Genomic DNA, 60,948 nt, shown 5'->3' on the forward strand with positions numbered 1-60,948 from the left:
TATCTCTCCTTCCATTTTGAATGAAAGCCTTGCTGGATATAGTATTCTTGGTTGCATGTTCTTTTCATTTAGGACCCTGAATATATCCTGCCAGCCCTTTCTGGCCTGCCAGGTCTCTGTGGAGAGGTCTGCTGTTACCCTAATATTCCTCCCCATAAAAGTCAGGGACTTTTTTTCTCTTGCTGCTTTAAGGATCTTCTCCTTATCTTTGGAATTTGCAAGCTTCACTATTAAGTGTCGAGGTGTTGAACGGTTTTTGTTGATTTTAGGGGGGGATCTCTCTATTTCCTGGATCGGAATGCCTGTTTCCCTTCCTAGATTAGGAAAGTTTTCAGCTAGGATTTGTTCAAATACATATTCTGGCCCTCTGCCCCTTTCGGCGCCCTCAGGAACCCCAATTAAACGTTGGTTTTTCTTCCTCAGGCTGTCATTTATTTCCCTTAATCTATCCTCATGGTCTTTTAATTGCTTGTCTCTTTTTCCTCAGTTTCCCTCTTTGCCATCAACTTGTCTTCTATGTCACTCACTCGTTCTTCCACCTCGTTAACCCTCGTCGTTAGGACTTCTATCTTGGATTGCATCTCATTTAATTGATTTTTAATTTCTGCCTGATTGGATCTAAATTCTGCAGTCATGAAGTCTCTTGAGTCCTTTATGGTTTTTTCTAGAGCCACCAGAAGCTGTAAAATAGTGCTTCTGAATTGGCTTTCTGACATTGAATTGTAATCCAGATTTTGTAACCCTGTGGGAGAGAGGGCTGTTTATGATTCTTTTTTTGGAGGTGAGGTTTTCCTTCTAGTCATTTTGCTCAGTGCAGAGTGGCCAAAAACAAGTTGTATTGGGAAAAGGAGAAAAAGAGAGAGAAGGAAAGAAAAGAGAAAAAGAAAAAAGAGAAAGAAGAAAAAAAGGGGGGAAAAAGAGAAGAAAAAGAAAAAGAAAGAAAGGAGAAAAAAGAAAATAAAAGGGTGTGGTGGGGTGGGGGCAGCAATCCGAAATCAAGAAGAAAGAAAAAAAATAAAAAAGCACAAACAAAACAAAACAAAAAAAAATAACACGGGGGAGTATCTTCCGATTCTGTATACTTTAAGTCCCTTGACTTCCCTTGGAACTGGTCCTTCTCACTGGTCTTCTGGGGGAGGGGCCTGCTGTGCTCATTCTCAGGTGTTAGCACTTGGGGGAGCTGCTCTGCCCCTGCCTGCTGCAGGGCTCAGTGGGGGTTGTTCACCCTGTGAGGCCCCGGGAGGAAGCCACAGTGGTGGGGGCAGCTCTGGGACCCTGGAGTCAGCCCCCGCAGTAGCTCCGGGGCTCTCCGTCTGCAGGGCCTGGGGGCTCCCGGGTGGGGCCGCTGATCTGCTCAGTTCCAGGCAGGAGCGTCCTCGCTGTCCTGGGCCCTCCCGGCCTCTGCCTGTCCCGGGGGAGGCCGGATCCTGGGCTGTGTCCCGGCGCCCTGTGCTCTGGGGCCTGCGCTGTTGGATTCGCGCTCCCGCCCCGCAGCCCCCTCCACGGAGCCGCCGCCTGAGCCCCTCCGAGCTGCTCCGGGTCCCACCGAGTGCTGCAGCCCTTAGGGAGCTCGGCGCGCTCTCCCGGGGCGCAGTTCCTCCGTTACTGTCCCAGGGACCCCGAGGGCATCCCCGCCTTTCTGGGGATCCTGCTCCAATTCCCCGGGAGGCCTTTCCCCCGGGAAGGTTGGTGCAGCTCCTGCTCCTCCGGGACGGGGCTCTCCTGTCCTGGGGACACTCGCCCCGGCCTCAGCCCGGCTCCTCGCGGGGCCCCTCCCCCTTGGAGGCCTTTTGTTTCTTTATTTCCTTTTCCCCGTCTTCCTGCCTTGATAGAAGCGCGAACTCTTCTCGCTGTAGCGTTCCAGCTGGTCTCTCTTTAAATCTCAGGCCAAATTCGTAGATTTTCAGGATGATTGGATGGTTTTCTAGGTAATTTGTTGAGGACCGGTGACTTGGAGACCCTGCTCTGCCGCCATCTTGCCCCTCCCCCCGCTTTCTCCTCAATTCATTTTTAATTTCTGTGTGATTGGATCTAAATTCTGCAGTCATGAAGTCTCTTGAGTCCTTTATACTTTTTTTCTAGAGTGAGGAGTAGCTTTATAATAGTGCTTCTGAATTGGCTTTCTGACATTGAATTGTAATCCAGATTTTGTAACTCTGTGGGAGAGAGGACTGTTTCTGATTCTCTTTTGAGGTGAGGTTTTCCTTCTAGTCATTTTGCTCAGTGCAGAGTGTCCAAAACAAGTTGTATTTGGAAAAGGAGAAAAAGAGAGGAGAGATAGAAGGAAAGAAAAGAGAAACAGAAAAAAGAAAAAAGTAGAAAAAAAAAAGAAAGAGAGAAAGAAAAAGAAAGTCAGGGAAAAAAGGGTGGGGGAAGCAAACAGAAATCAAAAAGAAAAAAAACAACATGGGGGAGTATCTTCTGATTCTGTATACTTTAATTCCCTTGACTTCCCCTGGAATTTGTCCGTCTAGCAGGTCTTCAGGGGACGGGCCTTTTGTGCTGATTCTAAGGTGTTAGCACTTGGGGGAGCTGCTCTGCCCCCTGCTTGGCACAGGGCTCCATGGGGGTTGTTTACCCCCTGAGGCCCCAGGAGGAACAACTGCATGGCAGGGCCAGCTCTGGAGCCCTGGAGTCAGCCCCCACAGTAGCTCCAGAGGTCTCCGCCTGCAGGGGCCTGGATGCTCCCGGGGCGGGGCCGCTGATCTGGTCAGCTCGGGGCAGGAGCGTCATTGCTGTCCTGGGCCCTCCTGGCCGCTGCCTGTCCAAGGGGGAGGCTGGATCCTGGGCTGTGTCCCTGGCACACTTGGGGACCCTACTCTTCCGCCCTCTTGCCCCCTCTTCCTGCCTCTCATAATTTTATGGTCACTATCATTTGATTTCCTTTTCGGTATGAATATGGAATTTTCTATTATGTAAGAAAACCATTGGTATTTTTGTGAATTTAATCAAACAATTGGTATTTTGATTAATTTAATCGACATTGAAATTCTTAGAAGAAAAATGGAATCTATACAAAAAAAAATATTCCTGGAGATTTAAATAAGTATGAAAAATAAAAATGAAATTTAAAAGTCATAGTCGGGATCCCTGGGTGGCGCAGCGGTTTGGCACCTGCCTTTGGCCCAGGGTGCGATCCTGGAGACCCGGGATCGAATCCCACGTCAGGCTCCTGGTGCATGGAGCCTGCTTCTCCCTCTGCCTGTGTCTCTGCCTCTCTCTCTCTCTCTCTCTCTCTCTCTCTCTGACTATAATAAATAAATAAAAAAAATTAAAAGTCATAGTCACTCTAAGAAAGTAGATAGGCCTTAAAAAATATAATCAGATTTCAAAGAGAAAAATGACCAACACCAATGACTCTCAGTGTACATTGAAAGATGAATGGAAAAAGAAGATGTAGTCTCTGTATAGAGTGGAATAATACTCAGCCATTAAAAACGACAAATATCCATCATTTGCTTCGATGTGGAGGGACCTGGAGGGTATCATGATGAGTGAAAAACGTCAATCGGAAAAGGATAAACATTATATCGTCTTATTCATTTGGGGAATATAAAAATTGGTGAAATGGAACAAAGGAAAAGAGAGAAAATGAGTGAAAGTATCAGTGAGGGTGACAAAATATGAGAGACACCTAACTCTTGGAAGTGAACAAGGGGTAGTGGAAGGGGAGGCAGGCAGAGTGTAGGGGTGACTGGGTGATTGGCACTGAAGAGGGCACTTGGCAGGATGAGCACTGGGTGCTACAGTATATGTTGGCAAATTGAACTCCAATAAAAAAGTAAAAACAAAACAAAACAAAATAAAAAGAACATAAATAAAATGCAAAGATTCTAATAAAGAAAGTATTGGAACATAGGCAAATTACATTACTAGTATTATGAATACACTAAAATTGTTTCATGAAGAAATAAAAAAATGAACAATAAAGATCAAATACAAAGACTAAAATCATTATCTAAAAACTTCTGCCTACAAAAGGACAATGAAAGATTTAAGAAGAATAAAGCAAAAAAAAAAAAAGGAGTCCAAAATCAGATGGCTTTATCTATGAATTTTACCAAGTATTTTAAAAATTAAGGTAAAACTTTTCAATCTCTTCCAACACATAATGACAATGGAAATTGCCCAAATTGATTTAAGGAGGGCAGAATGACTCTGACTCATGCAACGGAAACCACAAGAGGGGACACATGGACAATATCTCAGACACAGATAAATGCAAAAATCCTGGCATTCTGAATCCAACAGGACATGGATGCATCGCATAGGACAACTTAGAGTAAATCATGCCTGGGATGCAAGGATTCTTGAACACGCCCAGATCATAAATGGGGCCCCTGTATTAACAGAGTGAAGGATTGGATGTACATGATTCTTTCCTATGATTGCTAAAACTGCTTGAAAATGTCTAACACGCTTTTATCTTCAAAATATCTTAAGAGTCAAGGCACAAGAGCTTCCCTCTGTGAATTAGTCAAATTTTATGAAAAACCCACAATGACCACTGCATTCAAAAGTGAAAACCTGAAGCCCTTCTCTCAAGTCAGAACCCACACAGAGGGTCATTCCCACCATGAGTATTCAACATGTTATACTGAAGGAATAAACTGTGCCACCCCATATGTCAGCTGGTTCCCTGGATTATTGTGAATAAAATCACACGAGAATCATCCAGTGGACAGAGACTTTGAACCTCCTGTGTCACCCTAATAGAAGGAAATAAATCTCCTGTGTGAAAATTTCCTTCTCCCTACTGGGAGGGGTGACCCATCCTCTTCACTAGAACCATCTGTGGGACCCAGAAGGCTGTGGATTCCTCACTAATTCAATGACCCAAATCCAATATCCTGGCCTTATATCTCAACAAACCCAATGTCCTGTTGTGAAAGAAGCACAAGTGCTGCGTACTTTGGTCATTGCATTTTGTGTTCTAGGGAGGTCATGCACATGCAATGTGAAATACATCTCCACTTAGGTCTGTCATACATCTACACCATAATTAGTCCAGACAAATAATCATATAGAAGAGAAGGAAACCCTTACTGGGGCAATGACTGGAATTCCAATCCAGGAAATGTAGGAAACAAAGAACAAAAGATAATTAAATCAATAGAATCAGAAAAACAACTTTGTATCCATATGATATGATCTCTTGCAAGGTCAAACCCAACAAGCTACAAAACCGAATCCTTAAAGAACAATTTCAGGAAATCTATAGGATGCAAAATAAACATGCAAAATATATCTAGGTTTCCACACACTAACAAAAATATTTATATTTTAAGGGTTTTATTTAACTGTTAATGAAACACACACAGACAGAGAGAGGCAGAGACACAGGCAGAGAGAGAAGCAAGCTCCATGCAGGGGGTCCAATGTGGAACTGGATCTCTGGACTCCAGGATCACTCCCAGAGCAGAAGGCAGACCTCAACCGCTGAGCCACCCCGGCATCCCTAACAATAAGGTACTTAAAAGGCAATTAATAAACCTTATTACATTGACACCGGTGTTAAGAATATATGTAGGATTAAGTATTCTGAAAAAGGTAAAATACTGTACACTAAAAGAACCCACATTGATGAGAGATTTTTAAAAACTCAAAAAGAAATGCTAAGGTAATTTTTTTCGTAGATTTGAACACTTCATAATGTCAGAAGTCATTACACACAGTGGTCTAGAGATGTAAAGCAATCCTTGTTAATAGTTGTGAAGAATAAAATCTAGGTCTGGTGCTGGTTATATATTCAAAGGACATGCAAATAGGACCATCCCTTCACTGACTAAACCAGTGGAACACGACCCTGCCGCTGGGAGAGGAGCCCCAGCCCCAGGATCTACAGGTGACCCCGTTCAGGGATCAGGAGAGAACACCGATGACTAAACATGGAATCTTTGCTTGGCTGGGTTTTCCTTGTGGCTATTTTAAAAGGTAATTCATGGAGAACAAGACACCTTCAGTCTGTGAGTGGAAGTGAGTGAGAGAAATAAGGGATGTGGGACAGTTTTCTGACCAGGATGTCTTGTGTCTACAGGTGTGCAGGGTGAGGTGCAGCTGTTGGAATCTGGGGGAGACCTTGTGAACCTGGGGGGTCCCTGAGGCTCTCCTGTTTGGCCTCTGGATTCACCTAAGTAGCTACAGCATGCAGTGGGTCCGCCAGGCTCCAGGGAAGGGGCTGCAGTGGGTCGGGTACATTAGCAGTGATGAAAGTAGCACAGGCTACACAGAAGCTGTGAAGGGCCAATTCACCGTCTCCAGAGACAATGCCAAGAACACGCTGTATCTGCAGATGAACAGCCTGAGAGCTGAGGACACGGGCATGTATTACTGTGCAAAGGGACACAGTGAGGGGACCTCAGTGTGAGCCCAGACACAAACCTCCCTGTAGAAGGGGATCGGGACCACCGGGGTGTGCACACCCCTCACCACTTCTGTCTTGAAGGCTTAGGAGCAAGTGCAGATGGAGGTTCTGGGCAGGTTTCCTGTCAGGGTCTGGGCTTCTTCTCCAAGAAGCAGTTTCTCCCAGGGAGCCCCTCTGAACACGATTATGGGTTTACCTATTTAGTCTCTTTCTTAGAGACTTAGAAATTCAAGTATAGCACTTGCACTTACTTGTACTTAACTTTTCCTGACCCAAAATACTAATCAATTACAAATAACTCCATTCACATCATCTGAACATATTCATGAGTCCTATTGGCATTCACTGTGGATCACAGGACCCCAAGCTAACATGCTTCTTGCACACAACAGTATAGAGGAATGTTCAATCCACAAAATAATAAAGAGCCGCTCTACCAAATGTTAAAATGTCCAGAGAGTGAGAGAGATTCCCAGAATGATATGGTAGGGGTGTGGACTCAGAGATCACTCACACACTCATACAATCATGAGAGTATAAGGTTTATCCCTTTCACCTTCATGTTCATTGGGAGCCAGGCAGACCTCTCATCACATCATAAATGCTGGATGGTGTCAGGGTAGGACACTGGCTCAGGGTGTATATTGTGGGTCAGTGGTGGGGACGAGGTCTTGCTCTAGGAGGGGCTTGTGTGGAGTCAGAGTCCCAACTGTATCAAAAGCGGGAACTCCTGGGTTATTGTTTCATGTCTTATCCTTTGGGTGGAGGAGACGAATGGGGATGGAATATCAGGGAGCTATCAGGCAATAAAGAATGGAAATGGTGAGAGGAATAATTTCACTAAACAAGCATCAAACTGGGAAGACAAAAGAAAGACATGGTCATTCTAAGTAGACAAATGCCTGAATCACAGGAAAACAAGATGAATAATATATGGAAGGAGAGTGAAATGTAAAATAATACAAATAGACCAAGATCCTACCACATCTCAGATGGAAGCTCTCCTCTCCCCAGGGTCACCAGCTGGTTTTAAAGGTCATGTGTACTCCGTGTGCTCAGAGACCAGAAACTTCTACTGAATCCATGAGGATGCTCAGTGTGAGGAGCTGGATTGGAGGACCTTCGACCTGCAGGGAATAACTCATGCATCCTTTGGGTGCAGATGTCAGCTCATTGTGTGTGACCCCGTGTTGGAACCTAATAGTCATGGGATGTGGGGAGGAGATGGGGCCTTAGGGGTGCAGTTACGTCAGGAGGTGCAGCCTCATTGTCGTATCAGCCCTTATAGTCTAGGACTGGGAAAGTTACCTGGCCCCTGGCCCCATGTAAGGTGATGGGGAAAGTATGGGGTAGGATGTGGGTGCTCCCTAGACACCACAGCTTACTGCACCTGGATCTCAGACACTCAGACTCCAGATCTGTGAGAATAAGTGTCTGTTGTTTGATCTGCCCAATCCATCTACAATGTTCCAGCATGGGGCACGGGATAAAGTGATTTTTTCTTTATGTAAATTGAATTTACCAACATTCACTATACCCTCAGTGTTCATCACATCACGTAATCTCCTTAACTCCCATCACCCAGTTACCCCATTCTGCAACTCCTCTGTTCCAGTGACCCTCAGTTGTTTTTCCCCAGAGTTAAGTGTGTCTCATGATTTATCTTCCTCTCTAGTCTTACCCCACTAAGTTTCACTCCTTCCCTTATGGTCTCTTTCAATATCAATGAGACCATATCATTGTCTTTCTGTGATTGATTTATTTCTCTCAATATGATACCTCCAGTTCCATCCATGTTGACAGAAACATTATTTCATGTTATTCATTATGTCTGACAGCTATGTAAATCCCATTGTATATAAAAAGGACATCTTTTTTTGGTATATTTTTTATTGGAGTGCAATTTGCCAACATATAGCATAACACCCAGTGTTCATCCCATCAAGTGCCCCCCTCAGTGCCCATCACCCAGGCACCCCATTCCCCGCCTACCTCCCCTTCCTCTACTCCTTGTTTTTTTCCCCTAGACTTAGAAGTCTAATGTTCTGTCTCCCTCTCTGATTTTCCCACTCATTTTCTTTCCATTCCCCTATAATGCCTTTCATTATTTTTTATTATCCCCAAATGAATGAGGCCATAAAATGTTTGTCCTTCTCCAATTGACTTATTTCACTCAACATAATACCCTCCAAGTCCATCCATGTCGAAGCACCTGGTGGGTATTCGTTGTTTCTAATGGCTGAGTAATATCCCATTGTATACATAGACCACAGCTTCTTTATCCATTCATCTGTCAATAGACACTGAGGCTCCTTCCACTCTTTGGCTGTTGTGGACTTTGCTGCTGTGAACATTGAGGTGCAGGTGTCCCTTCATTCCATTAAATCTGTGTCTTTTTATTTTTAGTGAAAGGGAATAAAGGATAAAGGAGAAAAAATAAGTGGGATAAGTGGGAAATATAAGTAAGGGAGGCAGAACATAAAAAACTCCTAACTCTGGGAAATGAACTAGGGGTGGTGGATGGGGAGGTTGGCGGGGGGTGGGGGAGACTGGGTGACTGGCACTGAGGAGGGCACTTGACGGGATGAGTGTTGGGTCTTATTCTATATGTTGGAAAATTGAGCACCAATAAAAAATAAACTTATATAAAAATAAATAAATAAATCTGTGTCTTTGGGGTAAATACCCTTAAATGCAATGGCTGGGTCCTGGAGTGGCTCTATTCTCACTTTTTCAGGACATTCCATTCTGTTTTCTGGTATGGATCAACAAGCCTGAATTCCCACCAATACTGGAAAAGGGTTCCACTTCCTCAATATCCTCACTTATATTTATTGTTTCTGGACTTGTTACTTTATCCATTCTGAGTTGTAGGATCTTAGTGTGGTTTTCATTTGTAATCTCTGATGACAAGTCATGTGGATCATTTTTCTCATCTGCCTGTTGGCCATTTGTCGGTCTTCTTTGGAGTATGTCTGTTCATGTATTCTCCCCATTTCATGGCTGGATTGATTGTTTTGTTGGGTGCTGTCTTTGTTAAGGAAATATGTTGTCCTATTCCGTAGGTTGCCTTTCATTTTGTCACCTGTTGCATTGTTGTACAGATTCTATGTTGATGAAGTCCTAATGCTTTATTTTTCCCTTTGTTTCCTCTGCCTTTTGAGAGGTTCCTTCGTAGGAGTCTCTGCAGCCGAGGAAAAAGGTTGTTACCTGAATTTGCCTCTAGGATTTTGATGAATTACTGTCTCAGATTTTGGTATTTCATCCACTTTGAGATTATCTGTGTGTTTGGTGTAGCTGAAAGGTCCACTTTCATCTGTCAAAAAGTCACAGTGGATACACAGAAGGAGAACAATGATACAAGAGAGCCAGAGATACTCAGACACTTTTGAACTTCAGTTTAAACATGTTCTTTTATAATGTTTCCAGAAGATGAGGATTTTCTTTTATAACGTTATAAAAGATGTTCTTTTATAACGTTCTTTTATAACATTATAAAAGATTTTCTTTTATAACGTTTCCAGAAGATGAGGATGTGAATACCCTGTGGGATTTGTGTCTCACCATCACCTTACAAGGTTGTGTTGTACTGATGGCTGTTAGGTGTGTCCCTTGTCACTGGATGAACATTTGGTGCCCCATGTCCTCATTTCAACCCACCTGCATCTGTGACTCCCTCTGGACATGAGATAAGTTTCTCTTTAGGATTTCCTCATTGGAACCCCTCAAGGGACCTACATGACTTATTTACCTCTTATCATTTTATTTAAGTGCAATCATTTTGTCATGGAATTTGCAATAAACAGGTAACATGACCTGGTTATGTCAATATCTAACAGTTCTACCATCCTATTCCATAGTCTACATGTGAACTTACATGACAGTGAAGCTATTTCAGGGAAGCATCCTTGCTGTCTTGTGCCCTCCTGGTCTCTGCCTGTCCCAGGGGGAGGCCAGATACTGGGCTGTGTCCACGGCTCCCTGTACTCCTGGGCCTGTGCTGTTTTATTTGCCTCCCAGCGGGGCAGTCCCCTCTCCGCGTAGCTGCCGCCCGAGGCCCTCTGAGCTGCTCCAGGGCCCATGCAGCCCCCTTTACGCGGATCATCAGCTGGAGCCCCTCGGAACTGCTCCGGGGTCCAACCCTGCATGCTGCAGCCCTTTAGGGAGTTTTGCACACTCTTCCAGGGGCGCAGGTGTCTGTTAGTGTCCCAGGGAGCCTGAGGGCATCCCCGCCCTCCTGGGGTCCTGCCCTAACTCCCTGAGAGTGCTTTTCTGCCCGGGAAGATTGGAGAAGCTCCTGCTTCTCTGGGATGGTGCTTTCCTGTCCTTCGGGTACACGCCCTGGCCTTAGCCCGGCTCCTTGAAGGGCCACTCGCCTTGGATGCCTTTTGTTTCTTTATTTCTTTTCCCCCCATCTTCCTACTTTGATAGAAGCATGAACTCTTCTAACTGTAGCATTCCAGTAGGATTTATTCCCGGGACACAAGCCTGGTTCAACACTCGTAAAACAATCAATGTGATTCATCATATCAGCAGGAGAAAAACCAAGAACCATATGATCCTCTCAATAGATGCAGAGAAAGCATTTGACAAAATACAGGATCCATTCCTTATGAAAACTCTTTAGTGAGTCAGGATAGAAGGAACATTCCTCAACATCTTAAAAGCCATCTATGAAAAGCTCACAGCAAATATAATTCTCAATGGGGAAGCAGTGGGAGCCTTTCCCCTAATATCAGGAACAAGACAGGGATGCCCACTCTCACCACTGCTATTCAACATAGTCCGAGAAGTCCTAGCCTAAGCACTCAGACAACAAAAAGACTTTAAAGACATTCAAATTGGCAAAGAAGAAGTCAAAGTCTCCATCTTCACTGATGACATGATGCTCTATGTAGAAAACCCAAAAGACTCCATCCCAAGATTGCTAGAACTTATACAGCCATTTGGCAGTGTTGCAGGAAACAAAATCAATGCCCAGAATTCAGTATTTTTAGATAATGGTTTCAGGCTTCATGTTTGTTCTGTTTTGTTCATTTTTTTGTTTCTTCATGAAAGAGTTTCATGTTATTGATAATACTAGTAATTTTGTAATTTGCCTTGGTTATCCATAATTTGCACTTTTAAAATCTTAGAAGTTTGTTCACGGTCCTTTCAATTTTTTGGTGTCAGTAATTTCTTCTCTTTGAAATCAGATTAGGGGATCCCTGGGTGGCGCAGCGGTTTGGCGCCTGCCTTTGGCCCAAGGCGCGATCCTGGAGACCCGGGATCGAATCCCACGTCAGGCTCCCGGTGCATGGAGCCTGCTTCTCCCTCTGCCTGTGTCTCTGCCTCTCTCTCTCTCTCTCTGTGACTATCATAAATAAATTTAAAAAAAAAAGAAATCAGATTATATTTATTAAGGATTACCTATTTTCCTAGAATGCCTGTGTCTTAAATTTCATTTTTATTTTCCATATACTTATTAAATCTCCCAGAGTATTTTTATTTGTCTATACAAATACACAAATATTTTTTGTTCTAATGATTTTAATGTTGTTAATCAGAATATCAATTGTGTTTTTATATAATAGAAAAACTCCACATTCATATGGAAAAGAAAGTCACATGAGAGTCACCATATAGTTTTATGAAATTAGAACAATAGTCAGGCATCACACATCCCTCTACAGAAATATATAGTTGCACATTAAGCATTTCAGTGTGTGACTGCCTAATGTTAGATATGTAGATATTGGAGCACATTACAGAGCCCAGTAGTAAACATGTGCATATACAGTCAGAAATTCTTCACCCACAGGATATCTAAGATACACAGTGGGGAAAGGATAGTCTCCATAGCAAATGGTGTTGGACAGCCTCATGTAAATTATGACACTTGGTCCTTATCAAACATCACACAGATACAAGGACACAGAAAATCTCAAAAGGGATTAAAGAGTTAAGCGGAAGTCTCAACCCTACAACTTATACATGTACTAAGGGGAAAACATCGTGATATTTGCTTGGCTGTGATTTATTTGTTTTTTTTTAAGATTTGTTTATTCATGAGGGACACAAAGAGGGGCAGAGACACAGGCAGAGAGAGAAATAGGCTCCATGTAGGGGGCCGGAACCGAGACTCAATCCTGGAACTCCAGGATCACGCCCTGAGCCAAAGGCAGTTGCTCAACCAATAAGCCAAAGAGGCGTTTCATGATTTATTTGATATAACATTAAAATCACATTCAGAAAAACAAAGACAGATGAGTGGGGCTACCTCATGCACAAAGTGTGCAGAACAAATATTAGCAGAGCGAGAAGGTAGCCTATGAAATGGGAGACAGTGTGTTCAACTATATACTGAGACGGAATTAGTCTCCAAAAAACAGAAGGGACTTTTAACCTCAATAGAAATTCTGAAAAAACACAATAATAACAAACACAAATCCCTCTTTAAATAGTTCCTCAAGGATGGGTCACCTGGTCAACTCACGTGGATAAGGAATCTAACTCTTGGTTTGGAGTCATGTCGTGATCTCAGGATCCTGGAATTGAGCCCCAGGTCAGGCCCTGGTAAGGGAACCTGCTTGAGATTTTCCTTCTCTCTCTCCTACTCCTCTCCTTCTCTTTCTCTCTAAATAAATATATAAAATATGATTTTTTAATCTGGACAAGTTCTTCCATATCTATTTCTCTATTGAAAACAAACAGTAGTGGGATCCTGTGTGGACAGTTGATTAAAACTGTGACCTCACTCTGTTCCCAAACACTTGACCTCATTTCCAGCTGAGTGAGAGGAAGGTCTAGACCTCAGGTTGTGGGGAGATATAGTAGCAGGAGACAGGTGGACTCAGTGGAGGTGTCTTAACCTAGTCCTGCTCACCTACAGGAAAGAGCCAGAGACAGAGACGCTGGAGGGGACAGTTGCTGCCAGAACACATGTCAGAACCTCAGAAACCCCCTATCAGAGGACAAGCGGTGGTTAGGTTCAGTGTTTGGAGACTCTGTACTTGATGACATTGTGCACAGGAGGGCAGCATGCAGCCTGATGCAGAGGAGCTCATCATCTGAGTTTGGTGAAGAGGGAGAGAAAGCCAACCATACAATAGTGACCCTGGCCTGGCTGTATGAATGCCCCAGGCTGCACGGACTGTCATCTCTGACTGCTGACCTTCATGGAACATCATGTCCTTGAGGTTCCCCTGGGATGGTGGGTGCATCAATAGTGTGACTTCTTATCGTAGAATCCTGTTCCATTGATGGATGTTTTCTTCCTGGGATTATTCTTTAAATCATGAAGGATTCTGGGGATGCTGTGAGCATCTAACAGAAATGAAGACACTATAAATCCTCACATGCCATTTTTACATGAACATGGGGTTTCATTATTCCGGAGCACCTTCTGAGGAGTGGGATTTCCAGGTCATGTGGTAGGTTATCCATCTTTAATTTCAGGAAGAACAGAAAAATGATTTTCCAGGGCTTCTGTTTCATTTTTCATTCCTACTTGCAGGGTTGATGCCCAGGTGTCCTACATGCTCCACAGGATGTTCTGGTCAGTGTTTCTTTCATACCTGAGCCCTTCTGATGAGTGTATAAGGCATCTCATTGTGGTTGATGTGAATTTCCCTGACAGACCCTGGTGGGAGGTGCTCTCCCTGTGCTTACTTCATGTGTCTGTACCCTCCTGTGTAACGTGTCCACACAAGGCTCTGCCTGTTTTATAGATGAATGTTGGCTTATCCTGCCAAGTGCCCCCCTCAGTGCTTTTATGTTTGGTTTTATATATACTAATACTGAGTCTTTATTTCAATGGTCCTGTTTTCCTTTGAATATTCTTTTATTTTTTTAAGTTTTCATTTGTTTTATTTGTTCATGGGAGACATACAACTGAGAGAAGCAGAGACATTGGCAGAGGAAGAAGCAGGCTAAATGCGGGAAACCCGGGGTAGAACTTGACCCCTATAGTCTGGGATTATGCCCTGAGCCAAAGGCAGGCGCACAACTGCTAAGCCACCCAAGTATCTTAGGATTCTTTTCCTTTTACTGATTTTATTTATTTATTCATGGGAGATGCAAAGACGCTGCGACAAAGAGCGAGAAGCAGGCTCCTTCCAGGAGTCTGATATGAGACACGATCACCAGATTGGAACAGGACCTGAGTTGAAGGCATGCGCTCTCAACTGCTGAGCCACCCAGGCATCCCAGTACTTTTGTATTCTTATAGCAAATGCCCAGTAGTGTAGTTGCGGGATCATAGGGTAGGTTTACTATTACCTATCTGATGTCGCACACAACATATGTTTTCCCAGAGCGGCTGCACCCTTGCCTACCCACAAGGGCCTCAAATTTGGTTTCTCATGTCAGTCCCTTTGACCCTGCCACATGAGACAGGACTTCTCTTCTGCCTCCAGATCCAGCAGCTTCCATCCCTGAGGGGATCACATGAATCAGGGGGACTTCCAGCTGCCCACACCATCCAACGTGCAACTACAGCAAAGGAAGGAAGACACAGAGTTGTGATAATAATATTCCCACAATCCCTGTCCTTGTGGAGAATGCCCGACCTCCTGCCCGAAGCCCGTGTCACATGTTGAGAGCTGCTTTCCTCTCTATGTCACTCATTAGGGAGAATATGTGCATGGACCACATATGTCACCATTACTTACTGCAAAATAAAATAAAAATTGTGCAACATACATTCAAACACAAAATGAATCCACAGGACTGAGGTAAGAGATGGGAGGGAAATAAATTTAGGTGATTTTGACATAAAATTTCAGAGTCCCCTCTTGATCTTCAGCATATAAAGCAGAAGGAATTCCACACAAATTTGAGGTGGATCAGAGCAGAAAAGTGGAATTGAATTCCTTAACCTTGACATTTTCTCTATGTCTGTATCTTCCTCTGTGTGTACAAATACCAGTTCTAGCTTCTGCTCCAGAATAACAACTTTATGACAAAGACGTCACATAGGATGCTGCCTCTGGGTCTTCAGAGAGTGTCTGTGGTGTGGGCTGCAGCCACTGTGCTGCCTGTTTTGGCTGCTATTTTCTTCAGTCCAGGCATCTACACAGGCATTTCTGGCCTTCAGTGGGCTGTATGTGGTCCGTTGCCAAAATGTGGTGAGTTTTAACTGGATGTGCTTTGTTCTGCTTGTTAAATGAGCCCTGATACCACCTTCACTAGAACTGAAGCCCTGCAGAATTCTCTGGTCCTTGAGGTGAGTGGACCTGCAACGCACAAGTGCAGATGTGGCTCCAGTAAATGCTTAGTTGATGTAACTGGAGAGATTGCAATTTTTTTTGCATGTAGGGAGAGTAACAAACAAGTGTCAGCAACTTTGTCCTTTATACATGTCATATTGTTTTTCATATGAAAATAATATTTCTAACTGAGACTCAATAGATAAGACCAGGAAAATGTGTCCATATGACTCCTTGGAGAATACTGCTCAAAGGAGAGGAAGCCCAGACCCTGGCAGCAAACCAGCCCGTAACCTCCATCTGCACCTGCTCCTGGCCCTTCAAGTGACAACTAGTCAGGAGTGTGCACCTCCTAGTGGCCCTGATCCCCTTCTACAAGGAGGTTTCTGTCTGAGCTCACACTGAGGTCCCCTCACGGTGTGTGCACAGTAATACATGGCTGTGTCCTCAGCTCTCAGGCTGTTCATCTGCAGGTACAGTGTGTTCTTGTCTCTGGAGGTGGTGAATCGGCCCTTCACAGCATCTGCATGGTATGTGGTACTTCCATCTTTGTTAATGACTGAGACCCACTGCAGCCCTTTCCCTGGAGCCTGGCGGACCCAGCTTATCCAGTAACTACTGAAAGTGAATCCAGAGGCTACACAGGAGAGTCTCAGGGACCCCCCAGGCTTCACCAGGTCTCCCCCAGACTCCACCAGCTGCACCTCACCCTGGACACCTGCAGACACAAGACATCCTGGTCAGGAAATGGTTCCACATCCCCTGTATCTCTCACTCACCTCCACTCACAGACTCAAGGTCCCGTGTTCTCCATGAATTACCTTTTAAAATAGCAACAAGGAAAACCCAGTGGAGCACAGACTCCATGGTGAGTTGTGTGTGTTCTGTCCTGATCGCTGAATGGGGTCCCCTGGGGATGCTGGGGTCTGGGCTCCTCTCCCAGCTGCAGGTTCAGGGATGGGCTGGTTTAATCAGTGGAGGGAAGGCCCTATTTGCATGTCATCTGAGTATATAGTTAGCTCCAGACTTAGATGAGATTTTTTACAAGTTTCATAAACATGATTGCATTACATTTGAGGTCAAATTTCTGTAATGCCATGTAACGATATGAAGTGTTCTAACATGTGAACAGAATTAGCTTTGCATCTCTCAATGTCTTATTAAAATCCATTCAGCAATTTAGGTAATTTGTAGTATATAGCATGTTACCTCCTATGGATATTTAATACTAATTATTTTAATTTTTTGCCAGTGTGAAAGGAATATTTTGTTAATTTTCTTTTCTCTTTTTTATTATAAATTTATTTTTTATTGGTGTTCAATTTGCCAACATATAGAATAAACCCAGTGCTCATGCCGTCAAGTGCCCATCTCAGTGCCTGTCACCCAGTCACCCCCACCCCCCACCCATCTCCCCTTCCACCACCCCTGGTTTGTTTCCCAGAGTTAGGAGTCTTTCATGCTCTGTCTCCCTTTCTGATTCTTTTAGATAATTTGTTGTTAGTGTGTGGAAACATAGCTTTATTTCACATGTTGTTTTTATACCCTGAAGTTTCCCTGAAATAATTAATTTTAACAGTTTGTGGAGTTTTAAGGGTTTGCCTCTCCTGCAGATCATGTCATGTGGAAAAAGAATTTTTGCCTTGTCTACGGATTTAAATATAATTTATTTTATTATTGCCGAATTTATTGGTTTGATCTTCCAGTCATTGGAGCAAAAAGATTTTCCTTCGTTTCTTGTAGGTTCTTTGGTCTAATTACTCGGTAGACAGAAAACTGATCTAAGGTGAAATGTATTTCATTTTGGAAGTGCATGAGCTCCCTAGAATACAACACCCAGACAGTGACCAAATTATGTACCCCTTGTGTCACTTCGACAAAAAACATTGGGTTTGTGTAGATATAAAGTCAGGATATTGGCTTGAGTCATTGAATTAGTGAGGGACTGACAAGGGTTGTTTGCCTTCCGGGTCCTAAGGTCCTTATTCTGGTGCTAAGGATGATTCTGCCATCCAGGTATAGGGATGGGAAAATGCCCATGTAGATTTATTTCTTGTGATCAAGGGGAAATAGGAGGCCCAGCCTGTCTCTCCACTGGTTGATTCCCAAGTGACATTAGTTCACAACAACCCAAGGGACCAGCTGATGTATTTGCGGTGTCACAGTTTCTTCTCCTTCGTGGTACCAAGATGAATACTCATGGTAGAAATAAGCATCCTTGTGTGGCTCTTGACTTGACAGGAAGTGTTCAGCATTTCACTGTTAAATATGGTGTTGGATGTGGGTTTTTCCATAAATTACCAGGAAGGCAGATCTATTTTTAACTCTTTGAGGAACCTCCACACAGTTTTCCAGAGTGCCTGCTACAGTTCACGTTCCCACCAACAGTGCAGGAGTGTTCCTCTTTCTCCACATCCTCTCCACCATTTGTAGTTTCCTGCATTATTAAATTTCCCCATTTTCACTGCTGTGAGTTGGGATCTCATGGTGTTTTTGGTTTGTATTTCTCTGATGGCAGGTGATGCGGAGCATTTCCTCATGTGCTTGTTGTCCATGTCTATGTCTTCCTCTGTGAGATTTCTGTTCATATCGTTTGCCCATTTCATGATTGGATTGTTTGTTTCTTTTCTGTTGAGTTTAATAAGTTCTTTATAGATCTTGGAAACTAGCCCTTTATCTGATATGTCATTTGAAAATATTGTCTCCCATTCTGTAGGTTGTCTTTGAGTTTTGTTGACTGTATTCTTTGTTGTGCAAAAGCTTCTTATCTTGATGAAGTCCCAAAAGTTCATTTTTGCTTTTGTTTCTTTTGCCTTCGTGGATGTATCTTGCAAAAGACAAGATTCAGTCAAAATCCTAGAGGAGAATACAGGCAACACCCTTTTTGAACTTGGCCACAGTTACTTCTTGCAAATTTCTTCTTGTGATTTAGTTTTAGTTTCAAAGCATAATGGTCTAAAAATATATAGCGGACAATCCAAACTTCAGTATAGGTTAAGACTTGATATGTGATCAAGTATGTGATCCATTCTGGAGAAAATTCCATGTGCTCTTGAGAAGAAAGTGTATTCAGTTGTGTTCAGATGTAAAATTCTGTAAATGTCTCTGATATCCATATGGTCCAGTGTATAATTAAAAGCTCTTGTTTCTTTTGAGATGTTGTCCTTAGAATATCTGTCATTGGAAGGTGGGACAAGATGGTGCAATATTAGGGTCCCCAAGTCACCTGTCACCTAGATACTGTCAACTATCAGCTTACCTGTATAATTATCAAATAATCCTGAAAGCCTATGAATTTGGTGTGAGATTCAATGAAATAGAGACCAGACGTACTGTGAAACAGATCAGATAAACTAGGAGTTGGTTCTTTGAAAGAATTTTTAAGATAAATAAATTGTTAGCCAGCCTTATTACAAAGAAGAAAGAAAATTCTCAAATTAACAAAATTGTCAGTGAGAAAAGAGCACCACCAATATCAAGGAAATAAAAATGATCTTAAAAACTTATGAGCAGATATAAACAAATAAATTAGGGAATCAAGAAAAAATAGATGCAAAAAAAAATAAAAGAAAAAAAAAGAAAAAATAGATGCATTTCTGGAAAAACACAAACTACCAAACCTGGAAGAGGAAGAAATAGAATACCTGAATGGGCCGATAACCAGGGAGGAAAATGAAGCAGTCATCAATAATCTCCCAAAACATAAAAGTCCAGGGCCAGATGGCTTCTCAGGGACGTCTATCAAACGTTTAAAGAAAAAACCATAACTATTATATTAAAGCTTTTCAGAAAGATAGAAAGAGATGGAAAACTGCCAAACACGTTCTATGGGGCCAGCATCACCTTAATTCCAAAATCAGACAAAGAACCCACCACAAAGGACAGTTATATACCAATATCCCTGATGAACACAGATGCAAAGATTGTCACCAATCTATTAGCCAATAGGATCCAACACTGCATTCACCGTGACCACGTAGGATTTTCCCCCGGGATGCAAGGCTGGCTCAGCACTTGTAAAGCAATCCATGGGAGACATCATATCAACAAGAGAAAAAAACAAGAACCATATGATCCTCTTAAAAGGTGCATGAAAGCATTTGACAAAATACAGCATCCATTCCTGGTCAAAACTATTCAGAATGTAGGGATAGAGGGAACATTCCTCAGCTTCTTAAAAGCCATCTATGAAAGGCCCACAGCAAATATAATTCTTAGTGGGGAAACACTGGGAGCCTTTCCCCTAAGATTGGGAACAAGTCAGGGATGACCACTGACACGATGGCTATTCAACATAGTACTTGAAGTCCTTGCCCCAGCAATCAGTCAACAAAAAGAAACAAAAGGCATTCATATTGGCAAAGAAGACGTCAAACAATCCCTCACCATAGATGACGTGATACTGTACGTAGAAAACCCAAAAGACTCCATCCGAAGATTGATAGAACTCATACAGCACTTTTGCAGTGTGGCAGGATACAAAATCAATGCACAGAAATCAGTGGCATTTCTATACACTAACAATGAGCCTGAAGAAAGAGAAATTAAGGAGTCAATCCCATTTAAAATTGCACGCAAAAGCATAGGATACCTAGGAATAAACCTAAACAAAGAGGTAAAGGATCTATAACCTAAGAACTACAGAAGACTTCTGAAAGAAATTGAGGAAGACACAAAGAGATGGAAATATATAACTTACTCATTGATTGGAAGAATTAGTATCGTTAAAATGTCAATGTTACCCAGCAATTTTACACATTTAATGCAATCCCTATCAAAATACCATGGACTTTCTTTAGAGAGTGGAAACAAAGCATCTTAAGATTTGTGTGGAATGAGTAAAAACCCCGAATATCCTGGGAAATACTAAAAAAGAAAACCATATCTGGGGGCATCACAATGCCAGATTTCAGGTTTTACCACAAAGCTGTGGTCACCAAGACGGTGTGGTACTGGCAGAAAAACAGACACATAGATCAATGGAACAGAATAGAGAATCCAGAAGTGGACTCTCTACTCCATGGTCAACTAATATTCGACAAAGCTGGAAAGACTATCCACTGGAAAAAAGTCTCTTTAATAAATGGTGCTGTGAAGAATGGACAGCCACATGCAGAAGAATGAAACTAGACCATTCTCTTTCACCATACACAAAGATAAACTCAAAATGGATGAAAGATCTAAATGTGAGACAAGATTCCATCAAAATCCTAGAGGAGAACTCAGGCAACACCCCTTTCAACCTTGGCCTCAGCCACTTCTTGCAAGATATATCCATGAAGGCAAGAGAAACAAAAGCTAAAATGAATTATTCTGCCATCTTCAAGATGAAAATCTTCTTCACAGCAAAAGAAACAGTCAACAAGACTAGAAAACAACCTACAGAATGGGAGAAGATATTTGCAAATGACCTATCCGATCAAGGGCTAGCATCCAAGATCCATAAAGAACTTATTAAACTCAACGCCATAGAAACGAACAATCCAAACATGAAATGGATGAAAGACATGAACAGAAATCTCACAGAGGAAAACATAGATATGGCCAAGAAGCACATGGGAAAATGCTCCGCATCACTTGCCATGAGGGAAATACAAATCAAAACCACAATGAGATCCCACCTCACACCAGTGAGAATGGGGAAAATTAACAAGGCAGGAAAGCACAAATGTTGCCGAGGATGTGGAGAAAAGGGAACCCTTTTGCACTGTTGGTGGGAATGTGAAATGTTGTAGACACTCTGGAAAACTGTGTGGAGGTTCCTCAAAGAGTTAAAATAGGTCTGCCCTACAACCCAGTAATTGCATTGTTGGGGATTTACCCCAAAGATACAGATGCAGTGAAACGCTGGGACACCTGCACCCCGATATTCATAGCAGCAATGTCCACAATAGCCAGACTGTGGAAGGAGCCTCAGTGTCCATCGAAAGATGAATGGATAAAGAAGATGTGGTTTGTGTATAAAATGGAATATTCCTCAGCCATTAGAAATGAGAAATACCCACCATTTGCTTCAACATGGATGGAACTGGAGGTTATTATGCTGAGTGAAGTAAGTCAATCGGAGAAGGACAATCATCATATGGTTTCATTCAGAGGGTGAATATAAAAAAATAATGAAAGGTTTTGGAAACTAGCCCTTTATCTGATACGTCATTTGCAAATATCTTCTCCCATTCTGTAGGTTGTCTTTTAGTTTTGTTAACTCGGGGAAACGAACTAGGGGTGGTGGAGGGGGAGGAGGGCGGGTGTTGGAGGGGAATGGGTGACGGGCACTGAGGTGGACACTTGACGGGATGAGCACTGGGTGTTTTTCTGTATGTTGGTAAATTGAACACTAATAAAAATTAATTAAAAAAAAAAGAAAAAAAATAATAATGAAAGGGATTGTTGGAGAAAGAAATAAAAATGGATGGGAAAAATCAGAGAGGTAGAGAGAACATGAGAGACTGCTAACTCAAGGAAATGAGCAAGGGGTAGTGGAAGGGGAGGTGGGTGTGGGGATGGGTGTCTGAGTGTTGGGCACTGAGGGGGACACTTGGTGGTATAGAGCAATGGGTGTTATGCTATATGTTGGCATATTAAGCTCCAATAAAAAATATACAAAAAAGAAAAAGATGGAAATCCTCCCTGTCTCAGCAACTGCTCACTAAGCACTGCTATCAGCCAATGAGAAACAAGCACAATTTGAAATACTTGTCCTTTTTCAATGAACTCTTTTTTTAAATAACATGTCCTTATTTCCTCCTAAAACCTTATTAAAACTGATCTTCTTTTCACCTCTTCAAACTTTCTTCTTTGGTCTCTTCAAAATTTCTTCACTATACTGTGCATGTCGCTAATTGTAATTCCTCTGCTATCTCTCCAAAAAACTCACTTTGCCAGAAAAAAAACAGGGAAAAATTAAATGATAGACAAATTTACCATAGAAAAATATAGAGCATTCCCATCTCTCAGTTCAGGAATTTAATCATTAGAGAAAGAAATAAATGCTCTATCGTGGAATTTATTTATTTTGTTAAATATTTTATTTATTTATTCATGAAAGATTAAGAGATAGAGAAGCAGAGACACAGGCAGAAGGAGAAGTACCCTCCATGCAGGAACCCTGGAGCAGCCTCCATCCCACTACTGGATGACACCCTGAGTCAAAGTCAGATGCCCAACCACTGAGCCATCCAAGCATCCCTAAAGTGGAATTGAAACAGTGATTTAAAGAATACTAGGTGGGCAAATGAAAAGAAGACAATAGACATTGCTATTATTCTAGATGAATGAAGCAAAATTGCATCACGCCATATTAAGAATTCTATAATGAATATTTAATTCCCAGTGAAGTGTATAAAAATGGGGTTGGATAAATCACAGGAGTGAGGCAGTTTAGACAAGATAAAATTATTGAAAATAATGACTGAAGAGGAAATAAAGGTAAAGACAACAATGACAGACATAGGGAACTCAGTTAATCATGATGTCATAATAATATTCGTATGATAGGAGTCCCATTAGATGAAGAGGCAGGAAAAAATTATTTGATTAAAACTGGAAAGTTCCCTAATCTCAGGAAGGACACAGATGTAAAAATACAAGAAGCACAGAGAACTCCCACTTATCCCATCATAAGGCTGTACCTCTTGACCTAAGTGCTCTCCTAAGGCCCCACCTCCTCCTCTCTTCACATGGGCATTAGGTTCGAACACTGGGATGGTAGAGGTCACACACAATGAGCTGACATCAGCACCCAAAGGATCCATGAGTTATTCCCTGCAAGTGGAAGGTCCTCCAATCCAGTTCCTTGCCCTGAGGATCCTCATGGATCCAGTAGAAGCTTCTGGTGTCTGTGCACACACAGCGCACACTTGACATTCACAACCTGCTAGTGACCTTGGGGAGAGGACAGTTTCCACCTGAGACTCTGGGTTATCCTTGAACTGTTTCTATAATCACTTTATACTGTGTGGCTTCGAAGAAACATTCATCTCACCTCCCTCTAATTCTGACTTTTTCATACTTAAAACAAACATTTCTCTCTATTGTTCTACCAGTTTTCGTACTTGTTTAGTGGAATGATTCCTTACACTATATTTTGAATGTACCTGATAGATCCTAGACATCCATTCATCCCTATTCTCCTGCTCCACAAATATGGTTCATCCAACCAAAAACCATAGGTTGTTCTGCTTTTGATGCAGGGGGGACACTGACTCAACACAAGCTCCTCCTGGAGCAGGACCACGTCCCCACCACTGACCCACAACACATACCCTGAGTCAGTGTCCTTCGTTATTCCCTCCAAGATTTTAGGACTTCCTATGAGGCCTGCCCTGCTCTAAACAGACTCAGTAAATATGATAATGATTTATAGTCTCATGAGTGCGTCTCTGTGTGTGCGTTTGTGTGTGTGCATTTGCATGTGTGCATTTGTGCGTGACCTCTGGATTCCACATCCTAACAACACCCTTGGGGAGTTTCCACTGCTTTTCCACATTATCACTAGCATAAATGCTAGTAGGTTGGTTCATTATAGTGATGCCTCCAGAAGTTCCCATTCTTGCTTTCTACTCCTGATCTGTCTATAGCTTCCTGTCCATCATTTGGTTCATGCTGCTTCTACCAACCTTGCACGCTGAGCAGGGTGGTTCTCTAATAAATGTGTATAAAGGTGGAACTCCTAAAGGAGAAGTTGAGGTGCATTGAAATATGTGTCATTAAATGATGTGTAAGGACAGTAGAGAGAAGTATAAGGAGATTTGTCTTGAGCGCATGTAAACAATAGTGTATATAAAACAAATATTAAAAATTAGAGAGTTTAAAAAAAATAGAAAGTTTATAAGGAGACACTGAATCATGGGTCTAGAAAGACACCCTAGGGAACCAGCTCCATGAGGAGGAAGCCCCAGACACTGACAGGAAACCTGCCCAGAACCTTCATCTGCACCTGCTCCTGCAACTTCAATTACTGAAGTAGTGAGGAGTGCCCACCCCCTGGTGGTCCCGATCCCCTTCTACAGGGTGGTTTTGTGGCTGGGCTCACACTGAGGTCCCCTCACTGTGTCACCCAAACAGTAATACATGGCCATGTCCTCTCAGGCTGTCCATCTGAAAGCGTGTTCTTCGCGTTGTCTCTGGAGACAGTGAATTGGCCCTTCACAGTGTCTGTGTAGCTTGTGCTCCTTCCACCACTGTTAATGTATGCGACCCACTGCAGCCCCTTCCCTGGACCCTGGCGGAACCAGCTCATGGCATAGCTACTGAAGGTGAATCCAGAGGCCACACAGGAGAGTCTAAGGGACCCCCCAGGCTTCACCAGGTCTCCCCCAGACTCCACGAGCTGCGCTTCATTTTGGACACCTGCAGATAGAAGACATCCTGGTCAGGATTCTGTCCCACATCCCCTGTTTCTGTCACTCACCTCCACTCCCATATTAAGGTATCTTGTTCTTCATGAATTGGCTTTTAAAATAGTGACAAGGAAAACCCAGCTGAGCACAGACTCCATGGTGAGTTGTGTGTGTTCAGTCCTGATCTCTGAATGAGGTCACCTGGGGATCCTGGGGCTGGGGCTCCTCTCCCAGCTGCAGGGTCAGGGATGGGCTGGTTTAATCAGCGGGGGGAGGGCCCTATTTGCATGTACTGTGAGTATATATTCAGCTTCTGACTACAACACGATTTTAACAAGTTAATAGCAAGGATTGCATTACCTTTGTTGATCACTTTTTGCAGATGTCACTGTGGAAATACGATGTTCTCATCTGTGAGCATAGTAACCTTTTCATTTCTGTTTCCTTAAAAAAAAAGCCTTTCGTCAAAATACATCATTTTTAATATGGTATTTTATCTCCTATTGAAATTTAATCCTAAATATTTTTTGATGCTAGCTAAAGTCATATTTTTTGTGAATTTTATATAGATAATTTTTCTTAGTATTTGGAATCATAGCTGTATTTGCTTATTTTATATCCTTAACATTCCCTGATATCATTAATTAATTCCTAAATATTGTGGAATTTGTAGACATTGCCTCTTTAGCAGATCATGTCATATGGAAATAAATAACTTTTCTTCCCTCTCCTGATTAATTTTTTAATTGCCTAATTTCCCTCAGTATGTCTTCAACCTGTTGTAGCAGAAAGATTTCCATTTTTCTGGTTTCCTTTTCTCATCTAATAAATCAGTAGATATAAGACATATCTAAGGAGAGATGCATTTCATTTTCCACGTGCATGAGCTATGTAAAATATGACACCCAGACAATGATTGATGAGGCAGCCCTTCTGTCTGTTAGACAATACGACATTGCGTTTGTACATATTAAAGTCCGGGATTTGGGTTTAGGTCACTTAATGAGTGAAGAACGACAAGGGTTGTTTGCAGAGTCTTCTGTGCCCTACATTCCCTACTGATTCTGAGAATAATTTTCCCTTCCTGATACAGAGAAGGGGTCGTTCCCACCAGAGGTTTATTTCTTGCCATCAAGAGACTCACTTTCTATGAGTGATTTTTACTTCCTGAAACAGTATCTCCACCAGTGACTTCACGTGTAAACTATGGATAGGATGGAAGAGCTGAAAGATACTGTCAACACCAGGTCATGCCACCAGGATGGTGTAGAAACACTCTAGATAATGACTGCATATAAACATATATATATAAAGAATAAATAGTTATTGTAGGTGTTTCTGGATTTCTAGTAATGAGCTCACCATTGGAAAACCCCCTCGTCTATGGAGGGAGAGTGACAGACACAGGTAGGTTTTAGGTTGGGGACATGGGGGACCAACATTGTTCCCAGTGGTGAGGCACACACCTCCCCGCAGTCAGTATATCACAACTCTGGAAGGAGTTGATACCAGTCAAATCCCTGAAGGTCAACAGAGACACAACTTGTGGAAATGCCAGAGCACCATTACTTGGATCCATGTGTCACTGGAGTCGTACCCTGTTCTGGCTGCTGTAACATTGTACAAGAACTGGGTGGATTTAAACAACAGACACTCAGGATGCCTGGGTGGCTCAGTGGTTGAGCATCTGCCTTCAGCTCAGGTCATCCTGAAGTCTCAGGTTCAAGTCTTACATTGAGCTCCCTGCATGAACCCTGCTTCTCTCACTGCCCCGTCTCTGTGACTGTATCTGTATCTCTCATGAAAAAATAAATAAAATCTTCAGAAAAAAAGAAAAAGAAAAAGGGATGCCTGAGTTGTTCTGAATAGAATAAATAGCAGAAGGATGAAGAGTTCCATCATTCTTCCTGCCTGGAGGTTTGATTTGAAACATTCATGTCCTCCTGCCTTGGAGACATTTACACATGCACGTCTCCAAATTCTCTAATGAGAGATTACTTCAGAGTCAGACGAGAATTACTCCACTGGCTTCCCTGGGTCCCCACCTCATGAATGTAGATCAAGGACCTCTCAGCCTATTAAGTCATGGGAGCCAACATGCTATGGGTCCAGTTCCTCAAGAGAACCCTTAAAAATTCATGCTACTACCTCTTGTGGGGTAAAGTAATTTCAGATAGATGCCATCCTATAAAGTCCTGAGAAGCAAATTGCTATGAATTAAGCATCATCTTGTATGTTTGGGACCAGAGCTGGTTGAGGATAGTGAGCAGCCATGAGATCCTGGAGAAACCTCATGATCGAAGAAGGAAGAGACATCTGGGGCTTGGACTCACTTGGAGGAAGACAGTTTCTGCTCATCCTGGGAGAAAGTCTAAACCTTGCAGACAGGCAAGTGCAGATGTGATCTGAGGGTGATATCATCATGTTTGTAAGACAGGCAGATAATGATTTTGACTAAGGGATATTCTAATAAAATGAGTACAATACATGAATTGAAATTTAAATATCAATTCATGTAGTTATTGCTAGAGTCAACTGTTAGTAATCACATATTTCTGTATTTTGTCCATCTATAAATTTTAATTTAGGTATTATTTATGGAAATATTTTATATAAAAAAACATTACACACACTGTAGCACTCCCTCTCCTACCTGCATTTTAGGTAGTTCTTCAAACAAGGCAACCCCAACTTCTCCGAGGAAGCCTTCCCCAGATCCCTGTGCACCTGCTCCTGGGGCAGCAGCCTTGTGCTGCGTGGTCCCGAGCGCCCCCTGTAGCCCAGACCCTAATTCTGCTTGGAGGACCCCGTCTGGGCTCAAAGGGTATTTACTGCAGTGTCTCTACTCCAGTAGTACATTGTGAATTGGTGCAGAACATGACACCCCAAATCTGTTCCTGGAATTTATACTCCTCAGGAAAGAACCAATGCAGATATATACTGACAGTCTAGACCTCTGAGGTGAAATCAAGTCTCCAGAAGGAAAGTCTTCCTCCCTGATCCAGGAAGAAACATTTTATTACCACAAGAAATAGGATTTTAGGTACAAAAAGCTGTAATCCAAACATTACTTCTCCAGTAAGGAGTAACAAACCCACATTTCTATCTGTTGTCATGCCATCAAATCCCCACCCTTTATATAGATGTAAGTCCTTTCTACTTTGCTCACATTTCTGTTTCTTTATATTTTACAAGCTGCTATACATGCAAGATTAATACTATTTTTCTCCTGTTTGGCTTACGTCCAAGTAATTTTTAACCCATCCTAAGAACCTAAAAGGGAATGAGGGAAATCTTTCTGCCCCCAAAATGGGTGTGTTGTGCCTTCAGAGAGTTCCTCCCATAACACCATGTTCTCAGATAACATGTCCTGCAATAGTGATCTGGGTTCCTAGCTATGCACAGTCTGCAGGGAGACCCCAAGCAAGGGATCTCTGAACTTCTGGTGGAGACACTTCCCTGTAGCCCCAGATGCACTCACAGTCCACACTCACCATGAGGCCAGGAACTGTCAGGGCTTTGGGGAGCCCCTTATCTTCTTTAGGTTCCTCAAGGTCACATCTATCTTCTCATGGAGACACATGCAGCTCACAGGGCACTGCAACTCCACTGTCCAATAAGACACACACACACACACACACACACACACACACACACACACACTGTAGCTGATATTTGGAGTCAGGATCCCATTGTGCCCTTCTTCCCTGCATCCAGCTCATGGGCAGTGTCCTCCACCTGGACCCTGAGCCTGGTTGTGTGGATTGTTTCAAGTCAACACAACTAAAGAAAATATGATTCAAGCAGACATAGGGAAGTGTGTGCATGTTGGGTTTGTCTGTCCTCCCAATGCCTGGGGTCCTGCAAGTCTGTGGATACGAGAGCCCAGCCCTGCCCCTCAGATGATAATTCCCAGGCTGACACACCATGTCATTGCTTCCAGCACTGTGCTGCATACCCACAGGGAGGTCTCAGTAAACATCAATGCTGTGGGCATCCCCTTTGCCAGAGGAACAGCCAGGGCCCCGATTTGAGGTCATGGACGTCACTGGACAAGGAAGGCTCCCCAGATGCAAATAAATGGTATAATGCAGAAAGAGGGCTCCTGGACTGCTGAATGTGGGATCAGTGTCCTCTACCTGAGTGATGGGGGAGGATCTCTGAAGTGGGGGTTTCCCTCTTGGAGATCAGTTCCTGTCTCAGCTGTGCAGATGGGCTCATGTGTATGTCAAGTTTCAAGAAGAGTAGAGCTGCACATAAAAACCAGAGTGGAGGAGATGAATCTGCTTCTGGTTTGGATGCAATACCTCCACACTAGAGCTTGATGTTGTGTGTTTATGGTTCCCATGTGCCTTCTTCATGGTGAGCAGTGCTTCGGGGCCTGGGGGCATTCTGGTCACTACCACAGTGTATGATCGTCCAGATTGTTCTCACAATCCTGTTCAATTGGGCTGTGCAAATAACATATTAATGTGTTCAGGTGTGTGTCCCCTCCGACCTCGGCCAGGCACTCGTTTCATCCCCTTCATACAGGAGACATGGTCAGTGCAGGGACTCTGGGCTGTGCTGACTGCTGTGGTTTAGGGTGGACACCACCAAGTGTAAACATAGTCCTGGAGGAGAGGAGGGGCAGGAGACATCATGCATTGACCATCCCGGGCCTACAGCTGAGGGCGTGGTGACCCCATGATTGTGGAAGTGGTGACTCTGATAATGGGAGGAGCATAACTAACTGCACCATGTCAGGTGACTCAGGAGATGCTCCAGGTTACCTGGTGGGTGGGACAGAAGAGGGGCAGGTGAATGGGGTCAGCTCTCTGAGAGTCGCCACAGCTTCCTCATGACAACTCTTTGCCCAAAAGCTCTGCTTCTGTACATTCATGGGACTCCATCCTGCTGGTTGGCCCTCTTCCTGACACCTGCTCCTTGCACCTCAGGCAGCAGGTCCTCCTGGATCTATGCTTCTGCCAGAACCTTCATAGACATTCCTGTTACGCCAACAGACCACGACTAGATAGAAGTATTGGCCAAGACCCCTATGAAAAGGAAGGAATGTCCAAGGTCCATGACATAGGGACCTGGGGTCGGTATGAATCTTGAGAGACCTGTCCTCGGATGGTGTCACTTTTTCACTGAACCCCTTCAATCTCCTCTTCAGACAGATTGGCATCCTATAGCCCCTCAACTCTAATCCCTTTTGAGACACTGGTGTGTTGGTTCTGTGTACAGAGGGGCATCAAATATTCTCATGAGTAAATGCCTGTGATTCAGAGGGACTGGGTCGCACCTGGAACCTACACAGGGGACTCCAGAGGGCCAGTATCATTCCTTGAACACAAGACATACAGTGAGAAATCTGTGTTCTGTAACTGGTGCAGAGCTGGGTGCAGGATTGGGGGCTTCCTTGCCTTCCAAGTGGAGCTGGAACATGAGAGAAAATGTCACCACTGAGGGACCATGTCCCATACTTGGGGACAAGAGGAAATGATCAGCTCTGCCAGCAGAAATCTGTGGGTGTTCAGAGAAACAGGAATGTAACCTCTTTCCTTAGGCTGAGCCCCTCACCTCAGTGCAAAGTTTAAATGGGTAGTCCATCATTGCTAATTATGTGTGTACCTGCCAATATTAAAGTACAAAAAATGTCCAGATAAGGATCAATGAATACAGAATTGATACATCAACAGGAAAATCAATAAGTAACTCTTAATCATATCAGGATTTCTCTGAGACATAGAAAGTCAAACAACGTGAGCTTGCTAGTTTTAATGCTTTGAGACTCTTTCCTCTACTAACATATGTGTTCAAGCTTGGAGGTGAGGGGCATAAGCAGAGGAGGGAGAGAGAATGATAGAATGTGCAACAGGGATGAATTACTTCCCTGTAATAGATTTATAATTCATGAAATCTTCAGGGAACATGCAGGGACCTGTCCATGAGGAGCAAAGAGGATGGAGAAATCAAGGTGAAGAACCAGGATGGTTAGACGGAGCATATAAGCACATGTACAGATGCCCCCTTATCCTCGTACTTCCCATGTGGAATTAGGGACTGGAAGGTGGTGGGGGCTCATCTTGGAGCTAGTAACAATGGAAGTGCCTGCGTAGTTGGGGCTCTGTGTCTCCTGTCGTGTGGGAAGGGGACAATGACCCTACCCTTTCAAACTAAGTTGAGAGTGTTCCTCCCAAGAACCATATGTGCCCTGGGTGAGTAAATGATCCTTTTGGCTTGACCATAGGTGTTATGATGATTGTAAGTGTTACTCTAGTTTCCATGGTACCTGGCTCTCAGGACAGCAGGGACCGCAGTGCAGAAGGTTGAGTACATGACGTCATGAATCCATGGAAGTGATGTAAGAAAATGTAAGAAATGAAGAAAATTGGTAAGTCCTAGGTGAGGAGGACCAAAAGGCAAATACATGAGGGCTGGGCACCATCTATTTCCCAGCTGAGGCCGTGCACATGTGACGTTACTTTTTATGAAATTGGGAAAGGGGAAGGTGAGTCCAAGTTCCTGGGGATTTCCTGGGAGCAGGGTCTGCAGTGCCCCTTGAGACGTCTATGTTCTCTCTGGGATCTCAGTCAATAAGCCCTGGATCCTCTTGCTCCCATGTGGAGAATGTCTTTAAAGAGCTGACCAGGGTTCTGGACACAGTCAGGAGGGAGGGTTGTGTCGCAGGTAGAACAACCTTCTGCCCCAAAGCCTGCTTACACATTCATCAAACCTCCACCTAGGTCCTGGGCCTCCAATGTGTTATGGAACCTCGGTGCTCCGTCCTCTCCTTCATCCTCTCATGATTAAAGTCCTGGATATGCAAGTATGAGAAAAGGAGATAAATGCCCAAATCATTCTTATTTTGGACAAAGCTGGGCCACTTCTCATGTTAAGTTCATTTGGGGCTGCCACACTGGCTGTTATGATGGGTGGACTTAACTTCCTGACACAACTGCACTCTCAGCTACATTAATGTGTAAACTATGGGATAGGATGGCAGAGGTGTTAGATATTGTCGTCACCAGGTCCTGTTACCTGGATGGTGTAAAGACCCTTTACAAACGTGATTGCATATGAAGTAAAAAGTTAAATGCTAAAAGTAGCTGAGGCACACAACTCACAGTAGTCAGTATGATACAACTCCATAAGGAGATGATGGCACTCAAATCCCTCAGGGTCATCACAGTCATCACTCCTGGAATCACCAAAGCATCAGTGTTTGGGTTCATGTGTCACTAATGTCTTAGCCTGTGCCCCCTGCTGGAACTACTTCATGGACGGAGTGGATTAGACAATAGACACTCATTCCCACAGTTCTTGAGTCTAGGGATCTGAGGTCCAGCTGCAGGAAGATATGATGACTGGAAAATGCCCATGTCCTAAGCCTCCATTCCCTGTCACCTCACATGGGCCTGGGGTGAGAGAGCTTTCCCAGTCCTGGTGTATAAGTGACTAGGTCCCACAATGGGATTAAGCCTCCTGACCTAAGTGCTCCCTGAAGGCCCCACCTCCTCCTCCCATCACCTAGACATTAGGTTTCACCACAGGGATGGTAGAAGTCACACCCAGTGAGATGACGCCAGCAGCTGAAGGATCCATGAGTTATTCCCTGCAGGTGGAATGTCCACCAATCCAGCTTCTCGCCCTGAGGAACCTCATGGATCCAGTAGAAGCCTCTGGTCTCTGAGTACACAGTGTCCACTTGACCTTCTGAACAAGCTGGTGTCCTTGGTAAAAGGAGACCTTGCACTTGAGAGTCTGGGTAATTCCTTGATCCAAATTGATTATCACTTCATAAATTTTTCTACTTCTCTTTAATCATTGTTCTCATTTATCCAGATGTCAGATTTTTTTTTGGTGCTTGGGTTGTTTTTTTATGTATATTTCTTATTGGAGTTAGATTTGCCAAAATATAGTATAACACCCAGTTCTCCACCCTTCAGGTGCCCCCCTTAGTTCCTGTCACCATGTCACCCCATCCCCCTGCCCACTTCTCTTGCATTGCTGATCTGACAAGAAAATGAGGTACATGGAGTTATTCGTATATTATTCATATTCAGGCAAAATATTAAATAGGTATAAGCAACTCTGTCTCTTGTGCATATAAAGTAGTTGTTTTCCTATAAAAACTAAGTTTCTAAATAAGGCCTTCCATAGTTAAGCACAAATTCCTTTTTTCATAGAGGCTACCAGGGGGAAACTGCTCCTTGGAGAGGAAGCCCAGGCCCTGACAGGAAACCTGCCCAGAACCTCCATCTGCACCTGCTCCTGGGCCTTCAAGACAGAATTGGTGAGGAGTGCGCACCCCCTGGTGGTCCTGATCCCCTTCTACAGGGAGGTTTGTATCTGGGCTCACACTGAGATCCCCTCACTGTGTCTGCACAGTAATACACGGCCATGTCCTTGGCTCTCAGGCTGTTCATCTGCAGATACAGCGTGTTCTTGGCATTGTCTCTGGAGATGGTGAATTCACCCTTCATAGCGTCTGTGTAGCTTGTGCTACTTCCACCACTGCTAATACCTGCAACCCACTGGAGCCTGGTGAGCCCAGCTCATGTTGTAGCTACTGAAGGTGAATTCAGAGCCCACACAGGAGAGTCTCGGGGACCCCCCAGGCTTCGCCTGTTCTCCCAAAGACTCTATCAGCTGCACCTCATGTGGACACCTGCAGACACAAGACATCCTGGTCAGGATATTGTCCCACATCCCCTGTTTCTCTCACTCACCTTCACTCACATACTCAAGGTCTCTTGTTCTCCATGAATTACCTTTTAAAATTGCCACAAGTTAAACTCACGTGAGCAAAAACTCCATGGTGAGTTGCCTGTGTTCTGCCCTGATCCCCGAATGGGGTCAGTTGGGGATCCTGGGGCTGGGGCTCCTCTCCCAGCTGCAGGATCGGGAATGCATTGGTTTAATCAGTGGAGAGAGGGCCCTGTTTGCATATCATCTGAGTATACAATGAGAACTAGAATTAGATTTGATCCTTTATGTGTTATTAACAAGGATTGCTTTACATCTGCAGGCAACAGTGTGTAATCTTTTGTGACTATATGAAGTCTGCTAATCTGTGAACAGATTTTCCTTTTCATCTCTTTATGTCTTTTGAAAAGCCTCTCATTAAGAAAATAATAAATAAAAAAATAAAAATCTCCCATCAATGTAGGTAATTTTTGTATTCAGTGTTTTGCCTTCATCCTGATGTTTAATCCTAAATATTTTTAATGCCAGTGTCAGTGGGATTATTTTGTTAATTTCCTTTTACATGATTGCACATTAGTGTGTGGAAACATGGCTTTATTTTCCATGTTTCTTGTATTTCTTGATTCCCTAAAATAATTCATTTGTCTAAGAATTTGTTTGTGGAGTTTGTAGAGTTTGACCTTATAGAAATAATGTCATATGGAAAAAAATAATTTTCCCTCTATTTTGATGTAAGTACCCTTCTATCATTTCCTAAATTTCCTGTCTAGATCCTCCCATTGTTGTGGCAGAAAGATTTTCCTTCTCTTCTCCTGGGTTCTTTGTCTGGTCTACCAACTCAGTAGAAATAAGACATATCTAGGGGGAAATGTACTTCATTTTGCAAGTGTATGGGATACCTAGGGTACTACACCCAGAAAACGACCAAAGTAGGCAGTTGTTGTAGCTCTTAGACAAGAAGACATTGGGTTTGGTGATATTTAAGGAGATTTGGGTTTGGGTCAGTGAGTTAGTGAGGGAAATGACAAGGGATATTGGTCCAGCCTTCGGGGCCCTAAGTTCCCTATTCCGGTGCTGAGGATGATTCTCACCTCCTGGTACAGAGACAAGAACATTCAATGTGTGATTTATTTCCTGCCATCACGGAGATATAGGAGGCTCCGTGTGCCTCCTCTGGGTGTTACCAGGTGACTCTTATTCACGTAACCTAGGGGACCAGCTGACATGTTTGTGGTGTCAAGTTTATTGTCCTTCATGATACCATGTTGAATACTCATGCTGGGAATAGCATCCTTGCCTGGCTATTGATTTGACTGGCAGGCTTCAGTTTTTCACTGTCAGATATGATGTTGGTGTGGCTTTTTTGGAAATCACCACTATTTTGTTGACAAAAATCATCTTATGCCTTGAGTGTTAAGATGTTTTGAAGATAAAAGTCTATTGGATTTTGTTAAATGGTTGTAGGCATCAAAGGAAAGGATGATGTACATCCAATTGTTCAATCTGTTACTATAGTGGGCCCCATTTATGATCTGGGCATATTGAAGGATCCTTGCATTCCAGGGCTGGTTTTCCCTAGGTCATCTTGTATGATCCGTTCCATGTGCTGTTGCATTCAGGATGCCAGGATTTTTGTGTTTATGTGCATCTGAGATATTGTGCATGAGTCCCTTCCTGTGGGGTCCTTGACTTGCTTTGGTGTCAGAGTCATCCTGGAATCCTTAAATGAATTTGATCATGTACCATTTTCATTGATTGGAAGGTTTTGAGATGTTTTGGCCTTAATTCTTCTTAAGATATTTGGTAGAATTCATAGATAAAGCAATCTGATCTTGGATTTTTTTTATGCTTGTTATGTTTGTATATTTTTATTGGAGTTTGATTTGCTAACATATAGTAAAACACCAAGTGCTCATCCCATCAATTGCCCCTCTCAATGCCGGTCTCCCAGTCACATCATCCTCCCACCCACTTCCCCTTCCACTACCCATTGTTTGTAACCCAGAGTTAGGAGACTCTCGTGTTCTGTCTCCCTCTCTGATATTTCCCACTCATTTTCCCACCATTCCCTTATAATCCCTTTCACTATTTCTTATATTCCCCATATTAGTGAAACCATATGATGATTGTCCATCTCTTATTGACTTACTTCACTCAGCATAATGCCCTCCAGTCCCAACTACATTGAAGCACATGGTGTATTCGACATTTCTAATGGCTGAGTAATATTCCATTACATACATAGACCACATCTTCTTTACCCATCATCTTTTGATGGACACCGAGGCTCCTTCCACAGTTTGGCTATTGTGGACATATTTGCTATGAACATTGGGGTGCAGCTGTTCTGCCATTTCACAAAAATCTGTATATTTGGGGTAAATCCCCTGCAGTGCAATTGCTGGGTCATAGGGCAGATCTATTTTTAACCTTTTAAGGAACCTCCACACAGTTTTCCAGAGTGGCTGCACCAGTTCACATCCCCAACAGTGCAAGAGGGTTCCCCGTTCTCCACTTCCTCTCCAACATGTGTTGTTTCCTGTCTTGTTAATGTTCACCATTCTCACTGGTGTGGGGTGGGATCTCATTGTGGTTTTGATTTGTATCTCCCTGATGACAAGGGATGTGGAGCATTTTCTCATGGCTGGTTGGCCATGTGTATGTATTCCTCTGTTAAATTTCTGTTGATGTCTTTTTTAAAAATGATGATTTATTTATTTATTCATTAGAAACACAGAGAGGCAAGGGAGAAAGGCAGAGACACAGGCAGAGGGAGAAGCAGGTTCCATGCAGGGAGCCTGATGTGGGACTTGATCCTGGGTCTCCAGGATCACGCCTTGTGGTGAAAGTGGCACTAAACCACTGAGCCACCTGGCCTGTCCTGTTCATGTCTTTTGCTCATTTCATGATTGGATTGTTTGTTTCTTTTCTGTTGGGTTTAATTAGTTTTTACAGATCTTTGACTCTAGTCATCATCTGAAATGTCATTTACAAATATCGTATCCCATTCTGTAGGATGTCTTTGAGTTTTGTTGACTGTTTCTTTTGCTGCAGAAGCATTTTATCCTGGTTAAGTGCCAATAGTTCATTTATGGTTTTATTTTCCTTGCCTTCATAGATGTATCTTGCAAGAAGTTGTGTGGCTAAATTCAGAAAGGGTGTTGCCTGTGTTCTCCCCTAGGATTTTGTTTGTACATGGAAGTAAAAATTCTCAACAAATTATTAGCCAATAAGCTCCAACAGTATATTAAGTGGATTTTTCTCCATGACGAAATGGGATTTATCCCCAAGATGCAACATTGGTTCAATATTAGTAAAACAATCAACATGATTGATAACAGAAACAAGAGAAAAAAACAAGAACCATATGATCCTCTTCATAGATGCAGAGAAATCATTTGACACAATACATCATCCAATCCTGAGGAAATAACAAATGTTTGAGTGGATAGGAAGACAGGGGAACGCTCTTGCACTGTTGGTGGAAATGTGAACTGGAGCAGCCACTCTGGAAAACTGTGTGGAGGTTCGTCAAAGAGTTAAAAATAGAGCTACCCTACCCCCCAGCACTTGCACTACTGGGACTTATCCCAAAGATACAGATGAAGTGGGAGATAGAGATACCTGAACCCCAATGTTTATAGCAACAATGTCCACAATAGCCAAACTGTGGAAGGAGTTTCAGTGTCCATCAAAAGATGAATGGATAAAGATGTGGTATCTGTATACAATAGGATATTACTCAGCCATTATAAATGAAGAATACCCACTATTTGCTTCAACGTAGATGGACCTGAGGGTATTATGCTGAACGAAGTATGTCAATCAGAAAAGCAGAAATATTATTTGGTTTCATTCATTTGGGGAATATAAAAATAGTGAAAGTGATTAGAGGGGAAAGGAGAGAAAATGAGTGGGAAATAACAGTGAGAGTGACAGACCATGAGAAACTCCTAATTCTGGGAAACTAACAAGGGGTGATGGAAAGGGAGGTGGTCAGCGGGTTGGGGATGACTGGGCGACAGGCACTGAGGGGGCTCTTGACGGGATGAGCACCGAGCGTTATGCTATATGTTGGCAAATTGAACTTCAATAAAATATACAAAATAAAAAAAACATATCTTCAGAGTGTAGGGATAGAGGGAACATTCCTCAGCATCTTAAAAGCCATCTACCCAAAGCCCAAAGCAAATATCATTCTCAATGGGGAAACACTGGGAGACTTTTCCCTAAGATCAGGAACACGACAGTGATGTCCACTGTCACCACACTGCTTTTCAACATAGTACTAGAAGTCCTAGCCTCAGCCATCAGGCAACAAAAAGTTATTAAAGGAATTCAAACTGGCAAAGAAGTCAAACTGTCTCTCTTTGCATACTCCACCCCAAGATTTCAGAACTCCTACAGCAATTCGGCAGTGTGGCAAGATTAAAAAATCAATGCCCAGAAATCAGTGACATTTCTATACACTAACAATGAGACTGAAGAAAGATAAATAATCAATACCATTTACAATTGCACCCAAAAGCATAAGGTACCTAGGAATAAACCTAACAAAAAAGGTAATGGATCTATGCCCTAAAAACAATAGAACACTTCTGAAGAAAGTTGAGGAAGACACACAGAGATGGAAAATTATTCCACACTCAAGGATTGGAAGAATTAATATTGTGAAAATCTCAATGCTACCCAGGGCAATATACACGCTGAATGCAATCCCTATCAAAATACCTTGGACGTTCTTCAGAAGTTGGAGCCAATAATCTTAAGATTTGTGTGGACTCAAAAAGACCCTTGACAGCACTTGACAGAATGAGCACTGGGTGTTATCGTATATGTTGGCAAATTGAACACCAATAAAAATAAATTTATTATTAAAAAAATTAAAAAAATAAACCGCTGAGCCACCTGGACTGTCCTGTTCGTGTCTTTTGCTCATTTCATGATTGGATTGTTTGTTTCTTTTCTGTTGAGTTTAATTAGTTTTTACAGATCTGGATAGTAGTCCTTTATCTTAAATGTCATTTGCAAATATCTTCTCCCATTCTGTAGGTTGTCTTTGAGTTATGTTGACTGTTTCTTTGGCTGCAGAAGCATTTTATCCTGATTAAGTTCCAATAGTTCACTTTTGCTTTTGTTTTTCTTGCCTTCATAGATGTATATTGCAAGAAGTTGCTGTCGCAAGTTCAAAAAGGGTGTTGCCTGTGTCCTCCTCTAGGATTTTGTTTGAACATGGAAGTAAAAATTCTCAACAACTTATTAGCCAATAGGCTCCAACAGTATATTAAGTGGATTTTTCTCCATGACAAAATGGGATTTATCCCTGTGATGCAACATTGGTTCAATATTCGTAAAACAAACAACATGATCGATAACATGAACAAGAGAAAAAAACAAGAACCATATAATCCTCTCCATGAATGCAGAGAAATCATTGGGCACAATATATAAACCATTCCTGAGGAAACAACAAATGTTTGAGTGGATGTGGAGAAAGGGGAACACTCTTGCACTGATGGTGGGAATGTGGACTGGGGCAGCCACTCGGGAAAACTGTGTGGCGGTTCCTCAAAGAGTTAAAAATAGACCTGCCCTACATTCCAGCAATTGCACTACTGGGACTTACCCCAAAGATACTAATGAAGTGAGAGATAGAGACACCTGCACACCCAATGTTTATAGCAGCAATGTCCACAATAGCCACACTGAGGAAGGAGCCTCGAAAAGATGTTCGTGGAAAGATGAACAGATAAAGAAGATGTGGTCTATGTATACAATGGAATATTACTCAGCCAGTAGAAATGACAAATACCCACCATTTGCTTCGACGTGGATGGAACTGGAGGGTATTATGCTGAACGAATTATGTCATTCAGAATAGCAGAAATATTATTTGGTTTCATTCATTTGAGGAATATAAAAATAGTGAAAGGCATTATAGGGGAAAGGAGAGAAAGCCAGTGGGAAATATAAGTGAAGGTGACAGACCATGAGAGACTTCTAAATCTGGGAAACTAACAAGGGGTGGTGGAAAGAGAGGTGATCTGGGGGATGGTGTGACTGGGTGATGGGCACTGGGGGGGCTCTTGACAGGATGAGCACCGAGTGTTATGCTCTATGTTGGAAAATGAAACTCCAATAAAATATACAAAAATTAAAAAAAAAAAAAACAAAAAAATCTTCAGAGTGTAGGGATAGAGGGAATATTCCTCAGTATCTTAAAAGTCATCTATGCAAAGCCCACAGCAAATATCATTCTCAATGGGGAAACACTGGGAGACTTTTCCCTAAGATCAGGAACATGACAAGGATGTCCACTCTCACCACTACTATTCAACATAGTACTAAAGTCTTGTCCTCAGCAATCAGGCAACAAAAAGTTATTAAAGGAATTCAAACTGGCAACGAGAAGTCAAACTGTCTCTCCTTGCATACTCCACCCCAAGTTTTCTAGAACTCCTACAACAATTCGGCAGTGTAGCAGGATACAAAATCAATGCTCAGAAATCAGTGACATTTCTATACACTAACAATGAGACTGAAGAAAGAGAAATAATAAATACTATTTACAATTGCACCCAAAGCATAAGGTACCTAGGAATAAACCTAACAAAAAAGGTAATGGATCTATAACCAAAAACAATAGAACGCTTCTGAAAAAAGTTGAAGAAGACACACAGACATGGAAAATTATTCCATGCTTAAGGATTGGAAGAATTCATATTGTGAAAATCTCAATGCTCCCCAAGGCATTTTACACATTCAACGCAATCCCTATTTACCTAATATACCCTGGACTTTCTTCAGAGAGTTGGAACCAATAATCTTAAGATTTGTGTGGACTCAAAAAGACCCTTGACAGCACTTGACAGGATGAGCACTGGGTGTTATCGTATATATTGGCAAATTGAACTCCAATACAAATATACAAAAAATAAACATAAAAACACAAATCATTGTGTTATTTGAATAACTAAGCCATAATATTTGTCATGCACAGTGATACTCTTTCATTGAAAGATAGAAGAGATGGGGTCTGAGGAGATCCTGAAGACACAGCATGTCACATGATGTAGTTTCCAAATGCTCATGGTCCCCAATCGTGCTCCCCTATCTTTTCTCTCTCAACCTGCACCTGTGGTCTCATGAGGATAGTCCAACAGTTAGCTCTCTGAGCAAGAATGAAGGTGAGCCTGGTGCACAGAGGGTTCTGCATGATATTCATTCACTACTTAAATGTGGTACTTACGAATCTCACCACATTCTCCACCACCCAGAAACACCTGGATATATGGAACAGAATTTCCTTCTACCCATGTATGAGTAAATTGAGATGATTGGGGATTAAGGGTTTAGTAATCCTGTCAGGTAATGTATGGACAAACTCTAGGTCAAGCTGACAGAAGAGAATATATATTTGGCAGTTGAACATGGTAGGTATACACAGCAGCTCTTATTCTCATGATGTTAAAAATGAGGACTGTAGCTATCACGCATATTTCCTTATTTTTTCTGTGAATATGTTTTTTTGTTTTCTTCCCTCTATTATGTCTTTCTCATTTAACATATGATATATAGACTTTATTTTATTTTATTTTTATAGTAAATTTATTTTCATTGGTGTTTAACTTACCAACATAGAGAATAACGCCCAGTGCTCATCCCGTCAAGTGCCCCCCTCAGTGCCCATCACCAATTCACCCCCACCCCCCACACTCCTCCCCTTCCATCACCCCGAGTTTGTTTCCCAGCAATTTATATTTATATTTATATTATTAATTATTAATTATTATAATTATATTATTAATTTATATTTATATTTATATTATTAATTAATTAATAATTAATTTATATTCTGTCTCCCTTTCTGATATTTCCCACACATTTCTTCTCCCTTCCCTTATATTCCCTTTCACTATTATTTATATTCCCCAAATGAATGAGAACATACACTGTTTTTCCTTCTCCTATTGACTTACTTCACTCAGCATAATACCCTCCAGTTCCGACCATGTTGAAGCAAATGGTGGGTATTTGTCGTTTCTAATGGCTGAGTAATATTCCATTGTATTCATAAACCACATCTTCTTTATCTATTCATCTTTCGATGGACACCGAGGCTCCTTCCACAGTTTGGCTATTGTGGACATTGCTGCTAGAAACATTGGGGTGCAGGTGTCCTGGCGTTTCATTGCATCTGAATCTTTGGGGAAAATCCCCAATAGTGCAATTGCTGGGTCGTAGGGCAGGTCTATTTTTAACTCTTTGAGGAACCTCCACACAGTTTTCCAGAGTGGCTCTACAAGTTCACCTTCCCACTAACAGTGTAAGGGGGTTCCCTTTTCTCCACATCCTCTCCAACATTTGTGGTTTACTGCCTTGTTAATTTTCCCCATTCTCACTGGTGTGAGGTGGTATCTCATTGTGGTTTTGATTTGTATTTCCCTGATGGCAAGTGATGCAGAGCATTTTCTCATGAGCATGTTGGCCATGTCTATGTCTTCCTCTGTGAGATTTCTGTTCATGTATTTTGCCCATTTCATGATTGGATTGTTTGTTTCTTTGGTGTTGAGTTTAATAAGTTCTTTATAGATCTTGATCAAGTTAAGAAGCTTTTGCACAGCAAAGGATACAGTCAACAAAACTAAAAAACCTACAGAATGGGAGAATATATTTGCAAATGACGTATCAGATAGACTATTTCATTTAACAATTTTAGTTCTTACACCATAATATTTCATCTAGGGGACTTCAAGGAGGCAAATAAAAATCAATCAGGAGGAGGAGGGGCGGAAGAGTAGGGTCCCCAAATCACCTGTCCCCAACAAATTTCCTAGATAACCTTCAAATCATTCTGAAAATCTATGAATTTGGCCTGAGATTTAAAGAGAGACCAGCTGGAATGCTGCAGTGAGAAGAGTTCACGCTTCTATCAAGGTAGGAAGAGGGGGAAAACGAAATAAGAAACAAAAGGCATCCAAGGGGGAGGGGCCCCACGAGGAGCTGGGCTGAGGCAGGGGCGAGTGTCACCAGGGCAGGAGAGCCCCGTCCCAGAGAAGCAGGAGGTGAACCCACCTTCCCAGGTGGAAAGGCGCTTGGAGGGAGTTAGAGCAGGACCCAGGAGTGCAGGGATGCCCTCGGGCTCCCCGGGACACTAACAGGCACCTGTGCCCTGGGAGAGTGCGCCGAGCTCCCTAAGGGCTGCAGCCCGCACGGCGGGATCAGTAGCAGCTTGCAGGGGCTCGGGCGGCGGCTCCGCGGAGGGGGCTGCGCGGCTCCGGGAGCAGCTCGGGGGGGCTCAGGCAGAGGAAGAAGCTCCACGCGGAGGGGGCTGCTGGGCTCCGGGAGCAGCTCAGAGGGGCTTGGGCGGTGGCTCTGCAGAGGGGGCTGCCGGCTGGGAGTGCGAATCCAACAGCGAAGGCGCCAAAGCACAGGGCGCCAGGACACAGCCCAGGATCCGGCCTCCCCCAGGGACAGGCAGAGGCTGGGAGGGCCCAGGACAGCAAGGACGCTCCTGCCCCGAGCTGAGCAGATCAGCAGCCCCGCCCTGGAGCCTCCAGGCCCTGCAGACGGAGAGCCCCGGAGCTACTGCGGGAGCTGACTCCAGGGTCCCAGAGTTTATCCCCAGCACTGTGGCTGTACCTCCTGGGGCCTCACGGGGTGAACAACCCCCACTGAGCCCTGCACCAGGCAGGGGCAGTGCAGCTCCCCCAAGTGCTAACACCTGAAAATCAGCACAACAGTCCCCTCCCCCAGAAGACCAGCTAGACGGACCAGTTCCAGGGGAAGTCAAGGGACTCAAAGTATACAGAATCGGAAGATACTCCCCCATATTTTTTTGTTTTGTTTTGTGTTTTTTTCTTTCTTTTTGATTACTGATAGCTTCCCCTTCCCCACCCCCCATTTTTCTCCTTTCTTTCTTTTTCTTTCTCTTTTTCTTCCTTTTTCCCTTTTGTTCTTCTTTCTCCTTTTTCTTTTTCTCTTTTCTTTCCTTCTCTCTATTTTTCTCCTTTTCCCAATACAACTTGTTTTTGGAAACTCTGCACTGAGCAAAATGACTAGTAGGAAAACCTCACCTCAAAAAAACGAATCAGAAACAGTCCTCTCTCCCACAGAGTTACAAAATATGGATTACAATTCAATGTCAGAAAGCCAACACAGAAGCACTATTGTACAGTTAATGGTGGCTCTAGGAAAAAACCATAAAGGACTCAAGAGACTTCTTGACTGCAGAATTTAGATCCAATCAGGCAGAAATTAAAAACCGATTAAATAAGATGCAATCCAAGCTAGAAGTCCTAACGATGAGGCTTAACGAGGTGGAAGAACGAGTGAGTGACATAGAAGACAAGTTGATGGCAAAGAGGGAAACTGAGGAAAAAAGAGACAGAAAATTAAAAGACCATGAGGATAGATTAAGGGAAATAAATGACAGCCTGAGGAAGAAAAACCTACATCTAACTGGGGTTCCCGAGGGCGCCAAAAGGGACAGAGGGCAAAAATATGTATTTGAACAAATCCTAGCTGAAAACATTCCGAATCTGGGAAGGGAAACAGGCATTCAGATCCAGGCAATAGAGAGATCCCCCCCCTAAAATAAATAAAAACCGTTCAACACCTCGACATCTAATAGTGAAGCTTGCAAATTCCAAAGATAAGGAGAAGAACCTTAAAGCAGCAAGAGAAAAAAAGTCCCTGAATTCTATGGGGAGGAATATTAGTGTAACAGCAGACCTCTCCACAGAGACCAGGCAGGTCACAAAGGGCTGGCAGGATATATTCAGGGTCCTATATGAGAATAACATGCAACAACGAACACTTTATCCAGCAAGGCTCTCATTCAAAATGGAAGGAGAAAAAAAAAAAAACAAAATGAAAGGAGAGATAAAGAGCTTCCAAGACAGGCAGGAACTGAAAGAATATGTGACCTCCAAACCAGCCCTGCAAGTAATTTTAAGGGGGACTCTAAAATTCCCCTTTAAGAAGAAGTTCAGTGGAACAATCCACAAAAACAAGGACTGAATAGATTTCATGGTGACACTAAACTCATATCTTTCAATAGTGACTCTGAACGTGAACGGGCTTAATGACCCCATCAAAAAGCGCAGGGTTTCAGACTGGATAAAAAAGCAGCGCCCATCTATTTGCTGTCTACAAGAGACTCATTTTAGACAGAAGGACACCTACAACCTGAAAATAAAAGGTTGGAGAACCATTTACCATTCAAATGGTCCTCAAAAGAAAGCAGGGGTAGCCATCCTTATATCAGATAAATTAAAATATACCCCGAAGACTATAGTGAGAGATGAAGAGGGACACTATCTCATACTCAAAGGATCTATCCAACAAGAGGACTTAACAATCTTCAATATATATGGCTCGAATGTGGGAGCTGCCAAATATTTAAACCAATTAATAACCAAACTGAAGAAATACTTTGATAATAATACACTTATACTTGGTGACTTCAATCTAGCTCTTTCTATACTAGATAGGTCTTCTAAGCACAACATCTCCAAAGAAACGAGAGCTTTAAATGATACACTGGACCAGATGGATTTCACAGATATCTACAGAACTTTACATCCAAACTCAACGGAATACACATTCTTCTCAAGTGCACATGGAACTTTCTCCAGAATAGACCACATACTGGGTCACAAATTGGGTCTGAACCGATACCAAAAGATCGGGATAGTCCCCTGTATATTCTCAGACCATAATGCCTTGAAATTAGAACTCAATCACAACAAGAAGTTTGAAAGGACCTTAAACACATGGAGGTTAAGGACGATCCTGCTAAAAGATGAAAAGTCAACCAGGAATTAAGGAAGAATTAAAAGGATTCATGGAAACTAATGAGAATGAAGATATAACCGTTCAAAATCTTTGGGATGCAGCAAAAGCAGTCCTGAGGGGGAAATACATCACAGTACAAGCATCCATTCAAAAACTGGAAAGAACTCAAATACAAAAGCTCACCTTACACATAAAGGAACTAGAGAAAAAGCAACAAACGGACCCCACCCCCAGCAGAAGAAGACAGTTAATTAAAATTCGAGCAGAACTAAATGAAATTGAGACCAAAAGAACTGTGGAACAGATCAACAGAACCAGGAGTTGGTTCTTTGAAAGAATTAATAAGATAGATAAACCATTAGGAACCTTATTAAAAAGAAGAGAGAGAAGACTCAAATTAATAAAATCATGAATGAGAAAGGAGAGATCACTACCAACACCAAGGAAATACAAACTATTTTAAAAACATATTATGAACAGCTATACGCCAATAAATTAGGAAATCTAGAAGAAATTGATGGATTCCTGGAAAGCCACAAACTACCAAAACTGGAGCAGGAAGAAATAGAAAACCTGAACAGGCCAATAACCAGAGAGGAAATTGAAGCAGTCATCAAAAACCTCCTAAGACACAACAGTCCAGGGCCAGATGGCTTCCCTGGGAAATTGTATCAAACTTTTTTTTTTAATTTTTTATTTATTTATGATAGTCACAGACAGAGAGAGAGAGGCAGAGACACAGGCGGAGGGAGAAGCAGGCTCCATGCACTGGGAGCCTGATATGGGATTCGATCCCGGGTCTCCAGGATCGCGCCCTGGGCCAAAGGCAGGCGCCAAACCGCTGCGCCACCCAGGGATCCCTGTATCAAACGTTTAAAGAAGAAATCATACCTATCCTACTAAAGCTGTTTGGAAAGATAGAAAGAGTTGGAACTGGAGGGTATTATGCTGAGTGAAATAAGTCAATCGGAGAAGGACAAACAGTGTATGTTCTCATTCATTTGGGGAATATAAATAATAGTGAAAGGGAATGTAAAGGAAGGGAAAAGAAATATTGGGAAATATCAGGAAGGGAGACAGAACATAACGACTCTGGCAAAAAAAAAAAAAAAAAAAAAAAAAAAAAAAGAACATAAAGACTCCTACCTCTGGGAAACGAACTAGGGGTGGAGGAAGGGGAGGAGGGCAGGTGTTGCAGGGGAATGTGTGACAGGCACTGAGGTGGACACTTGACGGGATGAGCACTCGTGTTTTTCTGTGTGATGGTAAATTGAACACCAATAAAAATTAATTTTAAAAAACCATACACAAAGTTAAACTCTAAATGGATGAAATATCTAAATGCGAGACAAGATTCCATCAAAATCCTAGAGGACAACACAGGCAACACCCTTTTTGAACTTGGCCACAGTAACTTCTTGCAAGGTACATCCACGAAGGCAAAAGAAACAAAATCAATAATGAACTATTGGGACTTCATCAAGATAATAAGCTTTTACACAGCAAAGGATACAGTCAACAAAACTAAAAGACAACCTACAGAATGGGAGAAGATATTTGCAAATGACATTTCAGATAACGGGCTAGTTTCCAAGATCTATAAAGAACTTATTCAACTCAACACTAAAGAAACAAACAACCCAAACATGAAATGGGCAAAAGACAAAGAGAAATCTCACAGAGGAAGACATAGACATGGCCAACACGCACATGAGAAAATGCTCTGCATCACTTACCATTAGGGAAATACAAATCAAAACCACAATGAGATACCACCTCACACCAGTGAGAATGGGGAAAATTAACAAGGCAGGAAACAACAAATGTTGGAGAGGATGCGGAGAAAAGGGAACATTCTTACACTGTTGCTGGGAATGTGAACTGGTGCAGCCACTCTGGAAAACTGTGTGGAGGTTCCTCAAAGAGTTAAAAATACATCTGCCCTATGACCCAGCAATTGCACTGCTTGGATTTACCCCAAACATACAGAAGCAATGAAACACCAGGACACCTGCACCCTGATGTATATAGCAGCAATGTCCACAATAGCCAAAGTGTGGAAGGAGCCTCGGTGTCCACTGAAAGATGAAAGGGTAAAGAATATGTGTTTTATGTATACAATGGAATATTACTGAGCTATAAAAAATAACAAATACCCACCATTTGCTTCAATGTGGATGGTACTGTAGGGTATTTTGCTGAGTGAAATGAGTCAATTGGAGAAAGACAAACGTTATATGTTCTCATTCATTTGGGGAATATAAATAATAGTGAAAGGGAATAGAAGGGAAGGGAGAAGAAATGTTGGGAAATATCAGAAAGGGAGACAGAACATAAACACTCCTAATTCTGGGAAATGACCTAAGGGTGGGGGAAAGAGGAGGGTGGTTGGTGGGGGTGAATTGGTGATGGGCACTGAGGGGGGCACTTGATGGGATGAGGACTCGGTGTTATTCTGTATGTTGGCAAATTGAACACCAATAAAAAAATAAATTAATTATTAAAAAAAGAGCTTCCAAGGCAGGGAGGAACTGAAGGAATATGTGAACTCCAAGCCAGCTTTGCAAGAAATTTTAAGGTGGACTCTTAAAATTCCCCTTAAGAAGAAGTCCAGTGGAACAATCGACAAAAAGAGGGACTGAATAGATATCTTGATGACACTAAACTCATACCTTTCAGTTGTAACTCTGAACGTGAATGGGCTTAATGACCCCATCAAAGGCGCAGGGTGTCAGACTGGATAAAAAAGCAGGACCCATCTATTTGCTGTCTACAAGAGACTCATTTTAGACAGAAGGACTCCTATAACCTGAAAATAAAAGGTTGGAGGTCCATTTACCATTCAAATGGTCCTCAAAAGAAAGCTGGGGTAGCCATCCTTATATCAGATATCTTAAAATTTACCCCGAAGACTGTAGTGAGAGATGAAGAGGGATACTAAATCATACCTAAAGGACATATCAAACAAGAGGACTTAACAATCTTCAATATATATATACCCCAAGTATGGGAGCTGCCAAATATATCAATTAATAACCAAAATTAGGACATACTTAGACAATAATACATTTATAATTGGTGACTTCAATCCCACACTTTCTACCCTCGATAGGTCTTCTAAGCACAACATCTCCAAAGAAACGAGAGCTTTAAATGGTATACTGGACAAGATGGATTTCACAAATGTCTACAGAACTTTACATCCAAACTCAACGGAATACACATTCTTCTCAAGTGCACATGGAACTTTCTCCAGAATAGACCACATACTGGGTCACAAATTGGGTCTGAACCGATACCAAAAGATCGGGATAGTCCCCTGTATATTCTCAGACCATAATGCCTTGAAATTAGAACTCAATCACAACAAGAAGTTTGAAAGGACCTTAAACACATGGAGGTTAAGGACGATCCTGCTAAAAGATGAAAAGTCAACCAGGAATTAAGGAAGAATTAAAAAGATTCATGGAAACTAATGAGAATGAAGATATAACCGTTCAAAATCTTTGGGATGCAGCAAAAGCAGTCCTGAGGGGGAAATACATCACAGTACAAGCATCCATTCAAAAACTGGAAAGAACTCAAATACAAAAGCTCACCTTACACATAAAGGAACTAGAGAAAAAGCAACAAACGGACCCCACCCCCAGCAGAAGAAGACAGTTAATTAAAATTCGAGCAGAACTAAATGAAATTGAGACCAAAAGAACTGTGGAACAGATCAACAGAACCAGGAGTTGGTTCTTTGAAAGAATTAATAAGATAGATAAACCATTAGGAACCTTATTAAAAAGAAGAGAGAGAAGACTCAAATTAATAAAATCATGAATGAGAAAGGAGAGATCACTACCAACACCAAGGAAATACAAACTATTTTAAAAACATATTATGAACAGCTATACGCCAATAAATTAGGAAATCTAGAAGAAATTGATGGATTCCTGGAAAGCCACAAACTACCAAAACTGGAGCAGGAAGAAATAGAAAACCTGAACAGGCCAATAACCAGAGAGGAAATTGAAGCAGTCATCAAAAACCTCCTAAGACACAACAGTCCAGGGCCAGATGGCTTCCCTGGGAAATTGTATCAAACTTTTTTTTTTAATTTTTTATTTATTTATGATAGTCACAGACAGAGAGAGAGAGGCAGAGACACAGGCGGAGGGAGAAGCAGGCTCCATGCACTGGGAGCCTGATATGGGATTCGATCCCGGGTCTCCAGGATCGCGCCCTGGGCCAAAGGCAGGCGCCAAACCGCTGCGCCACCCAGGGATCCCTGTATCAAACGTTTAAAGAAGAAATCATACCTATCCTACTAAAGCTGTTTGGAAAGATAGAAAGAGTTGGAACTGGAGGGTATTATGCTGAGTGAAATAAGTCAATCGGAGAAGGACAAACAGTGTATGTTCTCATTCATTTGGGGAATATAAATAATAGTGAAAGGGAATGTAAAGGAAGGGAAAAGAAATATTGGGAAATATCAGGAAGGGAGACAGAACATAACGACTCTGGCAAAAAAAAAAAAAAAAAAAAAAAAAAAAAAGAACATAAAGACTCCTACCTCTGGGAAACGAACTAGGGGTGGAGGAAGGGGAGGAGGGCAGGTGTTGCAGGGGAATGTGTGACAGGCACTGAGGTGGACACTTGACGGGATGAGCACTCGTGTTTTTCTGTGTGATGGTAAATTGAACACCAATAAAAATTAATTTTAAAAAACCATACACAAAGTTAAACTCTAAATGGATGAAATATCTAAATGCGAGACAAGATTCCATCAAAATCCTAGAGGACAACACAGGCAACACCCTTTTTGAACTTGGCCACAGTAACTTCTTGCAAGGTACATCCACGAAGGCAAAAGAAACAAAATCAATAATGAACTATTGGGACTTCATCAAGATAATAAGCTTTTACACAGCAAAGGATACAGTCAACAAAACTAAAAGACAACCTACAGAATGGGAGAAGATATTTGCAAATGACATTTCAGATAACGGGCTAGTTTCCAAGATCTATAAAGAACTTATTCAACTCAACACTAAAGAAACAAACAACCCAAACATGAAATGGGCAAAAGACAAAGAGAAATCTCACAGAGGAAGACATAGACATGGCCAACACGCACATGAGAAAATGCTCTGCATCACTTACCATTAGGGAAATACAAATCAAAACCACAATGAGATACCACCTCACACCAGTGAGAATGGGGAAAATTAACAAGGCAGGAAACAACAAATGTTGGAGAGGATGCGGAGAAAAGGGAACATTCTTACACTGTTGCTGGGAATGTGAACTGGTGCAGCCACTCTGGAAAACTGTGTGGAGGTTCCTCAAAGAGTTAAAAATACATCTGCCCTATGACCCAGCAATTGCACTGCTTGGATTTACCCCAAACATACAGAAGCAATGAAACACCAGGACACCTGCACCCTGATGTATATAGCAGCAATGTCCACAATAGCCAAAGTGTGGAAGGAGCCTCGGTGTCCACTGAAAGATGAAAGGGTAAAGAATATGTGTTTTATGTATACAATGGAATATTACTGAGCTATAAAAAATAACAAATACCCACCATTTGCTTCAATGTGGATGGTACTGTAGGGTATTTTGCTGAGTGAAATGAGTCAATTGGAGAAAGACAAACGTTATATGTTCTCATTCATTTGGGGAATATAAATAATAGTGAAAGGGAATAGAAGGGAAGGGAGAAGAAATGTTGGGAAATATCAGAAAGGGAGACAGAACATAAACACTCCTAATTCTGGGAAATGACCTAAGGGTGGGGGAAAGAGGAGGGTGGTTGGTGGGGGTGAATTGGTGATGGGCACTGAGGGGGGCACTTGATGGGATGAGGACTCGGTGTTATTCTGTATGTTGGCAAATTGAACACCAATAAAAAAATAAATTAATTATTAAAAAAAGAGCTTCCAAGGCAGGGAGGAACTGAAGGAATATGTGAACTCCAAGCCAGCTTTGCAAGAAATTTTAAGGTGGACTCTTAAAATTCCCCTTAAGAAGAAGTCCAGTGGAACAATCGACAAAAAGAGGGACTGAATAGATATCTTGATGACACTAAACTCATACCTTTCAGTTGTAACTCTGAACGTGAATGGGCTTAATGACCCCATCAAAGGCGCAGGGTGTCAGACTGGATAAAAAAGCAGGACCCATCTATTTGCTGTCTACAAGAGACTCATTTTAGACAGAAGGACTCCTATAACCTGAAAATAAAAGGTTGGAGGTCCATTTACCATTCAAATGGTCCTCAAAAGAAAGCTGGGGTAGCCATCCTTATATCAGATATCTTAAAATTTACCCCGAAGACTGTAGTGAGAGATGAAGAGGGATACTAAATCATACCTAAAGGACATATCAAACAAGAGGACTTAACAATCTTCAATATATATATACCCCAAGTATGGGAGCTGCCAAATATATCAATTAATAACCAAAATTAGGACATACTTAGACAATAATACATTTATAATTGGTGACTTCAATCCCACACTTTCTACCCTCGATAGGTCTTCTAAGCACAACATCTCCAAAGAAACGAGAGCTTTAAATGGTATACTGGACAAGATGGATTTCACAAATGTCTACAGAACTTTACATCCAAACTCAACGGAATACACATTCTTCTCAAGTGCACATGGAACTTTCTCCAGAATAGACCACATACTGGGTCACAAATTGGGTCTGAACCGATACCAAAAGATCGGGATAGTCCCCTGTATATTCTCAGACCATAATGCCTTGAAATTAGAACTCAATCACAACAAGAAGTTTGAAAGGACCTTAAACACATGGAGGTTAAGGACGATCCTGCTAAAAGATGAAAAGTCAACCAGGAATTAAGGAAGAATTAAAAGGATTCATGGAAACTAATGAGAATGAAGATATAACCGTTCAAAATCTTTGGGATGCAGCAAAAGCAGTCCTGAGGGGGAAATACATCACAGTACAAGCATCCATTCAAAAACTGGAAAGAACTCAAATACAAAAGCTCACCTTACACATAAAGGAACTAGAGAAAAAGCAACAAACGGACCCCACCCCCAGCAGAAGAAGACAGTTAATTAAAATTCGAGCAGAACTAAATGAAATTGAGACCAAAAGAACTGTGGAACAGATCAACAGAACCAGGAGTTGGTTCTTTGAAAGAATTAATAAGATAGATAAACCATTAGGAACCTTATTAAAAAGAAGAGAGAGAAGACTCAAATTAATAAAATCATGAATGAGAAAGGAGAGATCACTACCAACACCAAGGAAATACAAACTATTTTAAAAACATATTATGAACAGCTATACGCCAATAAATTAGGAAATCTAGAAGAAATTGATGGATTCCTGGAAAGCCACAAACTACCAAAACTGGAGCAGGAAGAAATAGAAAACCTGAACAGGCCAATAACCAGAGAGGAAATTGAAGCAGTCATCAAAAACCTCCTAAGACACAACAGTCCAGGGCCAGATGGCTTCCCTGGGAAATTGTATCAAACTTTTTTTTTTAATTTTTTATTTATTTATGATAGTCACAGACAGAGAGAGAGAGGCAGAGACACAGGCGGAGGGAGAAGCAGGCTCCATGCACTGGGAGCCTGATATGGGATTCGATCCCGGGTCTCCAGGATCGCGCCCTGGGCCAAAGGCAGGCGCCAAACCGCTGCGCCACCCAGGGATCCCTGTATCAAACGTTTAAAGAAGAAATCATACCTATCCTACTAAAGCTGTTTGGAAAGATAGAAAGAGTTGGAACTGGAGGGTATTATGCTGAGTGAAATAAGTCAATCGGAGAAGGACAAACAGTGTATGTTCTCATTCATTTGGGGAATATAAATAATAGTGAAAGGGAATGTAAAGGAAGGGAAAAGAAATATTGGGAAATATCAGGAAGGGAGACAGAACATAACGACTCTGGCAAAAAAAAAAAAAAAAAAAAAAAAAAAAAAAGAACATAAAGACTCCTACCTCTGGGAAACGAACTAGGGGTGGAGGAAGGGGAGGAGGGCAGGTGTTGCAGGGGAATGTGTGACAGGCACTGAGGTGGACACTTGACGGGATGAGCACTCGTGTTTTTCTGTGTGATGGTAAATTGAACACCAATAAAAATTAATTTTAAAAAACCATACACAAAGTTAAACTCTAAATGGATGAAATATCTAAATGCGAGACAAGATTCCATCAAAATCCTAGAGGACAACACAGGCAACACCCTTTTTGAACTTGGCCACAGTAACTTCTTGCAAGGTACATCCACGAAGGCAAAAGAAACAAAATCAATAATGAACTATTGGGACTTCATCAAGATAATAAGCTTTTACACAGCAAAGGATACAGTCAACAAAACTAAAAGACAACCTACAGAATGGGAGAAGATATTTGCAAATGACATTTCAGATAACGGGCTAGTTTCCAAGATCTATAAAGAACTTATTCAACTCAACACTAAAGAAACAAACAACCCAAACATGAAATGGGCAAAAGACAAAGAGAAATCTCACAGAGGAAGACATAGACATGGCCAACACGCACATGAGAAAATGCTCTGCATCACTTACCATTAGGGAAATACAAATCAAAACCACAATGAGATACCACCTCACACCAGTGAGAATGGGGAAAATTAACAAGGCAGGAAACAACAAATGTTGGAGAGGATGCGGAGAAAAGGGAACATTCTTACACTGTTGCTGGGAATGTGAACTGGTGCAGCCACTCTGGAAAACTGTGTGGAGGTTCCTCAAAGAGTTAAAAATACATCTGCCCTATGACCCAGCAATTGCACTGCTTGGATTTACCCCAAACATACAGAAGCAATGAAACACCAGGACACCTGCACCCTGATGTATATAGCAGCAATGTCCACAATAGCCAAAGTGTGGAAGGAGCCTCGGTGTCCACTGAAAGATGAAAGGGTAAAGAATATGTGTTTTATGTATACAATGGAATATTACTGAGCTATAAAAAATAACAAATACCCACCATTTGCTTCAATGTGGATGGTACTGTAGGGTATTTTGCTGAGTGAAATGAGTCAATTGGAGAAAGACAAACGTTATATGTTCTCATTCATTTGGGGAATATAAATAATAGTGAAAGGGAATAGAAGGGAAGGGAGAAGAAATGTTGGGAAATATCAGAAAGGGAGACAGAACATAAACACTCCTAATTCTGGGAAATGACCTAAGGGTGGGGGAAAGAGGAGGGTGGTTGGTGGGGGTGAATTGGTGATGGGCACTGAGGGGGGCACTTGATGGGATGAGGACTCGGTGTTATTCTGTATGTTGGCAAATTGAACACCAATAAAAAAATAAATTAATTATTAAAAAAAGAGCTTCCAAGGCAGGGAGGAACTGAAGGAATATGTGAACTCCAAGCCAGCTTTGCAAGAAATTTTAAGGTGGACTCTTAAAATTCCCCTTAAGAAGAAGTCCAGTGGAACAATCGACAAAAAGAGGGACTGAATAGATATCTTGATGACACTAAACTCATACCTTTCAGTTGTAACTCTGAACGTGAATGGGCTTAATGACCCCATCAAAGGCGCAGGGTGTCAGACTGGATAAAAAAGCAGGACCCATCTATTTGCTGTCTACAAGAGACTCATTTTAGACAGAAGGACTCCTATAACCTGAAAATAAAAGGTTGGAGGTCCATTTACCATTCAAATGGTCCTCAAAAGAAAGCTGGGGTAGCCATCCTTATATCAGATATCTTAAAATTTACCCCGAAGACTGTAGTGAGAGATGAAGAGGGATACTAAATCATACCTAAAGGACATATCAAACAAGAGGACTTAACAATCTTCAATATATATATACCCCAAGTATGGGAGCTGCCAAATATATCAATTAATAACCAAAATTAGGACATACTTAGACAATAATACATTTATAATTGGTGACTTCAAACCCACACTTTCTACCCTCGATAGGTCTTCTAAGCACAACATCTCCAAAGAAACGAGAGCTTTAAATGGTATACTGGACAAGATGGATTTCACAAATGTCTACAGAACTTTACATGCAAACGCACGTGAATACACATTCTTCTCCAGTGCACATGAAACTTTCTCCAGAATAGACCACATACTGGATCACAAATCAGGTCTGAAGTGATACCAAAAGATTGGGATCGTCCCCTGTATATTCGCAGACCATAGTGCCTTGAAATTATAACTAAATCACAACAAGAAGCTTGGAAGGACCTCAAACACGTGGAGGTTAAGGACCATCCTGCTAAAAGATGAAAGGGTCAGTCAGGAAATTAAGGAAGAATTCTAAAGATTCATGGAAACTAATGAGAATGAAGATACAAGCATTCAAAATCTATGGGATGCATCAAAAGCAGTCCTGAGGGGGAAATACATCGCAATACAAGCATCCATTCAAAAACTGGAAAGAACTCACATAGAAAACTAACCTTGCACATAAAGGAGTGAGAGAAAAAAGAGCAAATAGATGCTACACCCACCAGAAGAAGAGAGTTAAAGATTAAAGCAGAACTCAACTAAATCGAGACCAGAAGAACTGTGGAACAGATCAACAAAACCAGGAGTTGGTTCTTTGAAAGAATTAATAACACAGATAAACCATTAGCCAGCCTTATTAAAAAGAAGAGAGAGAAGACTCAAATTAATAAAATCATGAAAGAGAAAGGAGAGATCACTACCAACACGAAGGAAATATAAAGTATTTTAAACACCTTTTATGAACAGCTATACACCAATAAATTAGGCAATCTAGAAGAAATGGATGGATTCCTGGAAAGCCACAAACTACCAAAACTGGAACAGGAAGAAATAGAAAACCTGAACAGGCCAATAACCAGGGGGGAAATTGAAGCAGTCATCAAAAACATCCCAAAACACAAGTCCCCTGGCTTCCCAGGGGAATTCTATCAAACGTTTAAAGAAGAAACCATACCTATTCTACTAAAGCTGTTTGGAAAGATACAAAGAGATGGAGTACTTCCAAATTCCTTCTATTAGGCCAGGATCACCTTAATTCCAAAACCGGACAAAGACCCCACCATAAAGGAGAATTCTAGACCAATATCCTTGATGAACATGGATGCAAAAATTCTCAACAAGATACAAGCCAATAGGATCCAACAGTATATTAAGAAAATTATTCACCATGACCAAGTATGATTTATCCCTGGGACACAAGGCTGGTTCAAAACTCATAGAACAATCAATGTGATTCATCATATCAGCAAGAGAAAAACCAAGAACCATATGATCTTCTCATTAGATGCAGAGAAAGCATTTGACAAAATACAGCATCCATTCCTGATCAAATCTCTTCATAGTGTAGGGATAGAGGGAACATTCCTCAACATCTTAAAAGCCATCCACGAAAAGCCCACAGCAAATATCATTCTCAATGGGGAAGCACTGGGAGACCTTCCCCTAAGATCAGGAACAAGACAGGGATGTCCACTCTCACCACTGCTATTCAACATGGTACTGGAATTCCTAGCCTCAGCAATCAGACAACAAAAAGACATTAAAGGCGTTCAATTTGTCAAAGAAGACGTGAAACTCTCCCTTGTCGCCAATGACATGATACTCTACACAGAAAACCCAAAACACTACACCTCAAGATTGCTAGAATGCATACAGCAATTTGGTAGCGTGGCAGGATACAAAATCAATGCCCAAAAGTCAGTGGCATTTCTATATACTAACAATGAGACTGAAGAAAGAGAAATTAAGGAGTCAATCCCATTTACAATTGCACCCAAAAGCATAAGATACCTAGGAATGAATCTGACCAAAGAGGTAAAGGTTCTATACCCTAAAAACTACAGAGCACTTTTGAAACAAATTGAGGTAGACACAAAGAGATGGAAAAATATTCCATGCTCATGGAGTGGCTGAATTAATACCATGAAAATGTCAATGTTACCCAGGGCAATTTCCACGTTTAATGCAATCCCTATCAAAATACCACGGAGGGGGGCACTTGACGGGATTAGCACTGGGTGTTATTCTATATGTTGGTAAATTGAACACCAATAAAAAATTAATTTATTAAAAAAGAGAAAAAAAACTAAAAATATATGGATGAAATCCCGAAATCTGACACAGTAATTCATCCAAATCCTAGAGGCGAATTCAGGTAAAATTTTTGTCCTCAGTTCTAGTGACTGCTAGGAAGGCACCTCTCAAAAGGCATAGGAAACAAATGGAATAATAAACTATTAGGACTTCCTCAAGATAGAATCTGTACAACAATATAACAGGTGACAAAATGAAAGGCAGCCTACAGAATAGGACAAGATATTTCCTTAACAAATTTAGCACCCAACAAAACAATGAATCCAGTCAGGAAATAGGGAGAATACATGAACAGGCTTTTCTCCAAAGAAGACTGACAAATGGCCAACCAGCAGATGAGAAAAATGATCCATGTGGCTTGTCATCAGGGAAATACAAATGAAAACCACACTAAGATCCCACTTATACAACTCAGAATGGATAAAGTAACAAGGCCGGATACAATAAATACAAGCAAGGATATTGAGAAAGTTGAACTTTCTCTTTGAATTTTGGTGCAAAGGTAGGCTTGTTCAGCCACTCAAGGAAACAGAAAGCAATGTCCTGAAAAAGTGAGAATAGAGCCATGCTTGGATGCAGACATTGCACTACAGGGTATTTACCCAAAAGACACAAATATGATGAAATGAAATGACCCCTGTACACCAATATTCACAGCAGCAGTGTCCACAATAGCCAAACTCTGAGAGGAATCAGGATGCCCTTCTACAGAAGAGTGATAAAGAAGATGTGGAAGGAGCCTCTGTGTCCATTGATGGATGAATGGATAGATGTGGTCTATATATAAAGTGGGGTATTACACAGCCATGAGATATTACATGCTCTCATTCAGATGGGGAATATAAAAAATGGTGAAAGCAAATAAAGGGGAAAGGAGAGAAAATGAGTGGGGAATATCAGAGACAATGACAGAACATGAGAGACTCCTAACTCTGGGAAAGAAACAAGGGGTAGTGGAAGGGAGGGTGGGGGTGGGGGTGACTGGGTGATGGGCACTGAGGGGGGCACTTGGTAGGATGAGCACTGGGTGTTATGCTATATGTTGCCAAATGGAACTCAAATTAAAAATACAAAAAAAAGATGTGGTTTATATATATGTTGGGATATTACACAGCTGTCAGAAATGATGAATATCATGAAATAACATTTCCGTCAAAATGAATGGAACTGGAGGTATTATACTGAGAGAAATAAATCAATAGGAAAAAGGAAATTATATGATCTCACCCATATGTGGAATATATGAAATATTGAAAGAGACCATAAAGGAAGGTGTGAAACAGTGGAGTAATACTACAGAGGAAGACAAATCATGAAAGACACTTAACTCAGGGAAAAAGAAAACCTGAGAGTTGCTGGAAGGGAGGGGATGGGGATGGGGCAACTGGGTGATGGACGTTAAAGAGGGCACATGATGTGATAGTCACTGAGTGTGTAGTAAATATTGGTAAATTCAATTTAAACAAAGAAAAAATGACTTATCCTGTCCCCACTCCTGGAACATCGTACATGGACTGGGTGGATCAAACAACAGACACTCATTCTCACAGATCTGGAATCTGGGATGTCTGAGGTCCAGGTGCAGGCTTATGTGGTGTCTAGATGCACACCCTGAGCCAGTGTCTTTCCCTGGCACTATCCAGGCATTTATGACGTGATGAGAGACCTGCCTGGCTCTCATCAGACATGAAGGTGAAAGTGATGAATGGTTATACTCTCGTGATTGTGTGTGTGTGTGTGTGTGTGTGTGTGTGTGTACCTCTGAGTCCACCTCCCTACCATTTCATACTGGGAATATCTCTCACTCCCCAGACATTATTAACATTTTGGTAGAATGTCTCTTTTATATTGTGTTGATTGGATATTCTTCTGTATCGTGATGTGCAGGACAGCATGTTAGCTTGGGGTCCTGTGATCTACAGTGAGTGTCACTGGGACTCAAGAAAATGTTCAAATGATGTGAATGGAGTTATTTGTAATTGATTAGTATTTCGGGTCAGGAAAAGTTAAGTACAAGTAAGCGCAAGTGCTATATTGAATTTCTAAGTCTCTAAGGAAGAGACTGAAGAGGTAAACACATAATCAAGTGTTCAGAGGGGCTCCCTGGGGGAAACTGCTCCATGGAGAGGAAGTCCAGACCCTGACAGGAAATCTGCCCAGAACCTCCATCTGCAACTGCTCCTGGGCCTTCAAGACAGAATTGGTGAGGAGTGTGCACCCCCTGGTGGTCCCAATCCCCTTTTACAGGGAGGTTTGTGTCTGGGCTCACACTGAGGTCCCCTCAGTGTGTCACTCGCACAGTAATACATGGCCGTGTCCTCGGCTCTCAGGCTGTTCATCTGCAGATACAGCGTGTTCTTGGCGTTGTCCCTGGAGATGGTGAATCGGCCCTTCACAGCGTCTGTGTAGCTTGTGCTACTTCCATCATAGCTAATACCTGCGACCCACTGCAGCCCCTTCCCAGGAGCCTGGCGGACCCAGCTCATATAATAGTCACTGAAGGTGAATCCAGAGGCCACACAGGAGAGTCTCAGGGACCCCCCAGGCTTCACCAGGTCTCCGCCAGACTCCACCAGCTGCACTTCACCCTGGACACCTGCAGTCACAAAACATCCTGGTCAGGAAACTGTCCCACATCCCCTGTTTCTCTCACTCACTTCCACTCACATACTTGAGGTCTCTTGTTCTCCATGAATTACCTCTTAAAATAGCGACAAAGAAAACCCAGCTGAGCACAGACTCCATGGTGAGTTGCCTGTGTTCTGTCCTGATCCCTGTAGGGGGTCACCTGGGGATCCTGGGGCTGGGGCTCCTCTCCCAACTGCAGGGTCGGGGCTGACCTGGTTTAATCAGTGGAGGGAGGGCCTTATTTGCATGTCCTCTGACTATATAACCAGCTCCAGACTTACATTCAAGTCTTTAAATTCACAACAAGTGTTGCTTCAGAATTCTATAGAAATTTGTGTAGCTGGCACTATGACTATACAAATTTCTAATGTGTAAGTGGAGTTATTTGCATTTCTGTGTACATTTTTAAAAGACTCTTATCAATATAGGTAATTTTCCATAGAATATTTTATCTCCTTAGTATATTTTCATCCTATATATTTATTTTTGAAACCACTTATGGTGGATTATTATGTGAATTTTGTACAGGTAATTTGTTGTTAGTTTGTAGAAACATATCTTTTTTTATTTGCTGATTTTATATCCTGATTTTTCCTGAGCTCTAAGTTATTTCTTCCAGATTTTATGTGAGGTTTTAACTCACTGACTCTCTTAAGACATTGTCATAGGCAAACAAATTACTTTCTTTCCAGTTTACCAATTTTTCTTTTTTTATGTAGTTTTCTTCCCAGGTTTTCTGGTAGGTCCTCCCAGTCTGGGGCAGAAAATATTTCCCTCTTGTCTTTTGGTCCATTGTCTGGTCTAATCATGCAGTTGATATAAGGCAGACCTAGAGGAGACAATAAATTTCATTTTGCATGT

General features: G+C 42.1%; 1 gene segment (V, D, J or C); it reads right to left on the reverse strand.

Moving 5' to 3' along the window:
- Positions 1-15,887: 15,887 nt before the first annotated feature.
- LOC140599269 (immunoglobulin heavy variable 3-74-like) lies at positions 15,888-60,269 on the reverse strand. The segment is given in 3 exon segments: positions 15,888-16,189; positions 59,729-60,055; positions 60,159-60,269. Coding segments are annotated over 3 exon segments (675 nt in total).
- Between the last annotated feature and the right edge of the window lie 679 nt (positions 60,270-60,948).

Source organism: Vulpes vulpes, chromosome 6 (assembly GCF_048418805.1).
Source record: "Vulpes vulpes isolate BD-2025 chromosome 6, VulVul3, whole genome shotgun sequence".
NCBI lineage: Eukaryota > Metazoa > Chordata > Mammalia > Carnivora > Canidae > Vulpes > Vulpes vulpes.